Source organism: Rutidosis leptorrhynchoides, unplaced genomic scaffold (assembly GCF_046630445.1).
Source record: "Rutidosis leptorrhynchoides isolate AG116_Rl617_1_P2 unplaced genomic scaffold, CSIRO_AGI_Rlap_v1 contig493, whole genome shotgun sequence".
Taxonomy (NCBI): Eukaryota; Viridiplantae; Streptophyta; class Magnoliopsida; order Asterales; family Asteraceae; genus Rutidosis; species Rutidosis leptorrhynchoides.
In genome coordinates, this window is record NW_027266723.1 from 1 (window position 1) to 64,518 (window position 64,518).

The 64,518-nt window shown below is 33.9% G+C and overlaps 3 protein-coding genes and 1 pseudogene across 3 annotated transcripts; 2 read left to right on the top strand and 2 right to left on the bottom strand.

Moving 5' to 3' along the window:
• The first annotated feature begins 11,361 nt into the window (after window positions 1-11,361).
• LOC139884027 (transcription factor MYB90-like) lies at window positions 11,362-17,205 on the top strand. The gene is made up of 4 exons (XM_071868110.1): window positions 11,362-11,376; window positions 11,489-11,600; window positions 11,861-11,990; window positions 16,659-17,205. The coding sequence occupies exons 1-4, from the start codon at window positions 11,362-11,364 to the stop codon at window positions 17,203-17,205; spliced, it is 804 nt and encodes a 267-aa protein (XP_071724211.1).
• Window positions 17,206-44,596: 27,391 nt separating this feature from the next.
• LOC139884031 (polcalcin Ole e 3-like) lies at window positions 44,597-44,848 on the top strand. Its single transcript, XM_071868112.1, has one exon. The coding sequence runs from the start codon at window positions 44,597-44,599 to the stop codon at window positions 44,846-44,848; it is 252 nt and encodes an 83-aa protein (XP_071724213.1).
• Window positions 44,849-45,466: 618 nt separating this feature from the next.
• On the bottom strand, window positions 45,467-47,473 carry LOC139884028 (probable serine/threonine-protein kinase PBL7; annotated as a pseudogene).
• A 2,140-nt stretch (window positions 47,474-49,613) lies between these two features.
• On the bottom strand, window positions 49,614-51,580 carry LOC139884030 (uncharacterized). The gene is made up of 9 exons (XM_071868111.1): window positions 51,546-51,580; window positions 51,300-51,430; window positions 51,125-51,209; window positions 50,944-51,037; window positions 50,714-50,815; window positions 50,295-50,408; window positions 50,107-50,211; window positions 49,877-49,924; window positions 49,614-49,775 (listed from the first exon to the last, which is right to left on the bottom strand). Exons 1-9 carry the CDS (start codon window positions 51,578-51,580, stop codon window positions 49,614-49,616), a joined length of 876 nt encoding a protein of 291 aa, XP_071724212.1.
• Window positions 51,581-64,518: the final 12,938 nt, after the last annotated feature.

Sequence of the window (64,518 nt, forward strand, 5' to 3'; positions counted from 1 at the left end):
AAGCAAAAAGTCGTTGGATATTACTGTTCAAGCTATCGTGTAACTTTGTTTTGCCACATTATTAAACAACTTCAATGTTCGAAGACGTGTTTAAATTCCTAAATAGAAAGTTAATTGCTCAACAAAAAGAATAAAAACATTAAATTAGCGAATGGAGGGCTAGAAGAAGCCTAACAGGCGAATAAGAATTTTATATGAATAATACTATAATGGTGTAAATAAATTTTGAAAATGATTGGTAAAGCGCCAACTTCTTTCTCTTTCTGTGTATCTGTTTTCCACACTAATAATGATTGGTAAAGCGCCAACTCCTTTCGGGCGATTCTATAGAGTGCGTTTGATTTATAAATGTTAGGGTATAAATGTTTGGGTTCAAGTTTGTTTCAAATTGTTTTAAAATACGTGATTTTATTAAAAATAATAAAAAAATATGTCTTTTAAAACAGTTTGAAATAAGTCCAAACATATTAAAATATCTATAAAATACGAAACGAACGGATCCATAGCCTCGATCCATTGTCATTTTTAATAAAAATCACGTCTTTTAAAAATAGATACAAATTTTTATATGTAAACGAACGAACATCTACACAGCTTCTACTGTACACAAATTTCTAGCTTTCGGACGCCACTTCCAAACCTTCACTCAGGTGAGCCTCCACCCTCATCCGCACCAAAGCAGTCCGAACTCCCGCCTATAAAAGAGAGTACCTCAAATCTGGGTCTAAAATAGCTTTGTGGCAGACATCTTCGAGGAGGAGTAGCCTAGGTTTGTTTTAGAGTAGACGTTAATCAAGAGATTCATAGGAATTGTACCAGAATCGCATTGCTATATATTTTGAGATTAATGAAATATTAATTTCGTATTTTATTTGTTGCTTTGAATCTCGCCTGCTAAACCTAACCCTACCTTGTGATTTTTCTTAGTCTACACATTGGCACACCCGATGGGACACTCTTACCCTTCGTCTCTCGTGTACTCTCTTGAATTTAGTGAAATGGAAATTTATGGGAACAAGAAAGATCACCAAAAGAAGAGCCTATGCATAGGTTCTAACACCAAGGCTGCCTTTAGGGAGGTAGCAAGGCTTCCAAATGTTATGGAAGAAAAGGCTAGCAACGAACCTGATACGCCTAGATCCCTAGTTGATAAAGGTTTTTCCTCCTCTTATGAGAGAGACTTTAGTCTCTCCCAAAAATAAGGGAGCATGCACTCACAAAAGAGAGCATCAAGTGGTATACCAATAGCTTTTGGTGGTCTAGAGGGACCATCAAGTCCTCACTTACAAACAGGTCGGTTCATCCGATAGGTAAATATCACGTCGAACTAGTAAGGTGATTTTGTTTCCCAAATTTTTTTGCATCTTATGATGTATTTGAGACCGTCAATGTAATGATGGTGGGAGACAAATTGATTGAAGAGCCGTTGGTCATCTTAACTGAAACGCTAGCTGATTTCATGAAGGAGACCAAGAAAGCTATGAAAGAGACCAAGGAGGCCTTCGAGAAGTTGTCTACAGGGCTGGAAAACAGCATGTGGAAGGTGACTTAACCTTATCTAACTTGGACATGCCCAAAAATGTCACCAACATGCAGTGATCTTTCTTAAGATGTCCATTAATGGGTCATCAGCCTCAAACTCGAATGAAATTACGCGAGAGGAAATAAAGAGAATCACTCGTGAAGTGATACTTGAGGTAAATGGGATACCCAACTCATCATTGACCAACGAAAAAGCCCTACTAAGCCATAATAGAGGCTTTGAAGTTTCCACCAAACTATCAGCCACCTAAACTGAAAGAGTTTGATAGAAAGGGTAGCACTACCCGAGAGCAACACATAACCCATTTTTTGGAGACTTGCAATCATGCCGGTACAAGTGGTGATTTGCTAGTAAGACAATTTTTTTGTTCCCTAAAGGATAGCGTTTTTTAATGGTACATTAACCTCGTCCCGAGATCTATAGACTCATGGACTCAATTAGAAAGAGAATTCTTGACTTGCTTTTATAGCGTCCAACGATGTATCACGAAATTAGACCTCGCTTCCACCTATCAAGAGGATGATGAACATGTTTTAGACTATGTCCAAAGATGGAAATCTCTCAGTTTAGCTTGCAAAGAAAAAATATCTGAGATGGAGACTATTGATATGTGCGCAAAAGGCATGGTGTGGAACTTAAAATATATCCTCCTACCTTTTAAGCCTCTATCATTTGAGAAACTAGTCACAAAAGCGCATGAATTAGAGGTGAATATTGAAAGTGAAAAAGCTCAACAACACTTAATATCACGATGGGAGGAAAAATATGAAACAAGGTCAGAACCTGCATCTGAAAATATACAAGTAAAGTACCTCATAAACACGAGGTTAAACTACTTAACAAGCCTCGGCCAAAAATTGAGACATTCACCTCCTAAATAAGAGGCTAAATTACTTAATAAGCCTCAACCAAATATTGAGGCATTCACCTCCTAAGCATGAGGTTAAACTACTTAACAAGCCTCAACCAAAAATTGAGACATTCACCTCCTAAGCACAAGGTTAAAGTACTTAACAAGGCTCAGCCAAAATTGAGACATTCACCTCCTAAGTAAGAGGCTTAACTACTTAACAAGCCTTAGTCAAATATTGAGACATTCACCTCCTAAGTATGAGGCTAAACTACTTAACAAGCCTCAGCCAAATATTGGGACATTCACCTCCTAAGCATGAGCCTAAACTACTTAACAAGGTTCAACCAAATATTAGGACATTCACCTCCTAAGTAAGAGGCTACACTACTTAACAAGTCCCACCCAAACATTGGAGCAATCACCTCCTAAGCACGATGTTAAACTACTTAATAAGCTCCAACCAAATATTGGGGCATTCACCTCCTATGCACGAGGATAAACCGTCTAAGAAGCATCAACCAAACATTGAGGTAGTCATCTCGTAAGCACGAGGTTAAACTATTTAATAAGCTCCATCAAATATTGGGGCATTCACCTCCTAAGCACGAGGATAAACTGCCTAAGAAGCCTCAACCAAACATTGATGTAATTCACCTCCTAAGCATGAGGTTCAACTACTTAACTAGCTGCAACTAAACACCAGGACATCATCTGGCTCTTTTATTCTAAAAAGGTCACCTAAATTCAAGCAAATCACCTTAGTAGAGGTTGAACTACGTACACGGACGTAGGCAGGTTGAATTAACACCTCATGTTCAGTCGCAAAATAAAATACTAAAAGATGATCGAAAGTGAGGTCAATTTACCCAAAAATTGGCCTCAGAGAGATGACTTGATTTGACTTTGGGTCATGACCCAAAAATTTTAGTTGCACAACCTGATTCTTATATAAGCTTTGGTAACTTGATTTCTACAAATGGGTTAGTGACCTGATTTCAATTCGAGTTATGAGACTAAAATTTGCCTTTGTGAGGTGACCTGATTCCAATTCGGGTCAGAAGTTTAAAATTTTCCTTTGTGAGGCGACTTGATTCCAATTTATGAGCCTAAAATTTATCTTGGTGAGGCGACCTGATTCCAATTCGAGTTAGGAGTCTAAAATTTGGCTTAGTGAGGCGACCTGATTCCAATTCGGGTTATGAGCCTAAAGTTTGTCTTGGTGAGGGAGACCTGATTTCAATTCGAATTATGAGCCTAAAATTTGCCTTAGTGAGGCGACTGGTTCCAATTCGGGTTATAAGTCTAAAATTTTCCTTGTTGAGGCGCCTGATTCTAATTCGAGTTGTGGAGCCTAAAATTTGCCTTGTTGAGGCGACATGATTCCAATTATGGTCACAAGCCTAAAATTTACTTTGGTGAGACGATCTGATTCCAATTTCGGGTCATGAGCCTAAAATTTACAGAAAGATAAGGACCCAAATTGTATATTGGGTAGGATGACCTAAATTCTGAATAAGAAGAGGGGACCTGATTTCGACTTCGGGTAGACGACCTGATCTCATTTGGGTCAAAACCCAATAATTTATCAGTACCTGGTCTATGCTTCAGGTAAACAACCTGATCTCAAATCAAGTCAAGACTCGAAGTGTTGGGTTAAAAGCCTAATTTTGCATGAAGGAAGATTATCAGAATTCAGTCAAGTTATGGTCACCTGATCGGAATTCGATCTCAGATAAGTGACTTGATCGGTTAAAAAAAAGGTCAAGTCTTCATAATAAATAAATCTTCCATCTCACTCAGAGTTTGATTCAAAGAACGTTAAGCTTGGTTTACGGTGCATACGCGTCACTAAAATGAAGGAAGTCTCGAGAGACATAAGCGTTGGAGGTGATCAAGAAAAAAAGACCTGAATTTAATACATTCTTGATATACGCATATATCTATGTATATGTATAAAGTGAGGCTAATAAAAAGGTCTCGCTCAAAAAGTAAAAGTAACTTATCCGAAAATAGATGTGGTAATTTAAAAAAAAAAAGTGCCTAAAATGACGAAATCTATAAAAATGAGTCACATAAGTGATGCTAATAAAATAGCCAAGGTTGAGATTACCTTATCCGACAATAAATATATGGTAAGTTAAAAATTAAAATGCTTAGAGCGACGAAACCTATAGAAATGGGTCACATAAGTGAGGCTAATAAAATAGTCAAGATTGAGATTAATTTATTTAGAAATAAATATGTGGTAAGTTAAAACTCAAATTGCCTAAAGAGACGTAACCTATAAAAGTGGGTCACTTAAGGTGAGGCTAATGAAATAGCTAAACTAGAGGTTAGCTTACCCAAAAATAAATATTTCGTAAGTTAAAATTCAAATTGCCTAAAAGACGTAACCTATAAAAATTAGTCACTAGGAGAGACTGATGAAATAGCCAAACTCGAGGTTAGCTTACCCGAAAATAAACATATGGCAAGTTAAAATTTAGATTGCCAGAAGGGATGTTACCTAAAAAAAAGGTCTCTTAAAGCAAGGCTAATAAACAACCAAATTCAAAGGTAAGTTACCCAAAGATAAATAAACAGAGGTGGTAAGTTAAAATTCGAGTATTTAAGTGACCTAAAACAAAAATCACCAATAGTTAGGCTAGAAAAGGCTAGCTCAATAGGTAGCTTATCCAAAAATAAATATCAGGTAAGTTAAATCTCAAGTTGCCTAAAAAGATGAGCTTTATAAAAATAGGCCTCTTCAGACAAAGCTAATAAAATAGTCAAATTCTAAGGTAACTTACTCAAAAAAAAGTACGGTAAGTTAAAATTCAAGTCACAAAGTGATCAAAAAAGATAAGACAGTCATTGACTGAGTCACCAAATAAATTTAAAGTCCAAATAGTCTAAGGGGAGCAACCTATAAAAATAGGTTACTTAAGCTAATGCTAATGAAATTTAAAATTCGAGGTTAGCTTACGCGAAAATTAATATCAAGTAAGTTAACAAGGCCTTTGAAATAAAACTATCAAAATAGTTGAGGCAAACAGAAAAAAGAATACGTCTCTTTCAGCTTTCAAGCCTCGATCGTTTGGTAAAACTAGTACCGACGACCAAACCTTGAAAGGAGGGCATTTGTAGACGATGAAATTTTGACAAAATAAAAATAAAAACATAGGTTATATGCTATATCTACATGAAATATGGTTAAAATTAGGTCAATCCGGTCAAACAAAGAATATAGGCCTCAAGGTTGAGGAAAACCTTACAACTGAAGAGGAGAAGGCTAACAATAAGGAGGGTCTGGCCCAACTCGTAAAGAAGGGAAGCCTGGGAAGGCTGGAGTACATGGGAAAGGCTAGATGAGAATGGAAAGTTTCGAGAAACTTCTTCACTGACCAAGACATAAATAAAAAATATTCAATTCACCTTAAATAAGGAAGGTGAATCACGTCAATACTTGAAATCACGGAGGCGAGTCGGAAAATGACATGCAAGGCAAGTGAATATTTGCCTATTAAGGCAACATTCTGTCTAAGTGTCCCCAGATATAGAAAAGGGTATATTCAAAGCATATTCATGTTTAGGAAAGGAAAGTGAGTGACGTCCAGGTGAGTAGATATTCGCCTATCAAAGGCAATATTGTGTTTGCACATCCAAAATCACCCATGCATGGTAAAAGAAATATTCCACGTCTAATAGAGGAAATTAAGTCAGGATAACATCCGAATCTTAAGGAGAAATCAGATAAGTTATATAAGGCAACTAAATATTCGCCTATTAAGACGATATTGCGTCCACATAGCCTACAACCCATCTTCACCACTTATAAAATGAAGACTTCTTTCATTGGCAAGGGATCCGAAAATTACACAGTTTCTACTATACACAAATTTTTAGCTTCCAGACGCCACTTTTAAAACTTCACTCAAGTGAGCTTCCACCCTCATCAGCACCAAAGCAGCCCGGACTCCTGCCTATAAAAGAGAGGACATCAAATATGGGTCCAAAATAGCTTTGTGGCTGACATTTTCGAGGAGGAGTAGCCTAAGTTTTTTTTTTTAGAGTAGACGTTAATCAAGGGATTCATAGGAATTGTACCACAATCGTATTGACATATATTTTGAGATTAATGAAATATTAATTTCGTATTTTATTTGTTGTTTTGAATCTCGCCTGCTAACCCTAATTTTAACTTGTGATTTTTCCTAGTCTACATTAGCTTCATTCAAATGTATATTATATATAGTCAATAATTTTCGTCAAATACATATACATATGGATGAATCTAAAAATTTAAAATATCATATATTTGATATAGAGATAGTAACAATTATGTTCATATGAAAATTCTATTTGAAATACTGTAATTAATAAAACATTTATGTGAAACTCTCAAGTAGACTTTTCATATTTATCTATGGGAGGTAGTAATACTTAACACGTACGTAGGTTTCTATCCAAAATATTCACTGAAAGCTGTTTATGAGTTTATTTGAGGGGAGACTGAGGAATATTCATTTTCTTCGTGTAAATTAGATGCACATCACAAGAGTTTGATTGATTATATATAAACAATAATTACAAACTAAGAGAGCATTTTACACGGAAAAAGTACAAAATGATGAACACTTTCAAACGGTATTAATTACAAACTATATGACGACATCTTTAAACAAGTATCAAAGGGACTAAGATCAGAATTAACAGGTCATAATTTTATTGTTTTGTTTTTGCCTCTCACTGATAACGTGATTCCAGACACGTCAAACACTTTATTACCACGTATTACAAAAATGGAATGTGATGGCGTGGTACAAAATGGTAGAACGTTGATCGTTCAAGAAAATATAGATTGTGCCTAATAACAACTACAACTTGGATCATCCTATATATATTACTCTCTCGCTTTTAGTATCACGATACTTGATGTTTTAGATATTTTTTTGATTTTATGATACATAATGTTTTTGTTAGTAGAATTCTAAACTATTGGTCACCGAAAAGCTTAAGATCCGATCGAGATGAAAGTTGAAATAGCAATAACACAACAACATAAATACATAAAACTAATAGCTACAGAATTTAAAATGCATTAAAATAAAGTTAATGATCATATCCTCCATGTTGATTCGATTGTAACTTAAAACTAGACTTAACGTAGGTATCTAAGGTATTTGAAACTTAAAACTAAATTTGGGTGATCGGAATCTATCGTTTCTCTCATTACCAATACAACCGACTTTTAAAACTAAGAAACAATGAAAATGGCTATTTCAAATCTCATTCATACTATTCTAAATAAAAAAGACGATTGCAAGTCTTTATAAGGCATCCAAAATTTTACCCAAAGCTGACATGGAAATGAAAAAATGAATTACAACCTGGATTTTCTACAAAACCTAAAAACCAAAACCAGAAATCGAAAACTAGAAATGGTTTACTTTTTGCACGATCTCTATTTTGAATCTTCTTCTTATCCTTGCTTTCTATTCACTTCGAGATAATTCATAAAGCGTTTACGAACTGGTAACACTGTAAAAGAGACAAAATTACAGCTGAATCATCGTCTTCTCCAAATCGACAAAGACACTATTTTTGTTGATTTTTTGCTTGACTTATGTTCTAGACTTGATCAATCACACAGCAGCATTTGAATACTTTCTAAATATTTCTACTAACTTGAACTAAGGTTAACTTGACTGAAAAACAACTTCTATTTTGAATTTGATTCGAACTTGACTGAAACTGATAAAACAGAGTAACCCACCAATGTAATCTTCAAACAAGTTTTAGAATTCCAAGTTTAACATTTAGAAACCATCAATGGACCTTCCTTGACGATTTCAAATCAACAAATCCAGTTGCAACAACTTCTAATGAAAAGCCCCAATTCTAGTTCATATTTCCTACTCGAGCACACATTATGGATTCAAAACCATGTCATACCAAATTAAACTTGTAAACTGCTTCATAGCAACTAAACGAAACTACCCATTTAACTAATTTAATCTAATCTTATTCAAATTGTAGAAATTGAAATTCAGACATGAGCATTAAAGATAGAACCCTAATCAACTTGGGTTTTCCAAATGGCTAATTTGCGAGACAATTGAAGGATATGTCGTTGTTCCCGACACTTCCCTGAGTTTGTTCCACAGTCGCCTGACCTTGCAAATTCGCCGTCCGGCCGATGGGAAGTAATTTCCATTCTGAGCCTCGATGTTTACAGAATGTACACCAAGGTCCCTAAGCTTTTGACGATGTGCACCATCACCATTTCTGCATAATTCACTTTCTTCTTCACTATTTAGCTTTCTAATGCATTGTTTTGATTCTTCTACCTTCAAAATCAGCCTCAGAATCATCTTCCCGATAGATTAGTGGAGATCATCTTCTTCTTTGTAACTTTTTTCTTTTCAAGTTTGCTTGCTTCTTTGTAAGTCGCCATTGTTGTTTGCTTTCTTCTTCTCTTTCTTTGCTTCAGCCATTTTTTCTTCAACAATCTCAAGTTTTTTGAGACGATCCAATCCAACAGCTCCTCCTTCGTCAAGAGGAACTTGAACTATTCCAACTAGCTTGATCAAGGCATCAAATCTCCATTTTTGTAGAGACTTAGTGAAAATATCAGCTAACTGATATTGAGTTCTACAGAACACCATTTTCAGTTGTTTGCTTTCCACCAAATCTTTGATAAAATTATACTTCACTATAATGTGCTTTGATCTTGAATGGTTGCCTGTATTTTCTGCCATTACAATTGCAGAACTTGAATCACAAAAAATCTTCACATAGCTTTCTTTCAACTCTTCAATGTCTGACAGAACTTTTTTTAGCCGCACAACTTGTCTTGCTGCATGATTGACTGCTATGAATTCTGCTTCTGTTATGGATTGTGCAACAACACTTTGATTCTTGGAGCTCTAATTAAAAATATAGATTGTGCCTAATAACAACTACAACTTGGATCATACTATATATATTACTCTATCGCTTTTGGTGTCACGATACTTGATGTTTTAGACTTTTTTTTTTGGTTTTATGATACATGATGTTTTTGTTAGTAGAATCCTAAGCTTTTGGTCACCGAAAAGCTTAAGATCCGATCAAGTTGAAAGCTGAAATAGCAATAAAACAGCAACACAAATGCAGAAAACTAATAGCTATCGAATTTCAAATGCACTAAAATAAAGTTAAATGATCATATCCTCCATGTTGATTCGATTCTAACTTAAAACTAGACTTAACATAGGTATCTAAGGTGTTTGGAACTTAAAACTAAATTTGGGTGATCGGAATCTATGGTTTCTCTCACTACCAATGCAACCGGTTTTTAAAACTAAGAAAACAATGAAAATAGAAACTTCAAATCTCATTCATACCATTCTAAATAAAAGAGACGATTACAAGCCTTTATATACGCATCTAAAGTTTTATCCTAAGCTGACATGGAAATGAAAAAATGAATTACAAGTTCGATTTTTTGCAAAACCAGCAAATCAAAACCACAAAGCGAAAACTAGAAATGGTTTACTTTTTGCACGATCTCTATTTTGAAGCTTCTTCTTCTTATTCTTGCTTGCTGTTCACTTGAGGGTAATTCATAAAGCGTTTACGAACTGGTAACACTGTAAAAGAGGAAAAATTACAGCTGAATCATAGTCTTCTCTAAATCGACAAAGACACTATTTTTGTTGATTTTTTGCTTGACTTCTGTTCTAGACTTGATCAATCACACAACATCATTTGAATATCTTCTAAATACTTCTACTAACTTGAATTGAGCTTAACTTGACTGAAAAACAACTTCTATTTTGAATTTGATTCGAGCTTGACTGAAACTGATAAAATAGAGTAACCCACCAATGCAATCTTCATACAAGCTTTAGAATTCCAAGTTTAACATTCAGAAACCATCAATGGATCTTCCTTCACGATTTCAAATCAATAAATCTAGCTGCAACAACTTCTAATGAAAAGCCTTAATTCCAGTTCATAGTTTCCAACTTGAGCACACATTATAGATTCAAGATCATGTCAGACCAAATTAAGCTTGCAAACTGCTTCATAGCAACTAAACGAAGCTACCCGCTTAACTAATTTAATCTAATCTTATTCAAATTGTAGAAATTGAAATTCAGACATGAATAGTAAAGATAAAACCATAACCAAATTGGGATTTTCCAAATGGCTAATTTGCGACGCAATTGAAGGATATGTCGTTGTTCCCGACACTCCCTAAGTTTGTTCCATGGTCATCTGACCTTCGCAAATTCGTCGTCCGGCCGGTGGGAAGAGATTTCCATTCTGAGCCCCGATGTTTGCAGAATGTACACCAAGGTTCCTAAACTTCTCACGATGTGCACCATCACCATTTCTGTAGAATTCACTTTCTTCTTCACTGTTTAGCTTTTTAATGCATTGTTTTGATTCTTCCACCTTCAAAATCTTCATAATCAACCTCACGACATCTTTCCCATCAGATAAGTCGAGATCATCTTCTTCTTTACAACTTTCTTTCTTTTCAAGTTTGCTTGCTTCTTCTGCAAGTCACCATTATTGTTTGCTTTCTTTCTCTCTTTTTTTGCTGCAGCCATTTTTCTTTCAATAATCTCAAGTTTCTTGAGACGATCCAATCCGACAGTTTTATTTATTTTACATATTATTTTCATTCTTTATCCTTAGTCACGTTTTAATCTCTTATGTTATAGTTTTGAACATGATGTAATTAGTTCGGTATTTTAAGGATATTTTTGTTAAAAATATTTTTAAATAATTATTTTTAAATTGATCGAATTATCATGTATTGTGAGACAGATGTAGTATGCTATTATCGTCATATATTTTTTACATTATATGTACCTTGTATCTGACTGGTAGTTGAAAACAGCACAGATTGTGAGATTCTATTTACCATTTGTGGATGCAAAATATGCACGTTGCTCACTATATATCTCTTAATTACAAAATATGCAAGTCGATGGCGAGAGGTTGTGTGTATTTATATGGAACTTTTCGAGTGCTTTTGTCTGCTAAAGTAATACTTTAATTTATATTGTATACTACAAACTTGGCGATATCTATATATCTAAAGCGATATAATGAAGAACACATTAGGAGTTAGGAAAGGAGCATGGACTGCAGAAGAAGACAAGCTTCTAAAAGGCTGCATTGAATCATATGGCGAAGGGAAATGGCATCAAGTCCCTCTCAGAGCCGGTAAAATACATATATATATTTTTTGATAAAAAAAAAATCTTGACGCCCTTTTTGATATTCGAACATTCAACCTCTAGAAAAGATGACCAAGTGTTCTAACTAATTTATACTTAAGTTGACGTATCTTTTCCATATATAGGTACAAATTAAAGAAATAATAATGACGAAGAATGTATCTTTCCAAATGCTACAACACTTGCATCTTTTAAACTTAATTTGTTATGTTCTAAAAATTTAATTTCTTTTAAAAAAAATTTCAGGATTGAATCGGTGCCGGAAAAGCTGTAGACTGAGGTGGTTGAACTATCTAAAACCAAATATAAACAGAGGAGAATTTGAAGATGATGAAGTGGATCTTATCATTCGCCTCCATAAGCTTCTTGGTAACAGGCAAGTCATGCATTAAGATACTCAAAAAAAAGTCATGCATTAAATATTTTACGATCTTTTGGACAACCTTAATTAATTACTAACCACGCGATTAACCTTTTAAAAGGGGGCAAGTGAAATGGAGTTCTCAAATGACATCCTAATGACCATACGATTAGATTTTCCTTATTTTTTGGACAGAAATATAGATTTATGGTAGTTTGGCTAAAGGGAAGACAGAGCTGTGATAATCAGCACATGATTGGCCAGTATAGTAGCAAGCACACAATATTAAAGGTTGTTCAAGAAAATAGCAAGTAAAAAATGACAGTCAACGCGATATATAAAATAAGATGTGCTAATTTCGTAATTGAACATACACTCTCAAAATACATAATTTTTATTAAAAATAATAAAAAATATTTATATAAAAATATTTCGAACATGTTTCAAATATGAAACAAATGTACCCTATAAATTTTTACTACACTACGTTATGTATTTCTATTCAGATTACAAATTCTGTTAGAGAAGTCAAAAGAACTTTAAGATTTTATTGACCAAAATAGATTTGCATCAAATTAAATATTTTTAAGTATATTCGCCTCCACGTCCACTTCTCGAAGTACAGCTAAATAAAATTTGATTTTATTTATTTTCAAGATTATTTTTTAAAATTAATATATATTTTAATTAATTTTTATTGAAATATGTTATCCATTTAATTAATTTATTAACATAAAATATATAGTTTAATAAATTATATATTTAATAAAAACATATAAATTATTATTTTAATCAATTAATCATTTTATCAATATTCATATTTTTTATTATACGATACATGCAGTTGACCGGAATTAAATATGATTGAAGCGTGAACTTTTAAGACCATACATAATTTAATTCCTTCAAAATGTATTAAAATTAACGTGAAAAGATTATAGTTGATTATTCTAAACATATACTATTATATTTTGAAAATACTCCAGTATATATACTTTCGAAAATAACAAATGCCATCGACCCACACATGACCATATATATTTGAGTGTTACGCTTGAACTCATTCATGCTATTTTACCGTTTTCAATGGAGTAGGAGTACTAATAATTTGTTTATTTAGGACTTGTCCTTTAGATTTAGAAAAGTACGATACTTGGCTGCCAGTGCCACCCGAGAGCATCCAATATTATTGACAGTCCTAATTTTTTGAAATCATTTATAGTCCAAATTAAAATAAGATTAAAGTCAGTAGAAAATAAATAATTTTTCTTATAATATATTTATAACTATTTTGATGAAGAAGCATATTTAGCAGTTTGCTGTACCATTCAATTAAAAATAAATAAGTGTATAAGAAGGAAAAAATAGTAAAGTCATGTTTGTATATAGATTTTTTCTTTATATATCTTTGTATATATAAATTATATTATTATACCTTATAAGGATTGATGAATCCTAGAAAGTAAATGTTAAAAAAAATAAAAAAAATCCTAAAAGATAAATGTAAAAAAGTAAAAAAATTTACAAAAGCTGTTATTACGAAAAAAAGATAGCAGCGTGCCAAATAAAGATTTATGAAAAAAAGTGATTGTTTATAAACCAGTCTACATGTCATTTTATTATTGGAAGGTACAATAGTTTGCTACTCCTCAAAGAATAGCGAATTTTTCTTCTTTGAGAAATTATAAACGTTAAATTGATATGCTTATACCTTAAAAATAATTGTACTTTTAAACTTTAATTGATTACTCTTTTAAGAACTATACCTTAAAATTTGATTGATGAATCTTAAATCTTAAACTAAAACAATATACATACTTAAAATAGTTTGGTTAGCCTTTACACTTAATATTTATATATATGTAAATAAATAATGATTAACTTTGTAATGACTTAGATCTTATTTTTGTTAAGACTATCCAATAATATATATTACCTCCATCTCTAATTAAGTGTCACGTTTCAATATAAAATTTATAAAAAAAGTAATACTTAATTATAGACGGAAAGAGTATGAAAAAGAGTAATGTTTTTTTTATAAAATTTTGTATAAAAAATCCTACTTGACAATCTACATGTCAATAATTATATCAATTCATAAATATACTAGAATTATTATATGACCAATAATAACGTTATACCTACACTGCCATATATGATTATGTATATAAAATAACATTACTATATGAAAAAAAATATTAAAGTAGAAACCAGCCAATTGGCTGCTCCTCAAGTGGCAGCCAAGTATTCTCTTTTTAAAAAATATTATACATTATTATACAATTTTTTTTTTTCATGTTATACAGAGAGAATATTAATATTAAACCAAAATAAGCGATGGCTACATGCTCCAACAAAATTGACAATTTTCCCAATCCATTAGTTTTGTATTAACGACGTAATGAACTAGTGAATTATATCTTCTTTGAGTGAATATATTTAAAAGAATAGCGATTGCATAATTACATATTTACAGTAGTTTTTATTTTTTCTGAAACAATGATAAGGCCTGTGCCCTACCTAAACAATGAGAGTGTGCCGGTCACTTGGTTATATATAGACTATAGGATAACTCGTTAAAACACGCTTTTCATATTTGTTCTGTCACTCTTCGTATATGTTATATACCTTTTCATCAAATATATATATGTTATTTACCTTTATTAGTTTTAGTTCTATTTAACACCAGGGAATTTTCTATAGTTTGTGATTTGCTAATGAACTAATTAAATCTTTTAAAAGAAAACACGAACAGGAGAATACTACTTGACTTGAGTACTGCGTACTTGGAGATAGCTCCACCATTCGAGTAATAAATTTCCGATCGTGACTTGCGTAGTAATAAGATTACAAGTACCAGAGATATTATTATAACATGTCAGTGGTCCGTCCGTTTGACAGAAAATCTGTTTTTTTAAAAATAAATAATTTAAATATATATCATATAAAAAATTATATAATAATTATTTGTATTAAATATTAATAAATCTAAATAAAATATTATATAAAAGGAGAATTATTTTAACTTTATATTAGTTATAATTAATTTTATTTGATTTTAAAATCTACAATCCTATTAAATTTAAATTTTATTTTATTTTCAAAAATAATAAACATAGCAAAAGATAAAATTTATATATCAATATTTAATTTCATAATAAAATTTTTAATTACATCTAATCAATTTAGTTGTTCTTATTGTTTGAAAAAGAATATATGCCCATTTTAGTTAAGAATAGAAAAAGAATATAATGGGTTTTAATGAGACATAATAGTTTAATGAAAAAATTAAAAAAAAATAATATATATTATTATTTAATTAGGAATATTTTTTAAATAAAATGTCTGTTTGAATAAGAAAAAAAAAATATATGAATTTTATTAATAATAATTTTTTAAATAATAGATAAAAAATTGATTAGGAATAATATTATTATATTAAAAAAAAGTAATTGATAAAATTTTATTAGGAATCATTACGTTATTATTGTGTTTTGATTTCCTAATTAGAATAGGAAAAAAATAATATTACTTAAAATTATAACTTAAAATCTAATTAAACTCAAAATTTTAAAATATATGTATCAAATTATTATTCGTTAATAAAACGTCATATGTCGGATGTTGATTTGACAATAAAATTTACAATTAAATTTATAATTGGAACAAATTTAAAATTTAAAATCTCTAAGATTAAGTTATTGAGACAGTGACTCTGTATTTGAATTATTGTGAGATGATAGATAGCTGGAAGAATAGCATACAAGAACCCTAGCTATACAGTACTATATCATATTAACTTCAAGGCATTTGGAATATATTTAGGTCCAAAAATTAATGATATTTTTTAATAGTTGCTGGTCTAAGTAAAAAAAAATTGAAAATCTTTTTATTTTAAGTGAATTAAAACATTTTTCGAGAGAGCTTCACATAATTAGCTACAACATGAGGATAGTTCAAGTAGAATTGATAAAAAGATTGTCGAGTGTGGGGTTAATTATATTTTAATTTCACCTTAAATAATCAATAACGCTACCTAGCGTCATTGTAATGACTCATGAGATACCGTCATCAATATGTCACAATCTTAATTAGAAGGAACTAATTAAGTTGGTTCGTTGTGGATCATACATGTAGACATTTCTAATTGTGTTTTTTTTTTTAAAAAAAAAGATGTGTAGAAATTTCAGCTGACAAACATCACAATGCGAAATAATGTTTCACTTTAAACCACGTGCAAAATTATTTAAGTTGCTAGTGTTTTTTTTTTTTGATAAAAAAGTTGCTAGTCTTAAATGTTGGTTCTAAATACACTATACATTAGTCTAAATTAAATACACTATATTGTGGTGCTATTTATAATGAGCTAGTATGAATTTAAAACTAAAGAATAAGAAATTCCAAGTGTTGATTTATGACATCTGATGTAAACAATATGGGGCACCCGGACAGGTATGTAAATTGGTCCATTCAATGAACGTACAAAATTAATTGAGTACTATTCTTCAATCATGTTCCAATCATATATATCTCAAAAAAAAAAAAAATGTTCCAATAATATATATTAATATTAAATATAGAAATGATTTTTGGTCGCCTTTATTAATATTTTTTAATATAATCCTCATGCAGATTAAATAAAGTATTAAATATGTTAACCATATTGTTTTGATGGATATGCAGATGGTCACTAATAGCGGGAAGGTTACCAGGAAGAACAGCAAATGATGTGAAGAACAATTGGAACTCACACATACAAAAGAAGACTAATTCTTCTTCATCAACAAATAAACTAGTAAAAGGAATTAAAAATAACAATATTGTCATGAAAAGTCAAGTCATAAGACCACTGCCTCGGACCTTCAAGCGTAATCTCTCGGTACTTAATTCTCCATCATGCCTCTGGAGAAATACTGGAATATTCGCCAATAATAATAATAATAATAATAATAATAATAATAATACTCAAGCCCCATGCAACAATGATCCAAATTCCTTCAATATGTTGATCACACCGACAGAGAAAGAGCTAGAAGAGGATGGAGGAGATATGTGGTGGGAAAATCTCTTAACATATGATCATGATGATTTTGTTAATCATCATCAGGATACATCAAATTTTTCTACAAATTGTGGGTCAGAGGAAAATCCCATCCCTGATATTTGGACACAAGACATCAATATCGAATCGCTCATAAAAGATGGGGATACGAATTGGCTTGCCTTCTGATGAATTTGATGCAGAAGACAAAAATTATCTTGAAAGTTCTCGTGAGTACTACTGTATCAGTGATGGAAAAGTAAGTGGCTTAGAAATATTTATTGAAGACCAAACTATATATTTTGGAGAGTTGGACGCTATATATTCATTTCTACGAGAATATTAAAAGTGTATTTTGACTTAATTTGACAGAAGTTGTGCTAACGGTAGCAAGTTAACACAGTATAATAAAATACAGTGCAGAAAATAAATAACACAAGATATGTTCACGCAGTTTGGTTTCCCTATTCTGCGAGGCCTAACCCAGTGGTAAACGGTATTCCACTATTCTTACAACAATAGGACAGTACAATGATTACAATTCGCAAATATATAATCTACTTCCTATTTCACTAAGTGTACTCTTCGTTCTACCTTAACGGCCTAATCAAACGGATTAGGACTTACACAGTTGCCTTACCTAACGGGTAAGAACTTCACGCAACCCTCTTTCAGATTACGAGCGTCGGTGCCTTGCCAAATGAACAAGGACTTCCTTGCAATCCCCTAACGAATTACAAGTGCCACCAATTGATACACTGCAAAGAACAATTCTTCAGAAGTTTGATAATTGCTCACAGTAATATCGCACACCCACTCAGAAAGTTCACTAACACATACGTAAACAGATAATGAACTGTAAGGTGTAGAAAAGAAGGTTTCTTCGGGTTGTAGTGTCTTCTCGCTTTTATATTTGGAATCAACCCGTGAAGAATAATACTCCTTCATTAATTCGGAAATCAAATCCCTATCAGAATAGGAATTGATCCTCATAAGAATCCTTTAATCAATAGGAATCCCTTCCATTAAGGAATTAATCAAGTCTTCTCTTCAATATAGGAAATCCATAATAAATCCAGTCAAACCGGAAATCATAATCGGATCCCATAATCCTTTCCTTGTAGGATTTAAATAAGTCTTCCTCTTAGAATAGGAAACCCATATTAAATCCACACTAAATCGAAAATCATAATTGGATCATACAAGGATTCTTCAGTTACTAGTTTCCATAAGACTTGTACTTCAGAATTAAATCAAATATTCTGCATATAAATGGTTTTGACGAAAATAACCAACTCACATATAACTGCCGCAGACCTGTGTAAACTGTATCTGATAACACTGGTTCGTTTCACAGGCAGTTTGATTCAACAATCTTCCCCTTTGGCATTTTTGACAAAACCTTCCTTGATACTCTTCAAATCTTCAATACGCAACAGAGTAACAGAGACAACAAGTCTTCACAATTAACGGAACACATGGAAACTAGTAAAGTGCAAATACCATCGAACTATGCTAACACTCTCAAGATAACACGGCAGAAAACACTGTGTGCCCAGATGCCACTCAACATAGGTTCGATTTGCACATATCTGACCGCTAGAATTTGAACGGATAACCATATCTCCCCCTTTTTGTCAATAAATCGCCAAAGCACCAATTTGGAGATAGCAAACTAGGAATAAGGTCAAAACATCATAGAACAATCATGAAAAGTTGCAAAAATTATTACAAACCCAAACAGAAATATCCAAAATAGGTTGCAAAAATAAAAGATTGTTCATAAAAAAAAATCCCTGAAGCTGAAAAATCCCCCTCAAATCGCCAAAGCACCAATTCGAAGCCTATACTCCTCCTTATTCAGGAATTTGATCGTTGCTTTGGCCAATGCTAAGGCTTTCGGGGTCAGAGGTTCTTCTTTTGCAGCAGGAGCAGGGTTCACAGCTTGGTCTTCGTCTTCTTCATCAGCTATGTCCACAACCCGATCCCTTGTGTCAGCCTGGTAGTCAGCCTAAAACTTTTCGGTTGAATGAACTCCTCACTTTCTTCAACAATAAGTCCCTGATTGATTAGCAGAGTGAAAATGACTGCAGGATAGACAAAGTTGCCAAGCTTTTTCGACTGCCCAGCAAACGAGATGATCCGCTCGTAGGCTATCTCGGCTAAGTTGAAACCGATTCTGGTGCCGACTTTGAAAAGCAGGATTCCAAGCTTATGGCTCACTGTGTTAGTGTGTCGGCAGGACATCCAATTGGCAGCAGCCACCTTGTGGAGTGCATAGTAGAAGGCTGTGAGCTCAGACGGCCTTACTGGAGATCCTTTACCATACCAGGTTATCTTTTGACCTCCAGTCAACTCAGAAGCAATTTGATTATAATTTTCAGGATATTGCTCTTCAGGGTTCCAGCATTTAAATACATCTGTCAGCAGGAAGGGAGAGAGAGCATAAAATTTACCTCGTACATAGACTTTCTGGTAGTTTGGCGAGTCGAGCTGATCAACATCCTTTGGCAGATAGCAGTAGAATTCTCGGACCATCTTTTCCACATATTGAGAATTCCTGGTTATACTGACCCAGAAATTTTCTTCAATAAGAAGTTCCTTCAAGTTGAACTCCTCTGCTTGGTCATTATCGAGCACCTTCTCTGCTATAATCTTCTCGTTGTAAGCATATGGCCATTGCGCCCTGACAGCAGCGTTCACAAACGGGCCTACAATAGCAAGCTCTTCTGGCTCAGCTTCCTGAACCCTGGAGGTAGAGGTTGGCCTGGCTTTAACTAATTTTCTAGCAGATCGCTTTCTCTTCTTTCCTCCTGTGTTAACAGGACTTTCCGCAGCAGGCTCTTCCACAGGTACTTCAGCCTGTTCTTCCTCTCTATGCACAGACTGGGAGACATTAGGATGCTCCCCCTCAATAGCTACATCCGCAGCATCATCCGACTCCCCCTCAACCCGAGCCATCTCCTCGGCTGGAGTCTCCCCCTCACTGTGAGGGTCCTCAGCATCATCAGCTTCAGCAATCTCTTGATCCTCTGTGTTAGCAGGATTGTCAGCAACAGTATGACCCTCTGTAACAGCAAGATCCTCAGCAACCTCAATATCATCATAATCCTCTATGTAAGCAAGATTTTCAGCAACAACAAGCACTGACATGCCTTCTTCCTCAACATCTTCAGCAACAGGGCTCGAAGCCCTTTCATGACTGTCTGACTTCTCAGACCCCAGATTCTCTTTAACAATTTCAGCAATGCCAGTAATTACAGATCTAACTCTACCAGATGAAGATGGAGAGTCACTTACTTGAAATTTTGGATGTATAATCATGGTCGTTTCTGGGTTCTCCACCTCCATAGGCTCATCACTATCATCATCCAAATAGTATCTGGAGAGGTCCTCTGACATCCACCATATGAAAGTCCTGCGCGGCGGCGGCGACGATGATTCTGATGAAGAAATCATGATAGGTGCCGACTGATTAGATCGAGTGCTCGAAGATCTTCGTATTGATCTTGATGAACGTTTGGTGCCGCTAGGTCGCCGTACGACTCCACCTCTGGTTCTCGCCATTCTTTCTGGTTTGATTTTGAGGAAGTTATTTTAGGGTTTGAGAGATTGTTGCTGTTTTTTAGAGAACGATGAACATAGAGCAAATAGGAAATTTTTACAGAGATTGTGTTTTGCTTTAACTCTGTAACTTCCCAATTTTGTGTATTTCAAATTTTCATGGGAAGATCATCTGCTTCGCGGATCAATATACACAGCTCTCGTGGGCCAATAGACTTGTGTAGCCCAATTGATTTCGACGACTTCACCGAGTGGGCCAAAGGGAATCACTCGGCCCAATCTCTTATCAAACTTCTCCCGTCTGTAATGGGCCACGAGAATTTTCCACCCATCTTCTTCTTTCCAACACAGCCCATATCTTCAATTAACAGTATTAGGCTTTAGCTCATTAAGCCCAGTTCTTCCTCTTCTTTCTGTAGAGCACAGATACACTTTGCACGTTACACCTCTTTTTGCATCTTTCTTTTTCTATTTTTTTTGGTTTTTGGTAAATAGCAAGACATAAAGATAAAATGATATATATAGGGAAGGAAGTACTTATCTCAATATTCACGTCGTGGAGCAAAGTCCGATAGCTCCTCGCAAGAACTCAAAGCGACTTGCATCTAGACTTTTCGTAAAGATATCCGCCAATTGCCTTTCAGTTGAGACATATTCCAAGGCCACTTTCTTCTCTTCTACAAGCTCTCGTATGAAGTGGTGACGAACTTGGATGTGCTTCGTTTTAGAGTGTTGTACAAGATTTTTCGATATGCTTATAGCACTAGTATTGTCACAGTAGATAGTCAACACACCTTGCTCCAGTCCATATTCTTCCATCATTTGTTTCATCCAGAGCAACTGAGCACAACAACTGCTTGCTGAAATGTACTCCGCTTCAGTGGTTGATAGTGACACTGAATTTTGTTTCTTGCTAAACCAAGATACTAGATTGCTTCCAAGTTAAAAGCAACCCCCTGATGTGCTCCTCCGATCATCGACACATCCTGCCATGTCAGCATCACTATATCCAGCTAGCACTCCATTTGTATCCTTCGTATACCAAAGCCCTAAACCTGTGGTTCCAGAAACGTAGCGCACGATTCTTTTTACAGTCTTAACGTGTGACTGTTTTAGGTTAGTTTAGTATCTTGCACACACACCTACACTGTAGCTCAGGTCTGGTCTGCTGGCACATAGATATAACACTCCCAATCATGCTTCTATAAAGTGTAGAATCGGCATCTTCCCCTTCAAGATCTTTGAATAAATGCTCATTTGTTCCCATCGGAGTTCTCATGGGTTTGGAAGATTCTAACCCAAATTTCTTTACCAAGTTCTTGACATACTTCTCCTGAGTGATTGAAGTTCCATCCATGTATTGCTTTATCTGGAAACTCAAGAAATAGCTTAAGTCACCAACCATGCTCATCTCGAATTCACTGGTCATACTGTGAACAAATTTCTTCCTCTCCTTTTCATTTGTTGAACCAAAGATAATGTCATCAACATAAATCTGAGCTATGGTCAATTCTCCCCCTATGGATTTGAGAAACAAAGTTTTATCAACTCCACCTCTTCGATAGCCCTGTTGGCACAGGTACATTGACAACCTTTCATACCACGCTCGTGGAGCTTGCTTTAGGCCATATAGAGCCTTTGTCAGTTTGTACACATGATCGGGATAGGCTGGATCAGTAAACCCTTTAGACTACTTAACATACACTTCTTCATTCAAGTACCCATCAAGGAAGGTACTTTTGACATCCATTTGATATAGTATGATGTTCCCATATGTAGCCACGACAATCAATAGCCTGATAGATTCAAGTCTGGCAACAGGAGCAAAGGTTTCTTCGAAATCAACCCTTCAACCTGTGTATAGCCCTGTGCAACCAATCTCGCTTTATTTCTAGTAATATTGCCCTGCTCATCGGTTTTATTTTTGAATATCCACTTTGTACCGATAATGTTGCAATGCTCAGGTCTATGATTCAACTCCCATACTTTATTCCTCTCGAATTGATGTAATTCCTCCTGCATAGCAAGTATCCAGTGTTCATCACTTAAAGCTTCGTCAACTTTTTTTGGTTCAATCTTTGAAGTATAAGCCACATAATTCATCATGTCTCTATATTTTTTCCTTGGTACTCCTCTTGTTCTCCTTTCTGAGATGTCTCCAATGATGTCTGCTGTTGAATGATTTTTCTGAACCCGTATGGAAGGGTATATATTGTGGTTTGTGACAGCAGGTATGGTTTCCTGGACATTCCCGGTATCTGTGCTAACAGGGGATGCCTTCACACTAGGTGTGTTTTCATTCCTGTTAACATCTTCTGCTCCTAATGCTTCCACACTAGGTGTGTTCTCATTAGACCGAAGCTGATCGATCCCAGGCTCGCCGTCCTCTTGTTTTTCCATTTCAACCTGCTTGTCATCAAACACAACATTGAGTGATTCAGTAATAGTATGTGATTTCTCAAGAAAAATTCTATAAGCTCTACTATTAACTGAATAGCCAACAAATACTCCCCTGTCACTTTTGGAGTCGAGTTTTCTTTTAGGTTCTCTATCATTCAACATGTAGCATGTGCTGCCAAATTCATGGAAGTATCCCACTGATGGCTTCTTCTGTCTCCAGATTTCATTAGAAGTTTCATTGGTGTGTGGTCTAAGATACACTCTGTTTATGATGTAGCATGTTGTTGACATAGCTTCTCCCTATAACTTGTAGCTTAGCTTCTTGGCATGGATCATGGTACGGGCCATCTCAGTAATGGACCTATTTTTCCTTTCCACCATCTCTTTTTGTTGAGGGGTAATAGGTGCAGAAAATTCATGTGCTATACCACTGTGCTCACAGAATGCTGTTACAACAGAGTTCTCAAACTCCTTTCCATGATCACTCCTGATCCTTGTGATTATGCCAGTTGTGTGTCGTCTATCATTGTTCAGCTTGTTGCACAACTTTATAATGACATCAGGAGCATCAGAATTTTCTTTAAGAAAGTCTACCCAAGTGTACCTGGAGAAATCATCAACACACACAAAAGCATAAGACTTACCTCCTAAACTTGGAGTTTGCATTGATCCCATTAAGTCGATGTGCAAGAGTTCCAGAGGTCTCTTAGTAGTGATGTAGGATACTTTCGAATGTTTCTCCTTGATTTGCTTCCCCATTTGGCAGTCTCCACAAACTATGTCAGGATCGTATGTGAGCACAGGTAAACCTTTCACAGATCTAATCTTTGACAAGTCAGTTAGACTTTTGAAACCAATATGCCTAAGTTTCTTGTGCCACATTTTCAAATTCTCTGTGCTGGTCTTTAGGCATTTTATATTACCATCCAGCGTATATATGTTGTTGACTTGTCTTGTTCCTATCATGACCACTGCTCCGTCTATGTTGAACACCTTGCATCCGTGCTTGGTGAATCTGATTTCACAATTTTCATCACACATTTGAGCTATGTTAATCAGATTATGCTTGAGACCTTCCACTAAGAGGACATTCTTTATCTTTGAGTTTGAAGAGACCGGCATGATTCCTTCTCCAATTATGACACTTGAATTTCCATCACCGTATGTAACGGTCCCCTGTTTCTGGTAAATAATGTTCTTCAAGATTTCTTTTTCACCTGTCATGTGTTGGGAGCAGCCACTATCAAAATACCAATCGGCTGTCATTCTGGATGAATATCTGCTCATGAGACTCTTCAAGTCTTTCTTCTTCACCTAAATATGTCGTTGAGAGTGATTGACAATATCAACCTTTTTTTTGGCTGTTTTCTTGGCATTGACGCAATGAGACTTCAAATATCATCTTGCAGAGCATAAAACTTGGGTCTGATATATCCAGGTCTGTTGTAGTAGTGACATATGATTTTGTTTCTTCTCCCTCTATTTTTGTACCCTAAGCTGCTTCTTTTTTCTGCTCTTGATGGTTTGTGACCAATTCCAAAGACATTGTTCTTTGGTGACGTGTTATCCAGGATCTCATCAAGACTTCCCTTTCCTTTGTTGAATTTTTCAATTGCAAGGTTAGCTTCTTCTAACTTCTTCTCAGACTCGGACAATTTAGACTTCAACTGTGCGATCTTTGTTTCGTATTTTTCAACTATGTTGTCGAAATCCTTCCTCTTGGCTGTCAGTTGCTTTACTTCATCAGAAAGTATGTGATTGATTTTGAGGGATTCACTCATTTTTTCAAGAAGGTCTTTGAAAACAGCATGTATGTCTCTGTCATCATCACTTTCTGAGTCCTCGTCTGATCTTGAGTTCTCCTTTGTCTTTTCTGTGCTAGCAGTTTCTGTGTTCACAGATTCTCGAGCTATGTTCACAGTTACATGAGCTGTAAACGTATTGTAGGCAGGAAACTCAATCTCACTCCCATTATCACTGGACTCAGACTTGTCTTCGGACGTCTCTTCATCACTCCATGTGGATATGAAAGATTTCTTCTGTTTTTCAAGAGTGTTGGCACACTTGGCAGCAATGTGATCAAAGCCTTGACATTCATGACATTATATTTTTTCTTTCTTAAATCTGGTTCTTTCTTCACTAGATTCTCTCTGTTTAATTTGACCTCCTCCTCCTGATTCATTCTTCTTCTGGAAGCTTCGATTATTCTTCTTATTGGTTGAAGTGTAATCATTAAATTTTATCTTGTTGAACTTCCTGTACATCTTTTTCATATTCTTCGTTAAGAGTGCCAGCTGCTCACGGATCAACTGTTACTCACCAGTGCTTACAGGTACATCTTCCACTCCAGTTTTAAAAGCAACAGATTTAGATTTGGTCTTGTCTCTATTCCGCATAGCCAAGGTCATCTCATGAGTTCTGAGCTTTCCTATGAGATCATCAAACTGCAAGTTCTCGAAATCAGTAGATTCACTGATTGCAATCTTTGAGCTAAATTTCTCTGGTAGTGAGATCAGCACCTTTCTCACCAATTTGGATTCCGGAATTACCTCGTCAAGAGCAGTAGATTCATTAGCAATGTAACAAAGATTCTTTTCAAAATCAGCAATAGTTTCATCATCTTTCATGGTAAGAGATTCAAACCTGGTAGAGATGAGATGTAGCTTGGATTGTCTGACTGATTTTGTTCCTTCATACGTGAGTTGAAGTGCATCCCACGATTCCTTTACAGTCTCGAAATTTTGAATGATCTTGAAAATATTGGGACGTATGGCACATTGAATGATGCTGACAGCTTTGCTGTTTGTGGCACAGGTAGTTGATTCAGCTGTTGTCCACTGGTCTTCACTCTTGACTGCTTCCACACCATCAACAGTGGCAATAGGAGGTGTCCACAGAACTTGTGTGGCACGTCAGATAGCTTCATCCTGGCTTTTCAGGTACCACTTCATTATGTTCTTCCAATAATCATAATTGGATTCTATCAGTAATGGAGGACGAGTGGTTGAACCGCCTTCTTCGATTCTGTCTTCTATGGTCAGAACACGCAAGATCTTTTCTCAAGAAGATTTCTTGAGCCCGCTCTGATACCACTTGAAAGTGTATTCTGACCTAATTTGACATATTAGTGCAGCTGTACTAACGGTGGCAAGTTAACACAGTATAATAAAACACAGTGCAGAAAATAAATAACACAGGATATGTTCACGCAGTTCGGTTTCACTACTCTGCGGGGCCTAGCCTAGTGGTAAAAGGTATTCCACTATTCTTGCAACAATAGGATAGTACAATGATTACAATTCGCAAATATATAATCTACTTCCTATTTCACTAAGTGTACTCTTCGTTCTACCTTAACGGCCTAATCAAATGGATTAAGACTTACACAGTTGCCTTACCTAACGGGTAAAGACTTCATGCAACCCTCTTTCAGATTACAAGTGCCGGTGCCTTGCCAGACGGACAAGGACTTCCTTGCAATCTCCTAACGAATTACAAGTGCCACCAATTGATGCACTGCAAAGAACAACTCTTCAGAAGTTTGATAAGTGCTCACATCAATATCGCACACCTACTGAGAAAGTTCACTAACACATACGTAAACAGATAGTGAACTGTAAGGTGTAGAAACGAAGGTTTTTTCGGGTTGTAGTGTCTTCTCCCTTTTATACTTGGAATTAACCCGTGAAGAATAATACTCCTTCATTAATTCGGAAATCAAATCCCTATCAGAATATGAATTGATCCTAATAAGAATCCTTTAATCAATAGGAATCCCTTCCATTAAGGAATTAATCAAGTCTTCTCTTCAGAATAGGAAATCCATAATAAATCCAGTCAAATCGGAAATCATAATCGGATCCCATAACCCTTTCCTTATAGGATTTAAATAAGTCTTCTTCTTAGAATAGAAAATCCATATTAAATCCACACTAAATCGGAAATCATAATTGGATCATATAAGAATTCTTCAGTTACTAGTGTCCATAAGACTTGTACTTCAGAATTAAATCAAATATTCTGCACATAAATGGTTTTGACGAAAATAACCAACTCACATATAACTGCCGTAAACCTGTGTAAACTGTATCTGATAACACTGGTTCATTTCACAGACAATTTGATTCAACAAATATCTTATTATTAAAAAAAAAAGAATATCTTGAATATCATAATTGTCGATCAAGGCTAGAGTATGAATATTTATAATTTATTGATCATGATTTTATTTATTTACTTGTATAATAATAAGTTTTGAAGGCTGTAAGTACCTCTTATTTGCTTGTGAGATAAAAGTAAATAATGGCAATATTAAATAATTTTTTTTATGTGATTTTTCAATGTAAATTAAAATATTGTCTAATAAATACAGAACTAAGCTAATTTTTGCTATGCCAATGACATAAACAAGCAATACATAAGTCTGTTTGAAATGTCGTATGATAAAAGTTATGAATTTTAAGATAATGATTAGATCAACACAATAATTTATATTATGTATTTATTGAAAAAAAAATTGAAAGTATATTTTTAATGTTAATGGAGTGGCCTAAATAAATTTCATTACGCAATAATTTATGGATCGGGGAGAGTTATAAACACAAAGACAGTTTGGAGCCAATAGATGAAACCTAAAAATAACACGTTGCTTTCGGAAGAAAAGCGCCTTCAAAATATCAAGGGCTCATTTGTAGCAAACTGTAAAGAGAATAAATTGGCACAAATTTCTGAAGATATTGTCAGCATTGGTTTGCAACTTGGTATAGATCTAGAAAAATCAATTAAGAAGCTACTTGCTTTGTTGGTGATTACCCTGCTTAGAATAATTATGATTTATGGTCATGGCTCTTGTTATTAGAGAAATTATAGAACATGTGGCAGCTAGCCGTGGAGTTGTAGTCGCTTAACCGTCTTTGGAAACGGTGGAAATGCTATTTTCGGAGTGTTTTGATTCAAATGGCAAATTATGACATGGATAGATGGAGTGGTGAAGCAAAGGACAAAATTTTGTGCAATTTTCATTAAGGAGCTATATATCCCTGGTTTTTTTAGATTTCCCGGAAGCCTACAAAATTTGTAAACATTTTCAGTTCAATCCTTTCTTTTCAAAAAGTGGACTAACAATTAGTTATCATGTATCACAGCATGTGCTGATTTTGTAGACTACTTAGCTTATGGTTCCCTCTCGAGTGATTTGACTATATCTCCAGTTGAAATCCATCTTTGGTCAAGCATAAAACATACAATATCTTGATTTTATTTTACTTTTTAATTTTGTGTGACAGCAAGACAGGTTATCTCCACGGCCACAGACAACCACCCACATGATGATCTAACCCACAAGTTTACGGTAGAAGCAAAATGTTTGGCTTACCACATTTCCTTTTATGCAATTTGATCTTGTGTTGAGGACAATTCCTTTGAGTGCTGCTAGTAAGGGAATAGCAAGTCGGTACCAAGCAGGGCAGAGCTCTCTGAGACCAGGGGTCATCCGACCCTACAAGTTTCTGTACAATACGTTTCGAGTTTATATTTTAGCCGAAAAAAATATAAAACATAGATATTATATATATTATGATCCCGCATAATTAACAAAAAAATACTTAATTTATTGATTAATGCATACATTTAGACTTTAGAGGTCACGAGTTCCGCTCCCCTACAATACTCATATTTTTTAACCAAAAACTTATATAATTCCTTTAAATTTGTAACTACTTCATTGAAAAAAAAAATACTTGTTTAACTATTTAAATATTAACTACATCATCTAATTTTGATAAATTATTTTATAATAATATTATATATGATTCGAAAATTTCGCGGTACGACATAATCAAAAGTCCTCTTTAATAATCATAACATTGACAATTTAGATTTATCATTGTTGTTTAGCATACCCGACGTTCATTCCTGCATCCGTCCATATTGATTCTATAAATAATATGGGTATTATGCGACGTTATCAGGACATGAAATCTCAAATTTATCATAATTTTTATTTTAATAAAAATATGATTATATTGTTCAACCCCACACCTTCAAAATCTCAACTACGCCACTGCTACCAAGTTTATTGAAGGCAAAGGGGATCATGCCAGGAACTTCTGCCTCGATCAACAAGACTGAGGATTTTAAGTCACTTAGCAATCTGATTTTAGATCTTGAGTCAATTGAAAGAATAATAATACAGTATAATCTCGATAAATTAATAATCTTGTTAAAATAATAAATTTTTTCGATCTCAAGTTGGAATCTACGTGGTAAATTAATAAGTCATTAAATTTATAAAATAATACCAAAAAAATAAATTCATATAGGTCCTATTTGATATATAAATTAATAATTCATGATTTGTATCAAAATATTTTGGTACATAATAGTTAAGAAAATTTCTGAAAATATGAATTTAATTTCACTTGTTTATTTTTAAAATTAATAACACCTTAAATTTCATCTCTAATATTTCTTACTACATTAAGAAAATTCGGTGTAGAGTTATTATTTGTTCTTGATTTTCCAATGATTCACCATCTAGCAATCGAAGATTCGAAGTTTACAATACTTTAAACAAATTGCAATAGTACTTGACTTGACATCTATTTTTCATGCCGAGATTGCAAGATTCATCGCATCTTAAACATTAATCTTTTATGGACTTGGATTCTCAATTTCAAAATTCTCCAAAGGATTTCGATAAAATTGTCGATGATAATGCAATTCATATCGCATCTTAAACATTAATCTTTTATGGACTTGGGTTCCAAATTTTAAAATCCTCCAAAAAATTTCGATAAAAATCGTCGACGATAATGCATTTTAAAAGTTCGTGTGAGATATATATGAAATACTAAAATTAATCAATAAAAATACATGAATTTAATCAATATACATGATAAATACTTAATATATATATGAATTAATGATGATATATTTCATGGTCAATATACACATAATAAAAATATAAATTATATTATATATAAATTAATAATTATTAATTTTTGTAATTAATATTTCGCTAAATTTTATTAATTTAGCGATTCCAACATTATTAATTTATAGAGGTTCGCTGTATTCCATGACAAAACAACTCATTTCTCACGCAACTAAATGTCATCATACTGTAATATTTTCTGAATCTTTACAAAGGTAGAATTTACCTGATATACAATTTACCTCGTTTAATTGCCAGCTTTGATAGATCCAAGTTCCCTTGTATGGACTCGAGTTTTTTTTTTTTTTTTTTTTTTTTTTTTTTTTTTTCTGGTGGGAGCTTCAACCTCAGTTTGATCATTAGAAACATAAAAGAAAAAAGCTTTGTTCAGCAAATCAGAGAGAAACTTTTATTCATAATCAGCATTCTGTTTAACAATGGCTATATATAGGGAAATAAAATGCAACAACTGACTCGTAACAATTAGGCATAACGGTACCCACTATTGAACTGAAACACAAAAAATAAGGACACTACTAACTGACTTTACAATGAGAAATTCTGAATCGGTCAAACATTTTATCCAAGGAAGATGCTCTCCGATCCTAATGGTTCATAATGAATCATATTGCAATTAAAATGGTGGATAGATTAAATCTCTCCAATCCCTGCTTGACATGAGAAAGACAACTATATTAAGTAGGTGTTAATAATGATTCTCGATTGATATTAATTCTTTGAATGCCATTCAAAAGTCTTCTGGTTGTTATGGAACTCGATCATCACAAGCACTATGCACGTCATATATTTTCATTTTTTTCCTCTTTTGTTTATAGCAGAGAACCGTTGGCTCTTAACGGCTCGAAGATTTAAAACCAAACGGCGTCACTCTTCCGTTAAGAAGCAGCAACAAAATGAGCAAGAACCAAAAGCTCAGTCGGCCCAAAAGGATGAATCAGTTTGTCAGGTTGACTCAGTCAACAAAAGATTACATGTTTTTTTTGGATTAAATGATTTTACATTTTGATTATATTCTTCTGATTTTATCTTAAAAATAAAAAAAAAATACAATCATTTATATAAATATATATATATATATAAAGTACTTATAGAAATATATCTAAAATTTTTTCCCCCTATTTGCGATTTAAATAGGTCCACTGTTCCTGCATGTTTGGAATTTGTTTGCATGGAAAATTCCAAAAAAGAAAAAAAAAAAATTACAAAAATTAGTTGCCTTTCTCGCTTAAGCTCTCGGGTTGTTGTAATTGGCTACATTAGGACTTAGGACACTTATTTTAATGTTAAGTCCTTTAATTGGAAATTTGGAAGTTGGTTGTTTAAACAAGAAACAATTGGCAACAGATACTAAGATAATTTTTTATTTTTGAAGTTACTAAGATAAATTTTTTAAACACGCAAATCAGATTATTTGTATTTGGGTTGAAATGAATAATGTTCCTTTTGGGTAATTAAGATTTTTCTTTATGATATTTATACATATAATCATATCCTAATCTTTTTGTTTATCATGAATGGATTTTATTAGTTTATTTATGAAATCACATTATAACCTAATATGGTCTATCATTTTAAATTTTCTTTCAAAATATAATGTAATATCTAAATTACCTCAATATAAACCAATTATCTCATAAAGTTCGAACTTATGCGGTTATGCCTGTCGATACCCCTGGGTGTGGAGAAATGCCTATTCAAAATACATTTAGCGTCATTTAGCGTACCTTTTGATATATATACAGGATATAATATTTAGAGCATACACGTTAGATATTTTATTTATATCAATTTATATTTTAAAAGAATTATAATGAATAACTGTCCCCTAATTCTTTGCATTAATTGAATTACTGTGTTTAGTAATTTCCGGATCATGCATGGATGTATAGCGATTAATCAATGCAATTAAGCTGTGAGAGGATTGGTCGGCCTTAAATTGTACTTGGCCACCCTATAACAAAGATAGGTCGAGTCTATTGGCGTATCGAGTTTGAAGAAGATCAATATACGAAATTCGTCGTATCGGTGAATAATTCTAATCTTTAGTGGAGTACTTTAATTCCAATTCGTCATCTCAATTCATATTAATGAGTTATTGAGATAACATCAAAACAATAAATGAGTTATTGAGTTGCAAGTTGCAACGTCATACCTATCATTAGTGGAGTACTTTAATTCCAACATCTTATATGTGTTGTCATATCGGAGGCGAAAAACACAATGAAATGTTTTAGGAAAATTAAATTTAACAAGCTATCTATGTGAAACTAAGAAGCTTTCATGAAATTTTGGGTGAATTATTTAAAGTGAGCATACAATAAGTGGTGAAGTTTTACTAACTAATCTTCAAAAGAAGAAGTTTTACTAACTAATAATAAAAATTTAAGAGATAATAGAGTAACGAAGTGAATTGATAATCCGGTAATTTATTATACTATTCTTCAATCCATTCATCACCAGCCTTCTCCTTCAGGCCCTAGGCGATCTAAAAGGAATTCTAAGAGTGTGTATAAGTTTCGAAAGCTTGATGATCTTAGATGGATTGAATGTTGATAATTGTAAAGAGGTTCATCTTGAACCGATGCCTGAAAAATTAAATAGTGTGGGGTTACAGTTGGGCATGCTATTGGATTCCATGTTGGAAAAGGCAACGACGAACTTGAGACATTCCTAGGAGTGGCTGCTCCTAACATTAATAATTCATAGCCATGGGTGTGTTGCTGGTTAAGATTACTTTAATACCGGAACATGTATTAAAATGATCTAATCTTTTAGTTCCGACTTTCGTCTGGTGTTTCATTATTTGAGATAAAGGCAAACTTCCGTGTATTAAGGTTCCATTTAATTAGGAGGTATGGACAAAACTTTTTATTTGATCTTGGTTCCTCTCGATAGGAACCGTCGGATGTGTACATACTCGAGAAAACCTAAATATATATGCGTGTATATATATATATATATGCATATATATTGACTTCTAAAGACGAGGTTCCATTTATTTAGGAGGTATGGGGATGTCATAGCATAAATTTTTTTTCTTGCGATAGTAAAGAAGCTCTTTCCTTTACTCGAATCACAAAAAAAAAAACTCCTACTATAAGGAAAAAAAAACTACATCATCTCTTAACAATCATATTTATCCATAATCTATAAACAATTGAATTTCTTTAAATAAATATTATCTGGACGAAAGAGATTTATTATTTAAACATGATATTAATTTATCGATATATGATTTTTCTTAAAATTATAAGTCAGGTTAAAAGAATTTATTATTTTATTGAATATAATTTTATCAAAGTTATCCCGTAAAACCTCACAATTTGGTGACTTCCTTACTACAAAGTCTCGGTGATATATATATATATATATATAAAGATCATAAATTAGTCACTCAATTTTTTATGTGATGAGTGATTATCATCGTATTTTTGAAACATAGGCTCGATCTAGTTATAACCTCAGCTTGTACTATGGGGAGGGCAAGTAAGATACCCATCAATTAGTGATGCTAAAACAGGTATGGATCTATTTAATTAGTTTTTTTTTTTTCTTTTTTCATTGATTGCTCATGATGATTTGATAATGAGTTAAGAGATCTTTATATGTGTTTCTTATATTTGGACAAGTTAAATTTGGTTATAATTTCTGATGTTTTTTTAAATTTGATCATACTTGACTTAATTGTACCGATTCTTTTCCAGTACATTGTGTACAAGTTGTACAATTTATTAGTGTGCGGCTGTGGGCTTGCCATGACTCAGCAATATACACCTTCTAACTACTTCCTGCCAGTTCATTTCAAAAGCCGCACGATGCAATTTGTTTTATAAAATTAATATTATTTGAATTTTTTTTTCAATCTTACCATTTTATTAATTTTAATATAATTATTTTTTTTACATAAATATTTATGAGTTTAAAATAATAAATGATAACATATATATAATTTTTTATATCATTAATTATTTTTTAAAAATTTGTAAACATTTCATTACACGACACTTGAAATGTACTGAGAAGTAACATTCATGAGGCACTAATTAATCAAATCAAATTAATTATGGTAAAAGTAAGTATTTGATCTTTAATGTTTCACTTAAAAATTTACATTGCCCCTAATGTTATACTCAGGATATATGATCCTTACGTTTGCACATTATTAAGATATTTAATCTCTTTTTATTAATGTCCGTTAAAATTTATCGACGTATCATTTTTAATCAATAACATATTGACACGTGAAATTGACGTGTACAAAAATAAATACGTGTTTAAACTGGACTAATATTGAATTATAACCTTATCCCGATAATTAAACGAGCAAAATAAGACCATCTCTGAAAAATGAAAAAAAAAAAAAAAAAAAAAAAAAAACAGGCCCTCTCTTACTTACTTTACGTCTTTCTCAGAAAGAAAAAAACTTGGATCCGAAATTAAAAATCCTAGTTTCCATAAGCGTAAAATTCATCAAATTGAACTCCTTCCCAATTCGAAATAGAATGTCTCGATCTTCTTCCTCTTCTTCAGCTGTCGCCCTAAACCGTTGTTACTCTTCGAATCATAATGCAAAGTCCGAGAAAGAGAAGCTAACCAAATTCAAACACTACATTCTGTTCATCAACAACAACGAGTACTAACTACTGCTCCTTCCGTCTCTCTTTATGTCATTTTTGAGTTTTTCATAGATTAACGAAGTTATGATAGAAATAGTAATTTTATCATAACCTCAATAAAACTTAACATATGTATGATGCATGTACAAAGTAAAATGTATTTAAAAATTTGGTAGTCAATTTAGTTTTGACCAAATTTTTTTATAAGGTTCGTTTTTTATTTTGTCCAAAAAAATAATCAAACGTGTTTTACGTATGTTGTAGATGAATATTATATAATCATTTATAGAATTTGATTATAAAAATAATTAAAAATTATGTATTGAAATAAGTTGTTTAATGTATATATAACGTGCAAAATGCACATAATTATAATGGATATAACATGTCATTCGTACCTTAAATTTGACAAATGATAAATATTTAGTGACAACAAATTTGTCAAATATGACATAAAAAAAGAACGGAAATAGTAGCTAGCTTTAAAATCTTATAATTTGAAAATTATATCTTCAATCACAACAACAAAAACAAAACAAAAGAATAGCCCATTATATTTCAATTCGTACCAAAAGCATTAGCTGTTCATTCACAGCAACAACCATTGTTCTCTGTCTCTGCAACTTCTAACTCAACAAGAAAAACGCAAAACAGGAACATGTCGTTTTAATCAACAAGAAGGGAACCAACACTCAAATTAAACATACCCTTTCAAAATCTTACAATGTGAATTTTTAAATGAAATATTTGGGACCAAATACTTACTTTTGTCAATCAACTGTACTACTTAATATCTCCAGTAGTTTTTCTTTTGACAATCAACAAGAGTGTGTTTTCCTTATTTGGTTAGTGGGATAAGGTTATAATTCACTATTAGTCTAATTTAGTTACGTGTTGACATTTGTATACAGTCAATTTTACGTGTCAATATGTTATTGATTAAAAATGATATGTATGTCAATTTTAACGGACATTAACGTAAAGAAACTAACTAACCTAACGATGTGCAAACATAAGGCCTATACCGAAATAAAACATTAAGGATGATGTGAATTTTTAAATAAAATATTAGGTAGCAAGTACTTGCTTTTCCAATTAACTATACAACTTAATATCTCCAGTAGTTGTAAGAAAAAATAACCGACTATTCAATGGTAACGAGTAATTATAAATTTAGTATTTTTTTTTTCTCTCTGCGTGCGTTTTATGGTGTTCGGACTCGAGACCTCATGATAAGAGTACAAAAAATTACAAACCAACGATATATTCATCTATTTATGTACTCTTTGTAACCGCATAAAAAATTAAAAATTGGACGATAGGTTTGGTGGCATTTGTAGTTTCTTTTAATGGAGCAAATAGTTTTTTTTTTTTTTAATCATGGCACACAAAGTTAATTCATCGATTACTATTAGGGGAATATTAACTCAAACAATATATTACAATATACCGAATTAGATCTTATAAATGTAATTTAGACTAATTATTTTTAGTTTTTTTTTATTAACGATTGAAATTCGTGTTAACTATGTTTATTCTAAACAATAATTTTACTAAAATAATAGAGTAAGACCTATGAATAATTAAAATATTTTCTTAAAAGAATAATTTATTTATTTATAAATTAAATTTTAATATTTTTTTAAATGATATATGAATAAAATAAATTTAAAAAAATTGTGAAAATTATTAGAAGGACCTACTAGATAATTTTGTTAAACTATTTTTAGAAGGTAAAATAATCAACTCTAATTATTATTGGACATGCATATTTGACCGATTTAATTATTATTGAAAATCTTATTATTTCTTTAAATAATTATCCTAAATTAATTTTAACAAAATTTATTTATCTTCTCCCTAAAAATAAATATTCCCACCATATCAAAATACATTATGTTTTGATTAATGTGACATGATATAATTATGTAGATATAATGAAAATATTTTTGTCAAAGAAAATATTTTTTAAATTATGCATGATATTTTACTTAATTTGGGAAAGATTAAGTAATATATTTTTGACAAAAATATTCTCATCGCACCATATTAATTACATCATGCTATATTAATAAAAAAATCATATATTTTGTGACGGAGGTAGTAGTAAGAAGGTAAAAAGAAATTAAATTTTTTAAAAAAAACGCCAACCACTTACGGATTCTGGCGTAAAAGAAAATCCCACAAAAATGATTTTTAGAAAAATAAAATTGTTGCCAAGTGCGACCCATAAAATTTGTCTAGATTTTTCAGTGTTTAAGTTTAAATTTTATTTGAATTTCCAGAACTAGAATTAATGGCATGGGTATTAAATTCTACGTTAGCAAAAAACTCACACATAAAAAAACACATATCCATTTGTCATTGGTTTATTTTGACACATAGACAAATTTTGACTAAAATTAGTGGAAATTGACCAAATATCTTATCGGAATAGCAAACATAGCTGTGTAACGGAAATAGACTATCGGGACAATGTGGGCTTTAAAATGAAACAATAGGGACCAAACACAGTTTTACCAATTTTTTATGTGATTTCAACAAAAGTTCCTATTATTGACGTTTTTTTCTTGACAACTAAAAAGGCGTCAAAACAATTGCTTCATGTTGTGTTCTTTTTGACACATAAACTTGTCAAAATTGCAATGACAAGAATACAAGCCTATGATTGGTTAAAATACTCGACAACTTTATTTCACTTATAAAATATAATAAAAATAATATGTAACAATCAATTATTTAAATATTAAAAGTAAACTTTAGCGGTATAGGTAAAAAATTTCCCAAACAAAAGTTGAGCGCCAAAACTTTTTTTTCTCTAATGTTGAGCGCCAAAACTAAAGTTAATTCAACTTGCGGTTTTATTTTTCTTTTGGCAAAAAGTAACTATTTGGTCCCTGTTTCAAACGTTGTTGAACTATATCGTCCCTCCAAACATAAAACGAACTAAATCGTCCCTCAAACGTTAACTTTTGAAACTACTTAGTCCCTCGTCCGTTAGTTCCGTTAAATTTTGCTTACGTGTCAATTTTAGCCAATCATAGAATGACACGTGTACATGACGTGTAAAACAATTACAGCTAGACTTATCGAACCGGACCAAAATCGAACCGAAATTAAACCGAATCAATTTAACAACGAAACGGATTATATAAGGGATTGGACCGGTTCGGTCCAATCATTTTCTTTCTTCTTCGTCTTTTAGCCAATCCGTTTCAACAGTCCAACACCAATCTCTCCGTCTACTGCCGATCTCTCCGTCTCACCGGCTCAGCTCTCGTCTCCTTCGCCGCCGGAGAACCTCTTTCCGTCTCCGATCAAAGCCCTTTTGCCGAGTCCGCGAGCGAGAGTTGGCGGATCGGAGGAGTTGAAGAATCCATTTGGGAAGAAGAAAGCGCAGACGCAACCGATAAGGACGCCGGGAGGGCTTTGATCGGAGACGGAAAGAGGTTCTCCGGCGGCGAAGGAGACGAGAGCTGAGCCGGTGAGACGGAGAGATCGGCAGTAGACGGAGAGATTGGTGTTGGACTGTTGAAACGGATTGGCTAAAAGACGAAGAAGAAAGAAATGATTGGACCGAACCGGTCCAATCCCTTATATAATCCGTTTCGTTGTTAAATTGATTCGGTTTAATTTCGGTTCGATTTTGGTCCGGTTCGATAAGTCTAGCTGTAATTGCTTTACACGTCATGTACACGTGTCACTCTATGATTGGCTAAAATTGACACGTAAGCAAAATTTAACGGAACTAACGGACGAGAGACTAAGTAGTTCAAAAGTTAACGTTTGAGGGACGATTTAGTTCGTTTTATGTTTGGAGGGACGATGTAGTTCAACAACGTTTGAAACAGGGACCAAATAGTTACTTTTACCTTTTTGTTTGAGTTGAGTTAATCTTCCAGTTTTGAGATATGAATCATCACTTCTCTCGTTTTCACTATCAGAGAGACCTGAAAAAGAAAATTCCCACAAAAACCCATCTCGGCGACTATTCATCGACTTCATCTCGAGCCACGTCCGGTTGGCATTATTTGAACATCATCTTGCTCACTTGCTCGAACCACAATCTCATCAGCTAGAAAACTCTGAGCAGGTAATCAAGATATATCTTTAATTTCGATTTGAGTTGCTTTTCGGTCGTTCATAGATGATTAATTTTGAGTGTTGGGATTAAAGAATCTGGGACGATTAATATATTTGATTTATCTTTTAAGGTTGTAAAAGTAAAATTAAGACTCCCAATTTTGAGTGTTGGGCCTTATATGACCCTTTCAATTTCATATCCTGCTCTGATTCATTCCGCTCCTCTACATTCGTTCTTGTAATTGCAATTAGAAAGCTGTTAACTTTATAATTCGGTTTTATCATATTGAATTTATGACCTGCGATTTGAAATCCATTCGCAATGTTTGCAATTAGATTCAAAAATACTATGGTGTTCGATTACATGCAAAATCGATTCGGGTCAGTCCAGTGTCATGAAACTCGGTTCGTATGCTTGGTTTTATGTCTGTCATTACTCATTACAGCATTTGTCTGCTTTTGATATTTCCATACTAAAAATCTGTAACAACGAAATTAGATGCCTGCATTCATACACACACACACATATATCATTCATGTGGACTGTGATTGAATGAGTTGCTTAACAGGTTTTCCTTTCAAGTTTTGTATCTTCACATCCTCAAATCAAATTTTATGGATGGTATTCATGTTACGTACGTGCTTGTAATACTACTACTACATCAAATGATTAGCAGGTTATTCTCTCTTTGATTTCCAAATTGGTGTTGGCATATTAATGGAACAGTCATAAAGAAACTGGTATGCTGCTTTCACTGAGTTATCGTTCAACTTTAAAAAAATTCGTTTGATTGTTTTAAGCTCCTGCTTGCCTGTTGCTATTGATCTGTTCTCATAGATAAGCGTATAATGGCTGCTGATATTTTGAAACATAAATTATTAAAGCAACTCTGAAATCTGAATTGCATAAAAAAGAAAAAAAAATTATTAAAGCAACTCTGTTTTAGAAAATACAATATCAGAATTTCATGATTCTTTTGAAATTGATACTTGAGTTGTAGTTGTAACGTTATATGATCCTTGACATTTGGTACATTCTGAGATTACTGACATACTGATGTTACATGCTGATTTGGGATACACATGTTTTAACTAAGTACTATACATTGAAATTTATCACAGGTTCACAACAACAATGTTCGAACAAGAGATCAAAATTCTGAGGCAAATGTCTCTGATCATCAAATTTTAGAAAAAAATTAGTTATTATATTAAAAAATAAATATGAATATTATTATTATTATAATTGTAGGGTAAAAAAAGAAGATTATTTTCTTGACGTTTAAAGACGTCAACAAATATTTTTATTGGCGCTATATTGTATTGACACTTACAAGTGTCGAGACTATCCTTGACGCTTTTTTTTGTCAAAAATATAATTAATGACAGTTTTATATTGACGCCTGCCAAAACCGTCAAAAACATTATTATTGACGTTTGAAAACGTCAATATACAAAGAAATGCACGTCAACATTAGACCCTTTTGTTGTAGAATGATTATCATTAATCATCGCATTTTGAATCTAATTAATTGGATGAAAACATAGGCTCGATCGATCTTATAACCTAGCCTGTAGAGTGGGAGCGCAGGTAAGACACCATTAATTAGGAATGCTAATTAAAGCCCACTCCCTATCCCTAGTAACCCCATTTAGGTCTCCTACTAAGGAAGTCCAAAAGTTAATTACATGCATATATGTACTCCGTATATAAAGGACAGTGACATTGGTTTTAGTTATAAAATGTGAAGGGGTATAAAGATAAATCCACCCTTTTCAAAACCATATATATATACGTACTCCCATTGTTGTCCACACATCCACCCCAAGAAAAATCCAGAGAAGAGGGCTAGCTGGTCCCTGGCTGGTCTTGACTCCATTGTACAACAAGCATATAATCTAGATCAATCACCATGGCACAGCAAGCTGAAGCAAACATGTACGTTTCTCCTTTAATTGTAAACCTCGATCTAGCTAGTTTGTGTTCTATCTAATCTCTACATAGATCATGCGTATGATATATATATATATATCTCTCTTAAAGAAGACACTGAAGATTCATTTTATTTTTAATTACTGTCTGTAAAGATATATACGTTCCATAGTTTGTTTATGGAGATTAATTACATGCATGTTTCAGACAAAATCAAATTAGTTTTGTATCTTTATAATTACGTGGAAATATATATTCGAACTGTCTGCAAGCTTGGAATCTCATAGGTTTAATTATAATTCTTCATATAAATATCGAATATATATTATTTATACATAAATTTTGATACTTCATATTTGAGTGTGTTTATTTCATATTTGTTTCTACGTATATACTATATATGAGCGTTTCGTCTTCAAAATAAAGAGTGAGCAACACTATTAATTAACATTGAATATTTATCGCGATAGAGATAAGATGAAGAGCTCTTTAGGTGTTAGGAAAGGACTATGGAGTGCACAAGAAGACATGCTTCTATAAAGCTGCGTTGAAAACATATGGTGAAGGCAATTGGCATCTTGTCCGTCTCAGAACCGGTAAAGAAAAAATTATTATTTTTCAATAAAATTAACCGAATGCAAAGTATGTATTGTACTTTCCATATATATATATATTGGTGTTATATTTAATTTCTTTGTCTTAAAATAAAAATAATAATTCATATCTTGCATTTGTGGGACTGGATATTTCAATATTGATATATACGTTGGAGATGCTTCTTTTTATTCATCTAGAAACTTGTCGAACCCTAGTTCTTCAAGGTATATGTGATGGTAGCATTTTCCATTCAACAACTAAAATTTTTTGAACTTAAATAGTTGGCTTCAAATATATCTAATTTCTTATTATATTTTCAGGATTAAATCGGTGCCGGAAAAGTTGTAGACTGAGGTGGTTGAACTATCTAAAACCAAATATAAACAGAGGAGAATTTAAAGATGACGAAGTGGATCTTATCATAAAGGTCCATAAGCTTCTTGGTAACAGGCAAGTGCTGGAATTATTTGGCTCTTTTTAATTTTAGGACAATACGTAATTTGGTCACTTCTTCTCTCCCACTCTCGCTCTCTCTTTCGGGAAAATTTGTATGAGGTCTAAGAACCCACAAGTTAAAAAAACATATGCTAAATATAATTAAATATGAATTCCTAAATTTATTGATATTAAAGTTGTAATAAATTATGTTTGGTTCGTGTTTTTTAAAAAATTTTAAAGTGAAAAACTATTAAAGTATTTTAGTTTTTTATACATAAATTCCGTATCTCCATTACTATATTCTACAATAAATTTGTAAATCTTAGAAAGTATCATTAAAAGCGATTTTAATATAAATTTTTTGAAAATCAACCGTCCTTACACAAAAATAAAAAATAAAAAATTAAGATATAAAAATACATATTAATATATTTCCTGATTAACTCGTTGTTGGTTTTTAGCAGGAAACAGGTTTCTACCTTTTTAAATCAATTTAAAGATAAATTGTAACTATCAATTTAGTCTTGGAGCACCTTTGTCGGGCGTCGCATAAAATTAACTTTCAAATTATATTTTCTTATAGGATATATATTATATATATCACCTAAAAAGATCATTACAACACAGTTTTTTTTTTCTTTATAAAGGAGGGCTCTAATATTAATAAGAAGCAAAGAAGTTAATTATCATGTGGCCCAGCTCACTTATGATCTCTCATTAATATGATATTAATGAAAATCTTATTTTTCAAATTAAATAAAAATCGTAAATATTATTAAATAGGATATTTATACGCGCAAGTTAGCTATTTGGATGAATTACAAACAGTCTCAAACTAATAAAAACATTTCTTTGATGCAATATTTCATTTTAATAACTCTTTCAAATAAATATTTCATTTTATATTTATTAGTTTTGAAGCTCTCAATTAATTAAGTATGGAGGTAGTTGAACACCTTTTTAGTGCAATATTTCATATTAGGATGCAAATGTTTTACATATCTATATATGCGAATAATGAACCATTTCTATTTGGATGCATATATATAAATGCAGATGGTCGCTAATAACGATAAGGCATCCAGGAAGAACGGCAAATGATGTGAAGAACTGCTGGAATACCTACATACACAAGAAAAGAACTAATTCGTCTTCCTACTTCAATAAATAATAAAGAAATGGAAGAAGAAGAGAATAATATTGTGACAAAAACTAAAGCCATAAGGCCACCGGCTCGGACCTTCAAACGTAATCTCTCGATTAATTCTCCATGTCTTGTGGAAAATACTGGAATTATGAACAATCGTAATCAGCTGCAAGTTACAAGTACTCGTCAAGATCATACTCAGGCCCCATGCAATGACATTTCTTCTCTCGTTACTACAATACAAAAAGAAGATGGAGGAGAACTGATGTTGTGGGAAAACATTTTAAATGATACTAATTTTGAAGATATTTCTTTAGTTAATCATCAAGATACTACACTTTTCCCTATATGCGGGTCACAGGAAAGTTGTATCCGGATCTTTGGACACAAGACAGTATTTATAATATTGAAATGTCCCTCACGAAACTTGGGGATGAAAATCTCTTCTGATGCAGAGAATTATTATCGAATTGGGAAGTGTATATATATACTGTATATATATCCGATCTGAGAGTCGATGATCGATGAAAAGAATAAGAATGTGAATATATATTTATAGTTAATATTGCTTCTTTACTTTGTTTAAAGGCTGATAATCTATATGTCTCTATATTATCCACATAATAATATATAAGTTCTATTTAGTTGTGGATTTCTGTTCATTTTTAAGGTAAATAACGAAAGATAAAAATTATAGTATTCTTTTTGGGGTGCGTTATTTTTATACAACTGAACCCTAAAAAGTGAACATGAATAAATACTCATGGAAATTATGTTTCCGGGATTGTTAATTGTGATTAATTAAAAAAAAAACCCTATTCCCAGGAATGTGATTCTCAAGCCTTCTTAATTAACAACCTACACAATACACATGTTAATACTTGTCCCGAAAATGTCATTTCCGGGACAAGCTTAAATATTGTTATTCGCGTAATTAAGTTAATTGTCTCGAAAATGGCATTTTCGGGAAATATATATATGTTTATGAAACCAAAAAACTCTTACGAATGTCGATCTTTTAGGGTTAAAACGTATAATTATAATTTTCTGACTCTTTCTACGATGGCCTATTTCCACTCTGTACAGATCTAGGAACCTTAGCACATATAAATATCCGTAATTTGTAACCATGTATTTCATAAAATCTACATCCTAAGCTGTCTCGTTGAAAAAGGAGGGAAACTGGGTGTCATTTTTGAGAATCCTGGAACATATTCTAGTCATTCTGCATAAAAGGGCGCCAGTGTAGCTGAAATGGACTTTGAGGACCAAATGTTGATTTTCTGAAAAGTTGGACAAGTAGACAAATTGAAGAATTCAGCATATGAGAAATCTCGTAATGATATCGAAAACAATCTGGAAAGGTTAACTGGTTGATTTGAAGCCTTGATTGAAATGGTGAAGTTTAGGAACTTACAAATTTACCCAGTTGTATAGTTTGTTGTTGAAATTTTGGTCCTAGAATAGGATTTCCTTATTTACTCCCTTAACTACTTTAACTACCATACCAGCTTAGCAGATAGTGTATTGAACTAAATTGGACATAGAGATATTCCAATTTCCAATCATGGATGACGATTTTGTTTATAGTTGTACTTGTCACACATTTACTAAATTAATAAGACGAGAAATATACTTGTTTTTGCTTGTTCAAACTTGAAACAATACATTGTAAAATCTTCCAAGGGTGATCCGTATATGAATCCGAATTTAAAGACTACCTCACTCTCATAAACAACTTCATTTTCATTTCTATAAATTTATCCATAACCCGATTACTATACCTCCCAATTCAAATTAATTCCACAAGGAAAACAAATTAACACAGCATTTATAAAACAATACAAATGGCCGATCCACAAGAGGTTGCTGACCGTGAGCGCATTTTCAAGCGGTTTGACGCCAATGGCGACGGGAAAATATCGGCATCTGAGCTGGGAGACGCCTTGAAAACCCTAGGCTCCATCACCGGTGAAGAAGTTAAACGTATGATGTCAGAGATCGACACAGACGGTGACGGTTTCATTTCCCACGAGGAGTTCACACAGTTCGCAAATGCTAACCGCGGCCTAATGAAGGATGTTGCTAAGATATTCTGAATGTGTCATCTAATGATCTATTTTCAATTTGATCATTTGATGTTTTTAATTTGGTTTGTGTGATGAATGATGTTTTAGTGGTGATCATTTATCAAGAAGTTTATATGGATAAAATGTACATGCATGGTGCATGGTTTTACTTCCTCTGTGTTTTTGTATTTAAGGCAGTTGTATCAAATTTTCTTATATTGTAGTACAAGTCTATTACTGTCTCCATCCATGAATAATTGACACAAGTTGGTACATTAAAAATTAATGTATCTAGATGAAAAATATATCTAGCTACATTCAATTATCATTGACTGTAAGTGTTTGTGTCAATTATTTGTGGACGGGAGGATTATGATTTAAGTTGAAAAAGGAATGAAAATGAGCAGTTTCTAGATCAACAGACAAATCATATATAACTTAGAGAAGACTGTGTAAATCAGTACTTTCCCAATTCAATTTTGTCGATGAAGATTCGACACAACCGGTGACAGCTAAAACAGAAAACAAGAACAATCAGGAGAGTCTTGTTCCTATTTACAATCTAATTGACACTTTTCTCTGTTGTCATCATACTAATTAAGCCTTGACTTAAGGCTTCACAACTGAAAAGTAGGAAGTTTTTATGTTTCAGCGACAGTAAAAGTGTGCATCATCTTCAAATTCTGAGACTCCAAGCATAGCCAAATCTAAGTGACTCATCATCTCACTTTTGGTTTGCTGTATTTGAGAGTAACAATCAACAATTGATCCTGAAATGTTGGATTTCTTTATGTTAGAGAATATTGGTTCCACTAAGCCTTTTAGTATAGCATTAATCTCATGATTCCTGGCCTCCGAGATTCTTCGTTGGTAATGCAGGCTGCTGCAGCTTGAATCAGCTGCAATATTTCCGGTGAGTTTTTCTCCGTACATTTTAGAGTTGGATCAAGCAATTCTTCAATTGCTTCTTTTCCTTTTTGCAAAAGGGGTTTCGCCTGAAATGAAAATGCATAGTTTATACAAATAGTTTTTAAGATTTGCTAGTAATTATGAACAAATCATTACAAACTAGGCCTACCCATTCGACCAAATTCTCTTCTCCGGGTGGCCGTCTTGCATCGATTGGCTGCCTTCCTGTTAGTAGTTCAGTAGGACAACACCAAAAGCATAAACATCAGTTTTATCTGATATTTTTCCATGCTGGAAATATTCAGGAGCCAAATATCTGCAGACAAATTCACTAATAGGTTAAAAATTGATGGATCATGAGTCATGAACTAACAACTGCAAAAGCAATATTATTTTTTCAATTTTGTGCAAAAATCTTACCCGAATGTCCCTTTGACAGTTTTGCAAAGGAATGGAATAGAAGGTGCAGCAGTCCAAGTAGCTAATCCGAAATCGCATAACTGCAAACATCATAATCGAAACGTAAATATCGTTGGAAAAGACTAATAATTAACAGAGAAGGATCGAAGCATTCATTTTCCAATACCTTAGGTCTTCTCTTTGAAGAGAGAAGAATATTTGAAGGTTTAATATCTCTGTGAACAACACATCTCTCAGTTCCATTATGCAAATAAGTGATGGCTTCTGCAATCCCAATTGCAACTTTGTACCTTGCCGACCAAGGAAGCTTTACTCCTCCCTTCTTGGCTATGGATGAGAAAAATATCAAATGAATCACTTAAAAATCCAACAAAATTGACATTTAAAAACTATCTATCCAAACAGAATCATGAAGGAAACAATAGTATTACATACCGTGCAAATGGCATTCCAAGCTTCCACCAGAGACATACTTGTAAACCAAGAAAAGTCCTTCCTCCGAATCGATGCAAAATCCAACAAGAGGTACAATGTTTTTGTGGTGTAATGAACTAGCAATCATCAATTCTCTACAAAATGCTTTTGGTGATTCTTTATCATCCTTGTCTAATCTCTTGATTGCCACTACAGTCTTCAAAAAACCAACTTTACCCCTAAATACGAAGCTCAAAGCTCCTCTCCCCAAAACTCTACCTACCAAAAATCCAATTTCCAATCACCATTCAATACCTAAATAGCATTGTTACCTCAAAATCAAGCAAACAAAATGATTAAAGTTCATACCTTTAGAGAAATTTCTTGTGGAAGCCATAATTTCAGCATAACTAAACCTGATCAAAGAATTAGAAACAGGGAAATGCTCCTTTCCAGAGATTGAATCCTTCTCCATTTCATCTCTTGTATTTTATTGTTATCCTTACACCCATTATCCAAATTTACCATTAAAACAGTAGCTGAAGAGTTCATCATGTTCATGGAATCAATCTCAACTTGTGAACACAAATTGAACCGGAAAGAAGAGTGAACCGATTGTGGGTCAGCATTGGTCAACTCTGGTCCGATCCCACCAGCTTCTGCAAGCAACCATGCCTTGTTATGCTCCAAAGTTTTCTTTTTGCACACATTTTCATTGATTTCTTCATCATTGTTGTAAGGAAGAAAACAAGCAAACCCAAATTTCAAAACCATTTTTTTCAATAGGATTTTGAGATTGAGCTCATTACAATCACTGTAAGGATCTGTAACTACAAAGGCTGGACTAGTAGTGATATAATATAAAGGATCTAAATTTAATGTGTTTGTGGAAATGCCTTGAGAGACACCCATTTGTACTAGTTTAAAAGCTATAAAAGACAGATCTCAATGACAAATGCACAGAAATCAAGAAGGAAGCCCACACAGATTTAGAGAATATTTAAATGTTCAAAGCTGCTTTGCTTCAAGGGTGGGAAGAGAATTTCTCAACAAAAGATAAATAGATGCATGGGGCAGTGTTATAGCACTAAGCCACTAAATAACATAAATAAGGACCCATGAATTTTGATTAATCCATTTTTTTTGTATATGAATTTAAGTGGAGAAGGTGTGTGGTCTTTTCTTGTTGAAAATTTAGTTCCTGAATAAATGAATTTTTGTACTATTTTTCTTGTTTTTTTTTTAAAAAATAAATAAGAAAAGGATAGATGGTTAGGAGGTGAGATTATTTCCGATAAAAACAATCAATGGTTAAGACAACACCTACTTATTGTCTGAGGAGAGATTTTAGGCCAGAAGAATAAAATAAAGAAGATTCTTGCTGCCATGGATGAAGTTGACAAGAACAACTAATGATATCGGGAGTTAAGGACTATGGTCAACTTTATAAATAGTTTAATAGTTCCCAAAATTAAAAAAAAAATCGAGAAACATCGATCGATAAACAAATAATACACGGCGAGAGTTGTTTTGTTTGGGTTATTATGATCAAGAATCTAGGTTATTGAGATTTGTTTCTAAATAAAAAATGATTAATTAGCTAGAGTGATCTTGTTTAATTCCAAACATTTTTAACTCTCTATGTTTAGTCTCTCATGATGTGTAATTACAGTTACTGAGAAACAAATTAAGAATATTACGATTGTGTGATTTGATTGATACCCAAATCAACACGAAAAATAATAATTTTAGTTTGGTGACCATCCAATCCAACAGCTTCCAACAGCCAACGGCCTCTTCCTCTTGCTTATTCAACTAAGCTCCAAAAAAGAAGCTTCAATTATCTAGTCTAGATTTGAACACCATACCTTACTATATCAAAAAAATAAAAATAAAATATCGATTAATTAATATTTAGATAAAATAATTATCGGGTCAATCTTGCCAATAGTACATTCAATGGATTTTGATGTATTTCGTGCTAACCACCTATGGGTTGTACGTACATGTTCCTACTGATTCGAGGGACAAGGGTATTTGATTAACAAAGATCTGTAATCACAATCAACCATTTTAATATCTCATTTGGTCACAATTAGACGTTGTTATGCTTGATAATAGTCAATGGTTGAGATAAATTAGTGGCTAAAATAACATAACCTAGGAACAATAAATTATTACCTGCTGTAATTTAATCGAGGAAAACAATAAATAGAAGATCTTGTGTATGATATATGCCTTTGATTGATCGATTAAACAATCTACGCAACAAATCAACAATAATAATTTACATGGTTGATCCATAAAACAAAAATTGAAAAGATATATATACTACTCCTAAAATTCAAAACAAATTAGTGTGAGAAGCTGAGAGAAAGAACATGGATTTACATACCCAAATTAAATTGTTTGATACTAAGTAGTAATTATTACTCCATATGATTTTTGTAGCCGGTAGGGTCAAGTATGGTCTTAGTTTTTTGAAGATGGTCAGGTATGGTCTCATATAATTATTTTTATAATAATAACTCATAACATTTCAAAACAAAAAAGTCATTTTATAAAATATACATAAAGATTATTATTTTGCATTATTGTTTGCACGTGTGCCATTAGTCGGTGCCTAATATTAAATCACAGTTGATCATCATTTTGCGTTTCGTGATCGTGCCTTGTGTTTGCTAATCAGGAAACCCGCTAATAACATTTTCTTTGAGTACATGTTGCGTAAGTTTTTGGGGGTACATATTAACATAGGGTGAAATTTAGGCGAAGGTTTTTGATGTTGGATATGTCGGGCTTTTGGATAAAACTAGTCAGGGGCCCGTCCGGTGGACGGGAGGGCATTTTCCTTTAAAAACTATTTAAACGGATGTTATATATAATCATCATACCATAATTTATATTTTAGAAGTTCGATAATCATCAAAATATAAATACGAAAACGAATGTTTAAGTAAGACTATCCAGATGAGCATTAAGATTAATTAGAAAAAAATAAAAATAAAAAATTCCTAACGAAATCTAGAATTGTTTACTTGGTTCATCGATGCTAATCTTCTTTCTCAACTTTAACTTTAACCAATCTGGGGTAGACTTTGCTTGGTTTTTCTCCTGTATCATCCTCGTCATCAGATGAAATATACATTGCTCTTTTTCTTTTGTTGGATTTGTCAGTTGTCTGAGTCATGTCGCTATCTTCTCGATCGGTATCCTACCATACCAATTATAAAAATTTAAGTTCATTATATATGTGTATATTTTAGAAATGAAAAAGCGCCTTATAACTAAAGATTCAATCAATAGTGTTTATACCTCCAAATCCGCATCGACGTCTTCTTCTTCTTCTTCTTTCTCAGAAGTCTAGAAGGAAAAAAAATTCAAGCTTTTATGTTAAAAATACGGGTAATAAATAAGGGAGCCCCAACTATAATATTATATATGTGTAAGGTAAATGTGAAAAAGTTTACTCAAGTGAAGTGTTTATCCTTGAACTGTTTAATGAAACCCTCGTCTGATGTCACTCGCTTAACGGTATAAGTTACATCCCAATCCGAGAATAGATCCTCCTCGATAATTCCAAATTTGAATAACATCTCTTTGTCGGCAATTGCTTCAAATTCAGCTAAGAGGTTTTTATTTGATTTTTCCTAATGATGATCATAAAATAGATAAGGTGGTTTACAAACACGTTTAAATAGAAACATAAACATAAGCTCAATTTATTTTCTACCTTGTTTGATGGATTTATAAGGTCAGTTGCAGATTTGCCGATCAACAATTTCACTATCCGATCAAATAGCATTAATGATGTCGTTCCAGTACGATCACGGACTCTCACTTGCATCTTAAATTTGAAAAAAAAATCATGATAAATAATTGACTTGTGTTGGAATATGCATTAGCGGATCGGAATTGACACTTTATTTAAAGCCCATGTAGAATGCTGTTAAATTTATATCGCTTTGCCCTTAAATTTGGTGATATGGCTCAGAGTCAGCAATATAATCAATTAATTAAAAAAATATAAGGCTAAAAAAATAACATTACTATTAGTATAAACGGATGAATTTAAGAATATGGATTTTTGATATCTTACTTTGGCTCAACGGTCAGCAGGTTTTGACACTTTGGACACCACCATTTTGGCACATTCTTTTCAACTTTTTTATTGCACATGGTACATCCTTCACAATACCAATTCTCGATGGACTCGACTTCGATTATTCGTGCAAGCATTGTAAAAAGTTCCACCTGCAATAGAATTTTGAATATTTTACTTTTCTTGATAGGTTTGATTATAATAAATTCTCCAAATAAATAACTACTAATTAAGACTATGAAATTATTATTATCTCTGGAGATATATAAAATTTTTTAACTGTGATTCTTTTCGTAAGGAGCAATTCATCCGACATCGAAACTGGTCCCGATAGTTGAGTTATAATTTGTGCGTAGGAGCCTATATCATTAAGTCTACAATACACCATAAAATCAGCAAGTAAAATCGTAAAAAAAATATCTAGTGTAAATTAAAATCAATCTATGGTATAAAATAATTACTTTTGGCTATATTCGACATCTTCAAGTAGATTCGGGTTGACGAAGATCTTTGTTCCTTGAAAATTATTACTTATTCTAGGAATTTCTGTAATTTAAAATTATTTAAAATTTATTATGGTATACATTATATTATGAGCTTTAAAAAAAAATTAATATAGAAAATTGATGAACTTACTAGTAAAAGTATTCGTAACTGCCGATTGTAAAATAACAACTATTGATTTCTTTAAAGTTGTAGCATCCAATATAGCTTCATTTAATTTCTCGGCAAAAGCATCCCACAAAGTGCAATTAATCATCTTTTTCCTTGAGCATAGGGGAAAAATAAGCATTTAAATAAAAAACCATAATAAATAAAACAAAATTAGATCAATGACATAATTAAATTTATATCATAAATAATGATAAAAAAAAAACTTACTCCAAATCCTCTAGAACAAAGGTAAGCAATTTCATTGTCTTGTGTGGCTTGACTATTTACCATCTGTTTTTTAAAAGTAAACTTACCAAATATAAACGATTCATTCTCCTTATTTAAAATTGAATCAAAGCTCACAAAATTAAAAGAAAATTTTGAAATCCCTTCATCCGAAATCTTTTCGACTATGGATTTGTGGGCCCCGCCTCGATCGCCTCGATTCGAGCGAAGCGGTGCCGACTTTTCTTACTTTGACTTGACTTTTGAGATTATTTACTTAATTAAAACAAAACTAGTATTTAGTAAAACTTAATATCATTACACATGCCTTTAAATATTTCAACTAGTCTTAAAATATTAAATACACTAAAGGAAAATATTAATACACTTCTTCATACTTGAAAAATAGCTGACGGAAGAGAATCCTATCGCCGAGTGCCCGCCCTAGATACCGCTGTCCCTACCGATCAACCTGAAGAGAAAATAAATTTTTCGAAAACGTAAGCTTACGCTTAGTGAGGTTTTATACTTCTATTAAAATATCCTTAGGAAAACCATATATTCACAAAAACATTCCTCATTGAAAACATTTGTAAACTTTCATCTTTCCTCGAAAACTTTTATCGAACCCTTTCAGTGAAAAACATTAGGAGTCACAACAGGGGCGACCTGTTGTATCCCCCAATAACCTCGACTTCCGTAACCATGGAAGTAATAAAGAATCCCATTAGATAGACTAATGGAACCGTACCCTCTGATCAGACCGTAAACATGGGGTCGCATAAGGACCAAGTACTATTTTGGATTGGTCGCCACAAAGTCGACCAAATCCCCCTCGACCTCGAATAAAAAGTTTTGGGTTCGTATAAATATATATATATAAAGCATCAATTGCTTTAAACCTCGTCGTTGTAGAAATGTCTAAACATTATTAGGGATCTTTAAAAAATAATTCTCTTCAGTTTTAAAAAATATATTGTCTATCTATGCCGCATTCTTTAATTAAATCATAAACGTCGTTTCGATAATAACTTACGGCATAGTGTTATATATCTCGTAAACTATGGATATACTTTACTTAATTAAAAAGAAAGTACACTCACCGTGAAACCGTTCCTCGAGTCGCGCCTTTACGCTAATCCGCGATGTCGCTATCTACGCACCTATCGAAATATTGTTGATTAGCCTCATAAATACTAATGTTTAAAAGAAATTACTCGAGGTAATCTTGTTCATAGTTTCGTCATATTCGTTCTCATTTTTACGTTATTAGTGGGTTTGAGATTATTTGTTTAGCTTAATTGTTTATTATATATTACATACAATGGAATAATATCCCTAAAAATATAAAACACTCTTACTGCTTGACAATGATATTCTAATATTGTAGAACCATTTTCTAAGTTAACCATATGACTTAAGAGACTTTTTGAGACACTTAATTATTTTAAAGTCATCTTTTGACAACTAAATGATCTCAAAATTAATGTAAATTTTTCTTTCGTCGAAAATTCCTAAATCTTTGATATATTGTAGAAAATAATATTTTTAATTTACTGTAAAAATTTCATAATTTTTGGATGAATAAAAATGATTTTATTAGCTTCGGAAAATAAATATATTACTTTAATATACAAAATTAGGTTCGGACTAGTCAAATGACCAGAATGGCCTTTGACTTTATTTAGACGCGGTGGTGAACTTGTATATTTGTAAAACATTGAAGGGTATATATGTATATTAACACAGGTCCGGTGATTTTAAGATCAAACCGTTTCAATCAGAATAAACCAACCGAATTGAACTGAACTAAACCGAAAGAACCGATTTTAATTCTTTGAAAAGACAATTTCACCATTGACTATCTTCTGACCGAAAGAAAACGCGTTGGTAAGTTTGTAAATATTTCAAAGTTACAAGGGTAAAATAGTCTTTTAACAGTTTTGAACCAGTTTAGCCTAAGTATAAAAACTGATTGAACCGAATGGTTCATTCATTTTCTCTTCTTCTTCCTCACGCTCGCGACAGAGCTCTCTCTCGTTTTCTCCCTACTGCCCGACGTCGTCCGGCCGATTCCGGCGACGTCGAGGCGCAACCCACACATAGAAATGGTCGTTACAACACAAGGATCCTGATTCCTCTCTCAATTCCGTCTAATACACAACAAGGTAAGCTTAATTTCAATTTCCCAAATTAGGGTTCTTACGACAATTTTAGGGCTTTTGCCCGATTCTCACATATGTTGTTCTATCATAGATTCTAAGCATTTTAACATACATTTTGCTTCCATTCGACACTATTATAGGTTTTGATTCTTACCTTGTTTCTTTTGACCGTTTTGCGAGGTGAATTCTGGTTGAAAATGGGTTGACGGCGTCGAGAGGAAGGTTTTCTGTCACTGGGTCGACGTGAAACTCGGCCGGATTTGGCTGAGTCAACTCGACCAGTCACTGAGTTGACTCGGTCGAGTTGAGTTGACTCGGTCCCGATCAAGGTAAGTGTTCTCAACTCTTCTCTGTGTTAAGCTTGCTTTGGCTTTGGTTTTGTCCTGAGTTGAGCATGTTGGCTGAGTAGATTTACTGAAATTGTTATTCTGTGGCCGGACCGGCAAAATTCTGATTGTATGATGGTTTTTATTTGGAATGCCCTGTTGATATAATTTGAGTTAGAAACACTCCTTGCATGATGAATTGGATTGAGATTGATTGCATGTTTACCTGTTTAGTATAGATGAAATGAACTGAATTGGGTCTTAGAGATGGACTGCTGGCTGAATTTGTGATTAATCTGTTCTGAGTTTAAGTGTTGGCTGTGAGACGCCCGCATTTCGACCCCTTCTGTGGGCCTAGTGCGGGGCCCGTTTGTACCTTCTATCCATCGACTCCTATTGCTTTGCGGAAGCTGGGCCCTAGTCATGCCTCGTAATCTGTACCTGGAGAAAACATTTTATTTGTAGAAAACTGTAAGCTTATACGCTTAGTGAGGTTTTATATTTAAAACACTTAATGAAATATTTAATAATAAACATTTATCTTTACAAACGTCATAAAATATTTTGTTTTTAGAACTCGTCGCAATATATCTTTATTCTACATAAACATTTATAAAGAAAAATTTCCTCGTAAACATTTTTCTCGTAAAACGTGAATTCATACTTCACTTAAAATACCTCGAAAACATATGAACTTCTCGAACCCCTTTCAGTGAAAAAGCTCTAGGATAACTACTATGGGTGACCCACCGTAGTATCCTTAATCTCGGCACCCGTGAACATGGGCGCAAATATAAACTTCCACTACGTGATCTAGGGAAGCCGTACCCTCTGATCAGACCGTCAATCCGGGGCCACATAAGGACCAAGTACTATTAGGAATCAGTCGCCGTGATCTCGACTGTCGGTCGCCACAAAGTCGACCGAATCCTCCTCGAAAGAAAACATTAGTTGGGGTTCGTATTTGTATACATTATATATCATAAAGCAAAAACTTGCTTTTAAACCTCGTTGTTATTAAAACGTCTAAACATTTCTTTATACGCATTAAGTATAATATAACAACTTGCTTTTAAGGTATTCAAAAGTTTTCTCCAGTTTTCAAAAATATAATACGTATCTATGCCATATTTTTAACTAAACCTTAAACAACAAAACAATCGAGAACTATGGCTTATTTATATATATATTTCACCAAGCATCAAAATATTCTTCGAAATGAAAATGAAAGTACACTCACAATTTTCGTAATTAAAAAGAAAGTAACACTCACTGTTCTTTGCGCCTCGAATCGTTCCTCCTCGCATAACCTTGACGTCGCAATTATTCACCTATCGAAATATCGTTAATTAACCTCGTAAATACTAACGCTTTAAAAGGAAAATTACTTGAATTAATCCTATACGTCGATTCGTCCTAAGCATTCTTATCTGAAGTTCAATTACTCCTCCATTATTTTTTTATTAATTGACCTAAAGATTATCTCCTTAATTAAATTGCTTATATATAAGTTACTTATATAAATATCATAAAATTATAGAAAATTCCTTTTGGTTGAAAATGATATTCCAAAATTATAAAATAATTTTCCTAGGTTAGAATATGACTCAAAAGAATTTTGGAAACCCTTAATTATTTTAAATTTATTTTTTGACCACTAAGTTAACTCAGAATTTATATAAATTTATTCTGTCATCAGAAATTCCCAAATCTTTGATATTTTGAAGGAAATAATATTTTTGGCTCACTGTAAAAATTTCATAATTTTTTAATGAATAAAAATTATTTTATTAGCTTCGGAAAATAAATATATTACTTTAATATACAAAATTAGGTTCGGACTAGTCAAATGACCGGAAGAGCCTTTGACTTTATTTTGACGTGTTGGTAAAATTGTAAATTTTTAAAACAGTGAAGGGTATATATGTATATTATCACAGGCTCGGTGATTTTAAAATCAAACCGTTTCAATCCGAATAAACCAAACCGAATTGAACCGAAATAAACTGAAAGAACCGATTTTTATACTGTAAAAAGACAATAAAACCGTTGACTTTTTAATTGACCGGAAAAGTTACGTTAACATCTTGGTAAATATTTTAAAACATGAAGGGTATAATAGTAATTTACTCAATTGAACCGATTCTCACTCTCTGCTATAAATATGATTGAACCAACCGGTTCAATCATAATTCTTTCTTCTTCCTCGCGAGACAGCCCGACTCTCTCTCTCGTCGTCGTCGGCTGCCGTTGTCGGTTACGCCGATTCCGGCAGCGACTGACCTCGACCCGCATATAAAAATGATCCTCTCGACTCCACGATTCTATTCCAATCATCAATTTCATCTAATCTTGCACAGGTAAGTTTTAATTTCAATTATTCGAATTAGGGTTCTTCGATCAATTGTGGGCTTTGCTCCGATTCTCACATATGATGTTCTACCATCGATTCTAAGCGTTCCTATACAAGTTTTCTTTAATCCGAGTCCTAATCAAGTTAGAGTTTTATACCTCGTTCTCTCTGTTTGTTTGCGAGGCCCGATTCTGTTGGAAAAAGGTAAACGGTGGCGAAGGGAAACTTTTCCCCTTCTGGAACGAGCGGGAAAATCGGCCGGATTTGACTGAGTCAACTCGACCAGTCACTGAGTTGACTCGGTCGGGTTGGCTCAGTGAGTTGACTCGGTAAGTACTTCCTCCTCTGGATTCTGTTTGTTTAGCTTTTCTGTTAGAATTCGTTTATATGTTAACTTGAATTTGAAATTATGGCATGCATTACCTGTTTGTGTGTTTTTGGAGTGGCTGAGTTATCTCTTGAAACTGGCTGCCTAAGCCCCTGCCATTGACTGGAAATCTATGAATTCAGTGTCTGGACATCACTGTGAGCTTGCATGTTGTTTTGCTGTGAAATGTAAAATCTTATACAGTTTGGTTTTCCTGTGAATTATGTGACAAGATGTAATTTGGTTTAATGGCTGATAGCTAAAATTGTTTAGGTTACTTAGTTATAATGTGTGAGAGATAGAGATTCAAGCTCTTCTGTAATGGCTGCCTGGCTGTGAATTTGAGAGAGTTTTCCTTAGTTTAGAATTGTGGAAGTACCAAAATCTGGGCAGCCATTGCTTGTAAGAGAACTGCATGCATGCATGGTTTGCTGGCCTGCTTGAGTCACTACACATGTCTGCCTTGTTTACAGCTGTTTTAAGTCAGGAAATGATGCATTTCAGCTGTCCTACAGGTGTCTTTGTTAATGCTAGCTGTGTTATTGTGCTTGTGCAGGAATTGGGTCAAAGGCTGCATTTCCCCAGATTGTGGAGCTGAGTTTGGTAGGCTGAGTGGCTGCCCAGGCTTGCTTGGAATCTGCCTGTACTATTGTGGGCTGCTGGCCGGCTGGCTTGTAATATAGGCTGGCTGGCTGGCTTATTTTTGTTGTAGTGTAGGCTTGTAATTTCATATTCTTCTAATTTTATAAACAAAGTATTAGCTTTAGGAAATGTGTATGGTATTTATTTCTGTTGTACAATACTAGTATATAGAATTCAATTTGTGCTTTACTATTATAAAAGTTTCTTGTGAACTATTACCTAGATGTAAAAATTTAATTTTTATAGTTGTATCATTCTTTTTGTACACTCCCCTAGTATTGAATTATTTATTAACGCATATCTGATAATCATGATCGCACTAATTAAACGAATCTATCGTCAAAACGGAAATTCTTATTCATAGAACACGTGCGTCAATATCATCATTTTATTTAAAGCTATCGCCACGTCGACAACATTTGCACGCAAATCTAAACTCGATTTAACGAGTCGTTACAATTCCTCCCCACCTTGAAAACTTTCGTCCTCGAAAGAACTATCTAAAATTTGAAAATGGTGAGATACCGTTTTCTCATGTCTCGTTCCGATTCCCAAGTCTCCTGCCCGACTACTCCATCGTGGGTGTTACATTTCTAGTGACACCTTTCTGCGCGGAACCCCTTCCTGACACCTTATGATGTTGGGATCCTCTAATGGGTTCCGAATTAGCTCGTGCGGAAAATTGGGGCATTCCCTGCTGAAATGTCTCGGCTGGCGACATATGTAACAGATATTCTTCCCGTGGAAACACTCTCCGAAATGATTCTTTCCACATGTCGCGCATGGAGCTCGGGGCGCATTGGTGTTCCTGAAATTAGAAGCCGTGGAAGTTTGAATCGAAGCTTGAGGCATAGCTCGGTTCCTGTTCCATGGGCGGCTCGTGTGACTGGATGTCTGTCCATGATTGGCTCCTCCTTGGTTTGGCCTCTTCAAAACTTGGTTCCCTGAGTGGAACCCGGAAGCATTTCTCTTATGTTCCTTCATCTTTCTTCTCTCGTTACTGTTTCGCTCCACTTCGATAGCGCACTGAATCAACTCGTGGAAAGTGCGGTGGATAGAAGCCGATATGGGGATCCTGATCTCGTGCCTAAGGCCATTCTTAAACCGCTTCATCTTTTCAGTCTCATCACTGACCCACTTTGGAGCGAAGCGAGAGAGGTTGGTAAACTCTCTTTCGTATTCGGCAACTGTTCGGTGCATCTGGATTAAGTGCACAAACTTTCGATACTTCTCGTCTCTAAAGTGGATAGGGTAGTAGGCCTCCTCGAACTCTATCTTAAAATCTTCCCATTGGACTTTATGGTGGTACTTCCTGAACATCGATTCCCACCAATCGAAAGCATTTGCTTTCATGAGAAACTCTAAGCAAGCCATCTTTTCTTCCTCCTGGATCTCATTCATCGTTTTTAGGGTATGCTCCATATCTCTGAACCAGATATATGCCTTCTCGGGATCCGCGTCGCCGGCAAATTCCTTAACTCCCATTTCACGGATTCTCTCGATAAGGGTCTTAGTTCCCTTCTGCGTCGTCGTCCTCATCAGCTCGTTCAACGCATCTACTGGTACTGCAGCAGGTACTGGTGGTGGGTTTGCACTATCGTTCACCCGACTTTCGGTCTCTTCCGCCATTTCCTCAGGGAACTGATTCCTATGGCCAATACTTCCAACAGGCGATAGAACAGGTATTCCGTTCACTCGGTGCACTCGTCGTGGCCTCTTCTCGGCGGCATATCTAAGGAATAGAGAGAATAGGTTAGTTGTCCACTTCAACAAGCGGAATTAGTCATTCCTCGCGAGTATAGATCAATCGATCATGACTTGACTCGATTAACTTCCCATGGATCAAATCTTTTTCAACTTGTCAATTTCAAACTTAAAACGAAAGTTCTTCCTTTAAAGAATTATTTCATAAAAATATATTATTTCACATTGACTCTTGAATTGGTGATTGGAAAGAAAATATTTTGCGTGATCACGACTTTTTAAAATGCTGCTGATCCATAGTCCGTCATCTTATCAGGACATGATTAATTGATTCTCCTTTCGTCTTTCACTTCCTTCTTCGTCGTTCGTGTTTATTGAAGTTTCACTTCGAGTTTGTCACGTTTATCGAATATAAAATCATATCGTTTATCATAAGACTTTTAAAAATCGATCGTTTAAAAATTTATCCCTTTTACTTAATCAAGGCTAGCAGGTTACTTTTGGAGGCATGACTATATCGTACTATCGTTTTTCCTATAATCCCTAAGGTAGTTGACTACCCTATAAGATACGCAACCTATTGCTCTGATACCAACTTGAGACGCCCGCATTTCGACCCCTTCTGTGGGCCTAGTGCGGGGCCCGTTTGTACCTTCTATCCATCGACTCCTATTGCTTTGCGGAAGCTGGGCCCTAGTCATGCCTCGTAATCTGTACCTGGAGAAAACATTTTATTTGTAGAAAACTGTAAGCTTATACGCTTAGTGAGGTTTTATATTTAAAACACTTAATGAAATATTTAATAATAAACATTTATCTTTACAAACGTCATAAAATATTTTGTTTTTAGAACTCGTCGCAATATATCTTTATTCTACATAAACATTTATAAAGAAAAATTTCCTCGTAAACATTTTTCTCGTAAAACGTGAATTCATACTTCACTTAAAATACCTCGAAAACATATGAACTTCTCGAACCCCTTTCAGTGAAAAAGCTCTAGGATAACTACTATGGGTGACCCACCGTAGTATCCTTAATCTCGGCACCCGTGAACATGGGCGCAAATATAAACTTCCACTACGTGATCTAGGGAAGCCGTACCCTCTGATCAGACCGTCAATCCGGGGCCACATAAGGACCAAGTACTATTAGGAATCAGTCGCCGTGATCTCGACTGTCGGTCGCCACAAAGTCGACCGAATCCTCCTCGAAAGAAAACATTAGTTGGGGTTCGTATTTGTATACATTATATATCATAAAGCAAAAACTTGCTTTTAAACCTCGTTGTTATTAAAACGTCTAAACATTTCTTTATACGCATTAAGTATAATATAACAACTTGCTTTTAAGGTATTCAAAAGTTTTCTCCAGTTTTCAAAAATATAATACGTATCTATGCCATATTTTTAACTAAACCTTAAACAACAAAACAATCGAGAACTATGGCTTATTTATATATATATTTCACCAAGCATCAAAATATTCTTCGAAATGAAAATGAAAGTACACTCACAATTTTCGTAATTAAAAAGAAAGTAACACTCACTGTTCTTTGCGCCTCGAATCGTTCCTCCTCGCATAACCTTGACGTCGCAATTATTCACCTATCGAAATATCGTTAATTAACCTCGTAAATACTAACGCTTTAAAAGGAAAATTACTTGAATTAATCCTATACGTCGATTCGTCCTAAGCATTCTTATCTGAAGTTCAATTACTCCTCCATTATTTTTTTATTAATTGACCTAAAGATTATCTCCTTAATTAAATTGCTTATATATAAGTTACTTATATAAATATCATAAAATTATAGAAAATTCCTTTTGGTTGAAAATGATATTCCAAAATTATAAAATAATTTTCCTAGGTTAGAATATGACTCAAAAGAATTTTGGAAACCCTTAATTATTTTAAATTTATTTTTTGACCACTAAGTTAACTCAGAATTTATATAAATTTATTCTGTCATCAGAAATTCCCAAATCTTTGATATTTTGAAGGAAATAATATTTTTGGCTCACTGTAAAAATTTCATAATTTTTTAATGAATAAAAATTATTTTATTAGCTTCGGAAAATAAATATATTACTTTAATATACAAAATTAGGTTCGGACTAGTCAAATGACCGGAAGAGCCTTTGACTTTATTTTGACGTGTTGGTAAAATTGTAAATTTTTAAAACAGTGAAGGGTATATATGTATATTATCACAGGCTCGGTGATTTTAAAATCAAACCGTTTCAATCCGAATAAACCAAACCGAATTGAACCGAAATAAACTGAAAGAACCGATTTTTATACTGTAAAAAGACAATAAAACCGTTGACTTTTTAATTGACCGGAAAAGTTACGTTAACATCTTGGTAAATATTTTAAAACATGAAGGGTATAATAGTAATTTACTCAATTGAACCGATTCTCACTCTCTGCTATAAATATGATTGAACCAACCGGTTCAATCATAATTCTTTCTTCTTCCTCGCGAGACAGCCCGACTCTCTCTCTCGTCGTCGTCGGCTGCCGTTGTCGGTTACGCCGATTCCGGCAGCGACTGACCTCGACCCGCATATAAAAATGATCCTCTCGACTCCACGATTCTATTCCAATCATCAATTTCATCTAATCTTGCACAGGTAAGTTTTAATTTCAATTATTCGAATTAGGGTTCTTCGATCAATTGTGGGCTTTGCTCCGATTCTCACATATGATGTTCTACCATCGATTCTAAGCGTTCCTATACAAGTTTTCTTTAATCCGAGTCCTAATCAAGTTAGAGTTTTATACCTCGTTCTCTCTGTTTGTTTGCGAGGCCCGATTCTGTTGGAAAAAGGTAAACGGTGGCGAAGGGAAACTTTTCCCCTTCTGGAACGAGCGGGAAAATCGGCCGGATTTGACTGAGTCAACTCGACCAGTCACTGAGTTGACTCGGTCGGGTTGGCTCAGTGAGTTGACTCGGTAAGTACTTCCTCCTCTGGATTCTGTTTGTTTAGCTTTTCTGTTAGAATTCGTTTATATGTTAACTTGAATTTGAAATTATGGCATGCATTACCTGTTTGTGTGTTTTTGGAGTGGCTGAGTTATCTCTTGAAACTGGCTGCCTAAGCCCCTGCCATTGACTGGAAATCTATGAATTCAGTGTCTGGACATCACTGTGAGCTTGCATGTTGTTTTGCTGTGAAATGTAAAATCTTATACAGTTTGGTTTTCCTGTGAATTATGTGACAAGATGTAATTTGGTTTAATGGCTGATAGCTAAAATTGTTTAGGTTACTTAGTTATAATGTGTGAGAGATAGAGATTCAAGCTCTTCTGTAATGGCTGCCTGGCTGTGAATTTGAGAGAGTTTTCCTTAGTTTAGAATTGTGGAAGTACCAAAATCTGGGCAGCCATTGCTTGTAAGAGAACTGCATGCATGCATGGTTTGCTGGCCTGCTTGAGTCACTACACATGTCTGCCTTGTTTACAGCTGTTTTAAGTCAGGAAATGATGCATTTCAGCTGTCCTACAGGTGTCTTTGTTAATGCTAGCTGTGTTATTGTGCTTGTGCAGGAATTGGGTCAAAGGCTGCATTTCCCCAGATTGTGGAGCTGAGTTTGGTAGGCTGAGTGGCTGCCCAGGCTTGCTTGGAATCTGCCTGTACTATTGTGGGCTGCTGGCCGGCTGGCTTGTAATATAGGCTGGCTGGCTGGCTTATTTTTGTTGTAGTGTAGGCTTGTAATTTCATATTCTTCTAATTTTATAAACAAAGTATTAGCTTTAGGAAATGTGTATGGTATTTATTTCTGTTGTACAATACTAGTATATAGAATTCAATTTGTGCTTTACTATTATAAAAGTTTCTTGTGAACTATTACCTAGATGTAAAAATTTAATTTTTATAGTTGTATCATTCTTTTTGTACACTCCCCTAGTATTGAATTATTTATTAACGCATATCTGATAATCATGATCGCACTAATTAAACGAATCTATCGTCAAAACGGAAATTCTTATTCATAGAACACGTGCGTCAATATCATCATTTTATTTAAAGCTATCGCCACGTCGACAACATTTGCACGCAAATCTAAACTCGATTTAACGAGTCGTTACAATTCCTCCCCACCTTGAAAACTTTCGTCCTCGAAAGAACTATCTAAAATTTGAAAATGGTGAGATACCGTTTTCTCATGTCTCGTTCCGATTCCCAAGTCTCCTGCCCGACTACTCCATCGTGGGTGTTACATTTCTAGTGACACCTTTCTGCGCGGAACCCCTTCCTGACACCTTATGATGTTGGGATCCTCTAATGGGTTCCGAATTAGCTCGTGCGGAAAATTGGGGCATTCCCTGCTGAAATGTCTCGGCTGGCGACATATGTAACAGATATTCTTCCCGTGGAAACACTCTCCGAAATGATTCTTTCCACATGTCGCGCATGGAGCTCGGGGCGCATTGGTGTTCCTGAAATTAGAAGCCGTGGAAGTTTGAATCGAAGCTTGAGGCATAGCTCGGTTCCTGTTCCATGGGCGGCTCGTGTGACTGGATGTCTGTCCATGATTGGCTCCTCCTTGGTTTGGCCTCTTCAAAACTTGGTTCCCTGAGTGGAACCCGGAAGCATTTCTCTTATGTTCCTTCATCTTTCTTCTCTCGTTACTGTTTCGCTCCACTTCGATAGCGCACTGAATCAACTCGTGGAAAGTGCGGTGGATAGAAGCCGATATGGGGATCCTGATCTCGTGCCTAAGGCCATTCTTAAACCGCTTCATCTTTTCAGTCTCATCACTGACCCACTTTGGAGCGAAGCGAGAGAGGTTGGTAAACTCTCTTTCGTATTCGGCAACTGTTCGGTGCATCTGGATTAAGTGCACAAACTTTCGATACTTCTCGTCTCTAAAGTGGATAGGGTAGTAGGCCTCCTCGAACTCTATCTTAAAATCTTCCCATTGGACTTTATGGTGGTACTTCCTGAACATCGATTCCCACCAATCGAAAGCATTTGCTTTCATGAGAAACTCTAAGCAAGCCATCTTTTCTTCCTCCTGGATCTCATTCATCGTTTTTAGGGTATGCTCCATATCTCTGAACCAGATATATGCCTTCTCGGGATCCGCGTCGCCGGCAAATTCCTTAACTCCCATTTCACGGATTCTCTCGATAAGGGTCTTAGTTCCCTTCTGCGTCGTCGTCCTCATCAGCTCGTTCAACGCATCTACTGGTACTGCAGCAGGTACTGGTGGTGGGTTTGCACTATCGTTCACCCGACTTTCGGTCTCTTCCGCCATTTCCTCAGGGAACTGATTCCTATGGCCAATACTTCCAACAGGCGATAGAACAGGTATTCCGTTCACTCGGTGCACTCGTCGTGGCCTCTTCTCGGCGGCATATCTAAGGAATAGAGAGAATAGGTTAGTTGTCCACTTCAACAAGCGGAATT

What these genes read in the sequence shown, in the direction of transcription:
- LOC139884031 (XM_071868112.1), top strand. Translation starts at nt 44,597, where the DNA reads ATGGCCGATCCACAAGAGGTTGCTGACCGTGAGCGCATTTTCAAGCGG.
- LOC139884030 (XM_071868111.1), bottom strand. Translation starts at nt 51,580, where the DNA reads ATGAAATTGCTTACCTTTGTTCTAGAGGATTTGGA. An exon ending in AGTTACGAATACTTTTACTA is followed by an intron (nt 51,210 to 51,299) that starts GTAAGTTCATCA and finishes TTTAAATTACAG; the next exon opens with AAATTCCTAGAATAAGTAAT. An exon ending in GATGTCGAATATAGCCAAAA is followed by an intron (nt 51,038 to 51,124) that starts GTAATTATTTTA and finishes GGTGTATTGTAG; the next exon opens with ACTTAATGATATAGGCTCCT.
- LOC139884027 (XM_071868110.1), top strand. An exon ending in TCAAGTCCCTCTCAGAGCCG is followed by an intron (nt 11,601 to 11,860) that starts GTAAAATACATA and finishes AAAAAATTTCAG; the next exon opens with GATTGAATCGGTGCCGGAAA. An exon ending in CATAAGCTTCTTGGTAACAG is followed by an intron (nt 11,991 to 16,658) that starts GCAAGTCATGCA and finishes ATGGATATGCAG; the next exon opens with ATGGTCACTAATAGCGGGAA.